Genomic DNA, 69645 nt, shown 5'->3' with positions numbered 1-69645 from the left:
TAATTCACTATGGTCCCTACCCCATGATCCTGCCGTGCAGAGAACGATAGCTTTAGTCTCTTTTTATACAAAGAAGGGATAAGGGTGCACCGTATAAGCATCCCAACCTTCTGAGCTTGGAAGTTGAAATGATGAGTTGTCAAGACTTCAATGAACTTAGAAACGAGAAGAATCAACACGAGGTAGTATCCTTCATATGCATAGCTTCTCTTCCCTGACGTGAAATCTACGAAACTTTGTATGAGAACCGACCCCACAAACATGATGCAGAGCCTAATGATTGCAAGAAACGCAGTGAAGGCTAACTCCTTCCAAAAGCACTGAAGCAAAGTGATGTTAACAGGATGCTTCGACCTCTCATTTGATTTAGGCCATTTTGATTAAAAAATAGACGACATTCTCTCAGCTCTATGCTCTGGAGAAAGCGTTGGAATCTAATCAATCTTCAGCGCGAACTTGTACCCTTTACGCAATAAGGGGTTTATCCAAATCCAAAATGCCTTGGATAACAGAGAAGCTGAAGCGAAGTCAGTAACCTCAGATTCTGTCATTTTGTCGTCAACAAGATGTTGTTGTGTTTCTTGACTTTCTTCCGACAAAACAATGCCATTGGATCCCTTAACCGCCACAACAACAAGAAATAATGACAGAGGGAATAAAATGAAAGAGACCACCTCGTCTACCTTGAAGCCTTTGGTTCCATCCACGTCCACGGAGACCAAACATATAACCGCAGAAACAGTGAACAACAAAATAACAGAGAAATTCGCAATCCGATAAACTCAATCTGAAGGAGGGTATTTAACCGCTTCAAATCTTTTCTCGTGGATTATTAAGACGGCAAGCCCTACATGTGTTATGGCCTGGAGTAACCATAACACCTCGTCAACTTGCTTCCACGACACTTCAGAGGAACTGCTAAACAAAAGAACGTAAGCAACAATGTAGAGTATGGTGAAAACAACCTCTGCAATTAAGGTTAGCTTAAACTGCATAGTTATTGAGAAAACGATTCTGTTGTTTGTGATGAGTGGTTTGTTGAATTCAGTGGAGGAACCGCCACTGAAGGTGGACCTTTTCTAGAGCTTGACAACATAGAAGAGAAAGAAGAGAGGTCGACATCAACGAAAGACAATATAGCTCTTTGAGGACAAGGTGAGAGGAAAATAAACTCAAACCATTGAAGCAGAGTTGAGACAAATGTGTCCCCTGTGTTGTGTTTTTTGGGCTCCTTTGTAAAGATTCAAATGAGAAGACTTATTTTCTCTCACTTATTTGAGTAGAGAGGACTCAAATTAGATAGAAAGAAGAACTCATTTGAGAAAAAAAAAACAGTTACAAACAAATAATTGATAGAGAAAATCATTGATAGAGAAAATTATTGAGAGAGAAAGAAGAGGAAGAATGACGGTAATTTTCCTATACCCACCAGAGAGCGTTTTTGAGATGGTAACTGCAGATTTGTTTATTGTTAGATTGGACTGATTTTTGGACAGCAATTTCTATACAAATGATACTTCAAATTATCTAGTTGGATTGTCAAAAAGATATCTTGAGAGAGATATAAGTGTTTCACATTCTCTACTCTATATTTTGAGGTTTCATCTTGTTATCTTTATTGCATCAATTGAAGGTCTATTTTGATTTGACTGTTTGTAACACATTTGAGTGCACCTTGTTGGAGACTCTCTTGTATTGATTTGGACGACTAGTGATTTTTATCTTTGCATTGAGAGGTTTTTCACCTTAAACAAATTGTAAGTTCTTGCAAGTTCGAAAGAATTTATTTTCGTTGCTTATTATCCTATTATTTAGTTTGTTATTATGTTGACCTATTTCCCCACCAGACATTACTCTGCTATAGAATTTATTATTATGTTAACCTATTTCTCCATCCAGTTTGTTTTTAACGGAATGCACATGTGAGGGATTTTAACCAAGTTGAAGATGATGCCAATGACATGTTTGTGATGTTTATGTGACCAAACTTCACCTTCAACTTTTCCCTCACATGGTCTCTCAGCTTCTCTGCCTGATGCACACCACTGAAAAACAGAGCTATTTATTAATAAATTACTAAGATGGCTGCTTTAACATTATGCACGAACTTGTACAGTGCAATGGAGTGAGTTTTTGATGGTTAATGAACAGAAATCAATCAAGCCACATACATAGTTTGGAGTAGTGTTTTTCCTTTTGGTAAGATCTACGAGCACTTTTGAAATATTAATTACTACTCCCACATTCCTCTGTACGAAAAACAAAAGGGTGCAAGTTTTTGTGCTAAAAATATAGATGCGATGTATTAATTACTCATTTCTTTTTATATTCTTAATTTATTGTAAAATTTATTAATGACATGTTTTACTTATTCTCCTTGCAGATGAATATATTCATTCATCAATTAATAATATAAGTCACAGAAAACATTATTCATTATTCTTGATTAATTATTTATATAAAGATTCAAAAGAGTCCTAAACACTGTAAAGAAAAAAAGGAAAAGTGTGGCAAAATTGTAATATTAATCTTGAAAATGAATAAGAAAAAATGTTTTGCATGTATTTTTTATTATTGGTGAAAATGTATTAGTCTTTTTTATCATTAAATTTTGCGAGCTTACTCCTCATTCATGCCTTAGTTGATGTAAACTCATCTATCTTCTATTCTTACATGTGAAAAAATGAGTGTGTCCTCATTTTATAGTGTTTGATCAATTTTAATCAATACTTGAGTACTTGTTAAAAAAAAGTGTTAAAAGTTGTCTTACAGCTCACATGGGAGTAAAAATTGTGTTACAGCTCACAGCGAAGAAAAATAATTGAAGTCTGAAGAAGGAAAAGGAGTGAATGTGACATAAGGACGAGGTAGCGAAAAGCTGTATCCTGTATCAGAATATCCCTTTCCTTTTTGATGCAAGAGGTTATGGCGAAATAATATTTATTAATTAATTCGTGGTTCCCGTTCCCGGCCTTCTTCGCTGTGTTGTCAGTGTCAGTTGTGCGAGCTATGTAAATGTAAGTTCAGCGACTACCTTAAAAATCATTTGTTTGTAGTTTTGCAGAGAAAATTTATCAGCCAGCATGCTTTTTTCAGTGACTACCTTAAAAAATGGAAGATTTTTTTTAAAAAAAAAATTGAATGATTCTTTTTTTTTAAAATTCTCTCCTTATTCTTTATGTTTTAAAAAATGTTAAACATTCGCGTTAAAATTGGTGCGGATAACTGTAAGAAAATGAGAAAGAAAGGGGAAAAAAGGGAAACAGAAAAAATAAATAAAATAAAATATAATAATAAATATGATAAAAAAATGAAAAATTTCAAGTAAAAATGAAATGAAAAAGAAATTAAATATATAAATATTACTTGTATTTTAGTTTGTATATATTCGTAATAAATGTTTATATGGTATTATCAAATTTATATAAAAGAATTTATTAATATATACTTACTTATTTTTTAAGTGAAGTACATTAACAAGCTACCTTATACATATATTTTAAGATAATTTCTGATTATAACTTAATATATTCCAAGATCATTCTACTATAATGAACCCGTAAGAATCAATCAAGCAAACCCACGAAACAGAACCAACTTTGATGCCAATTGCTAGCAAAGGTGGACACATACAACAATAACAATAAAAAATACCAAGTGACCAAACTATCATTTCCTGCTTGATAGAAATATAAGAGCGTAATATATAACCATAGAAAAATATCCATACAACCTAAACAAATAATATAACAGAAGCAAAAAAAAAAAAAAAAAATATAAATGATTGATAAAAGGGCACTATATTTTTAACGTGGAGAACCACTTCAATGTCTGAGGTAAAAAGTATGAGACGTAGTTCAGAAAAATTTCCACCATAAAAAATAATAAGTACAACAAAGAGTCTGCAACTAACAAGAATATCATAAACTGCTCGTACTTGTCACCAAGACAAAATAGAAATCACGAAAAACAACAAATAACAATAAACCCCGTCGACATTAAAAAAAACAATAAATCCTATATAAAAAAACAGCCATAAATACTTGCAAGGAATATGATACAAGCAACCTAAAAAATATAAATAAAAATAGGATTTATTATCTTTTTGGTCTATTATTTTTTGTGAATTTGTATTTTTAGTCCCTTGTAATTTTTTCTGTTTTTCTAAAAAAGAATTTCTTTCACTTTTGGTCCTTGATGTAGAATTTCCTAGGACTTAAGAACGGAAAGAAAAAAAAAAAGGAAAGACCAGTAAAAAAATTGAGAGACTTAAACGAAAATGTACAAAGATGAGGAATCAAAAGTTAATAAACCCATACAAATACGTCCGTTCAGACAAAAAGCTTAAGAGTTAGGGACACAAGGATTGAATTTTTACTCAAAACAATACACAATCCAACACCTCAAAAAATGTTAAAAGAATATATTCCCTAACATTCATGTTTTCCTTTTTCTATCATCTTAACCTAAGAAGAATATTAGGCTAAAAGCCCACCATAGACGAGTCAAAAGGAGCACGAGAGATTCTTATAGTTCAGTGGAGCGATTGGCATACTCTTGAACTAATGCCCCAAAGAGAGATTGCCTCTGAAGCAAGTTGGAGGGCTTATCAAATTCTTTGGCTCGCCCTAATACAAAGAGAACAAGAACATAATTTAGGCTACTATGGTCAAAGCATCAAGAACCACAATGATCATTTAATGAGCAATGCAATGCAAGGCAAAGAGAATAATAATATCATACCTGCATCTACTACTAAAACTCTGTCACAGTCCATGACTGTGGGTATTCTGTGAGCAATGCTAATGATGGTACATGCTGCAAAGTCCTCTCTAATGATCTTCTGAACCACACCATCGGTTTGAGAATCAACAGAAGCAGTTGCCTCATCCATAAACAAGAGTCGACTTCTCTTAAGCATGACCCTCCCTAGACAAAGCAACTGTCTCTGCCCAACACTCCAGTTCTCTCCATTATCCACCACTTAAAAAGTCCAAACAATCCTATTAGTAAAATGATGAAACCAAGGAAGCAACTCAAAGAAATATGGTAAAAGTCTCTACCTAAAGAGTCAAGCTTTTCAGGCTTAGTAGCAACAACCTCTTTTAGTTGACACCGTTCCAAGCTCTACAGCGATAAAAAAAATTAAAAAAACTATTAGACTAAAGGCTTGAAAATCTTCATCAAGCAGGTAAATGGGTTTTAATTGGCACATTACTTACCTTCCATATTTCTTCATCTGTATACTGTCCAATGGGATCAATGTTGCTTCTGATAGTTCCTTCAAAAAGCACCGGCTCCTGAGGAATGATACCAAACCGTGATCTAAGATCATGAAGCCCCAAAGCGGATATGTCAATACCATCAATTATTATTTTCCCTCGTGAAGGTTCCACCAGCCTAAAGAATACTTGAATTAAAGTTGACTTTCCGCTCCCAGTTCGACCAACAACACCAACCTTTTCACCTCCACTAATGCTTAAAGTAATGCCTTTAAGAACCAGAGGAGTGTTTAGACGATATCTGACCTGTTCACCAGAAGCTCAAATAATCAGAACATTGATGTTCAATGCATATTGATAATGGAAAACTCGAGATTAGGAAATATAGCTGAGGATAGTAGCTTAAACCAATAGAAATCAATGAATTATTTTGCACATATATAGGTGGATTTCAAATGTAAAATAATCAATTTGTTCATACTCAAGTTACCTGCAAGTCTTTGATATCTACATTGCCTTGACTTGGCCAATTTGAAGGAGGCATACGATCCTTGATATTCCATGCTGGTTCTGATGGAATATTTGTAAATTGCTTTATCCTCTCAACAGATACCATCTTGTTTTCGATGAAACAGCTCATGAATACGGCCCAGAACAAGCTAGCATTTAAGGACAACCCATAAGAGAGAGATAAACCAACATTTTCTACATCACACAGAGAACTCAGTCAATTTACTACGTTAATTCAACTGACAACGACATAAATATCACTCGTTTGGAAAATGAGCTACTCAATAGACATTAGATAAGAACTGCATAATGTGAAGTATTGTGATAGTTAGTAACAATGTGTAACTAATTTATAAACAGACAATACACACAAGTTTATAATTCCTTTAGTGTCAGTTTACCTGGCTTAATGATACTGCTGGGTAAGATGATCATGAACATTGCAGAAATGCAAAAGACAAAGCTTCCAAGCAACTCTAAGCGTACTCCCAACCACACATTAGAACTATAGTTGTGGAAATCCATACGCAAATTATCATTCACCCGTTTGAGATTTTCTTCACAAAAATTCTTTTGCTTTCTGAATGAGCGAATTGTCATGACCCCTGCAATGCTTTCAGAGAAGTGATGAATAACTGGTGCTTTGGTAATTGAATCTAAGCGAGTTAATTCGCGAGATGTTGCAAGATAGTAACCCTGAAAGACCATAAAAGAGAAAGAAATCATCAACATAAAGTATATAAGAATTTATTGTGAACAAATTACATTCTGATTAGTGACTAGTGATTCATATGGATATTATTTATTAAACGAGTGCAGTGATTATTGTTCTCCACATTATGAAACAACCATTCAAATTACTAGCATATTTCAATCGAAAACTCTGTAAATAGCTTCAACATACTGGAAGTTATTGTATAAATCCATTTATTCATGTTACTAGATGAAACGAATTTTCGGGTTTTAACATTGGCAATCAAAGAAAAGGCAAAGCATTTGACAATTAAGGTAATAAAATTCATACCCGGTACCAAATATTCAACCAAATAAGAGGAATTATCAAAAACGATGTTGGCCAAGAATTTTGACAGGTGATGATCAAGATGCTGAGCACTGTAATGTACATAGCAATAACAATTCCCGTGAACAAGGGGAGAAGGACATCAACATTGGTCTGATCAGTGGATGCCTGTAAAAGTTAAGAAAGAAAAATAAGTTAATATAAATGAGTGATTAACATATGAAATTCAAAAGTTTATATCAATAAGGATTAGACTCTTGCATATAATGAATGTTTAACACAACATACTTGGCCACTAAAGTTCTTACCCTACTTAGAATTCTCCCAGATGGCGTAGTGTCAAAGAAGGACATGGGCGCACGCAAGATGCTACGAAGAATTTGTGTGAAGAAAATTTGTGCTGTCTTTAGCCCCAAGAGTGTAAAGATGTAGGATCTTATCACTACCAAAATAATTGAAACAGCAGTAATAATTGCATAGATGGAAATGAACAGAGAAGGGTTAAACATTTTAGCACGTTCTTCCGAGGTTTCATATGCCAGCCAATAATCACTTGCCATCATAGACGCTTGCCATAACAAAGAAAAAATCAATACTACTGTAATGCCCCACCACCCAAAAGCCTCAGTGCAGTAGAGTTTATAGATATGTAAGCTCACTTTGCCGGTTTCTCTCTCCTCTTCTTTGATGAGTTTAGAACTTTTCTTGCTTGACACAGGCCGGTCAAGAGAATTGCTTTCACCAGAATTTCTTGCCTCAGGAGATTTCATTGGTTTATTCAAATTTTCACCAGGCATGACCACACCCTGACCCTGCTCTACTAGAGCCATGGAGGTCTCATGTGCAACTACCAGAGCTTTAAAATCCATTCCAGAATCTAATAATTCATCGTATTTCCCTGATTGAACTATCATACCGTCCCTCGTCACCTTTAGCAAGCACATACAAAAGTATTTGAATTATTCTCCGAATAAAATTAAAGATTAAAACAGATGACAAGATGAAGCATAACAACATGAGAAAAAAGAGACTTACCAATATTTGATCCACATTATGTAGGAAATCTACTTGGTGCGTTACAAGAATAATGGTCTTGCCTTTTAGAGCTCCCCTCACGCATTCCTGTATAAAAGGCATACGACAAACATTAAGAATCATAGATTTCCACCTAACTAACAAAGAATATTTATGTAGATAAACACAAGCTTTTTTGTAAATGGCAGAACATCTCGTGTTTGTTCCCAGTGTTAAATGAAGTACATCATCCCAAAAACATTCGAGTCTTGACAAGGCTGTTAGCTCAACCCACTTAATGTAACAATTCTGCAAAGATTACTTGAACTTTTCATGCAACAGACTAGCACATGCTTGATATACAAATAAGTAAAATTATAGTTAAACATAATGCGGAGTAGGAGTCTTTAAATCTGAGAATAACCACCTTAAATATTTCAGAACCGGTATGAGCATCAACAGCACTAAAGACATCATCAAGAAGATATATATCACAGTCTTGATATACAGCCCTGGCAAGTTGTATACGCTGCTTCTGGCCTCCACTAAGGTTGATACCACGCTCTCCAATTTCTGTTTGATCCCCATAATCCATCATTTCCAAATCTTTCTCCAAACAACACACCCTGATAACTTCATTGTACCTCCGTCTGTCCATTGGTAAACCAAAGAGAATGTTCTCTTCAATAGTTCCATTCTGAATCCAAGATGTTTGTGCAACATAGGCAACATTCCCACAAACCCGGACCTTTCACAGAAATATAAAATTATTGTAATCAGACTCAACCTTAAACATCCTTAAATAAAAATAGTTCAAAATTCTAAAGCAGAAAATCATACCTTTCCAGAAATCTTACGCATCTCTCCAAGAATTGATGCGAGGAGAGAGGACTTTCCTGACCCTACAGTCCCAACAATTGCAGTAAGCTCTCCCTTTTTGATCTCCAGATTAACATTTTTCAAGTCCTGCTGCATGTTATCATCATCCCAACTAAAAGTCCCATCTATGATTTCCACTGCTGTTTTTCCACCACAGCCTTCCTCTCTCTCAACTGAATCACCCAACAATTCTCTGCTCAACATGAACCTGTCTAACCTCTCCAGTGATATAAATGCTTGTGAGAGAGATATCATAGACTGTGGGAATGTCCTAATAGGCTCCTGCAATATCTTGAACACAGTTGTTGTGGTGAACACCGTGGCCGCGTCAAGTTGAACTCCCAGCAAAATAGCTGTACCAAATGTGATAGTTGACACCAACAGCGGCGTGCTCCACATCACAACAATATTGCCACAAATTGTGAACATCAACTTGGAGAGCCACCCATACTCGGTCTCACGGAATCCCATGATTCTCTGGCTGAAATGTTCCTCCCAGGCCTGGAACTTGATCACACGCATGTAATTAAGCATCTCATTCACAGCCTTCATTCTAGAATCACGGTTCCTCATGACATTGTATTGGAAGTGGTTGTTCCTACGGGTACCAATCACAGCAAACACAAAAACACCAAGAAGACCGAGAAACGCGGTGACGGATGAGGCACCTAGACAATTGTAAAGCAGAAACATGCCAATGGCAACTTGAAACGGCATGATCCACACAGCATTGAACTGAAGCATCATGTCCGAGAGTTGCTGGGTATCAACAGCCATGTAATTCACAATAGTCCCTATCCCATGATCCTGCCGAGCAGAGAATGATAGCATTAACCCCTTTTTATACAAAGAAGGGATAAGAGTTGACCGTAAAAGCGTCCCTAGCTTCTGAGCTTGGAAGTTTAAATGATGAGTAGCCAAGACTTCAATGAACTTAGAAACGAGAAGAATCAACACGAGGTAATATCCTTCGTATTCAGAGCTTCTCTTCCCTGATGTGAAATCAACAAAACTTTGTATGAGAACCGGCCCCACAAACATGACGCAGAGCCTAATAATTGCAAGGAAAGCATTGAAGGCTAACTCCTTCCAAAAGCACCGAAGCAAAGTGATTCTAACCGGATGCTTCGACCTCTCGTTTGATTTAGGCCACTTCGATTCAAAAATAGATGACATTCTCTCAGCTCTATGCTCTGGAGAAAGCGTTGGAATCTCATCAATCTTCAGCGCGGACTTGTACCCTTTACGCAACAAGGGGTTTATCCAACTCCAAAATGCCTTGGATAATATAGAAGCTGAAGCGAAGCCAGTAACCTCGGATTCTGTCTCATCACCACCATCGTATAACTTAGTTTCCTCCTCAAGAAGTGGTCGTGTTTCTTCTGTCGGAATAACAATGCCAGTGGATCCTTTAACCGCAACAAAAAGAAGAAACAAGGACAGAGGGAGTGAAATGAAAGACACCACGTCATTCACCTTAAAGTTTATGGTTCCATCCACGTCCACGGAGACCAAACGTATAACCGCAGAAACAGCGAACAGAGAAATAACAAAGAAATTCGCAATCCAATAAAGTCTCACCAACAGAGGGTGTTTAACGGCTTCAAATCTTTTCTCGTGAATGATCAAGACGACAAGCACCGCGTGTGTTATGGTCTGGACTAACCAAAACACCTCATCAACTTGGTTCCACGGCACCTCAGAGGAACTGCTGAAAGCAAGAACACTAGCAACCGTGTAAACTAGAGTCAACAGAATCGCCACAGTTAAGGTTAGCTTAAACCACGTAGTCAAGAAAATGGATATGTTATTGTTATTTCTGATGAGTGGTTCGTTGAGGTTGGTGGACCTTTTCCAGAACTTGGTGACAGCAAAGACAAAGAGAAAGAAGAGGAGGACGACATCAATGAAAGACAATATAGCTCTCTGAGGACAAGGTGAGAGGAAAATAAACTCAAACCATTGAAGCAGAGTTGAGACAAACGTGTACCCTGAGGTTTGTTTCTCAGGGAATGCACATGAGAGGGATGTTAACCAGGTTGAAGATGATGCCAATGACATCTTTGTGAAGTTTGTGCACTACACTCTGGAGACCGGAGAATGTAGCGGACTGCGGAGAAATTTCACTTCACCTTCAAGTTCAACTTAATTTGTTCTTCCTACATTAAAAAATCAGAATTATATAAATAAAATATTAAATATTAATTACTTAACACCTCGTGTGACTTGCATCCGAATCCGAACACGTGAAAAAAAAAGGTTTTTATTCCCAAACTACACCGGTTTAGGATGCTCCACGGAAGTCTTTTTTTTTTATAAATTAAAATATTATAAAAATTAAATATTATATTATATAAAATTATTTTTAATTGATTTTTAAATTACTTATTTATTAAATTAATTTTTGAAGGATTGTTTTATCATTTTTCTGAAGAGAAATATACATATAAAGAAAAATATAAAAATTAGATAAAATTATAGTATAATTTTTTATTTATATTATATGTAATTTTGTAATTAAATTTATGTTTTGGTTGATTTTTTTTGTTATGTTCTTATAATTAAAATAATAATAAAATTAGTTAGTAGTATTAAAATAAATTAAAAAAATACCATGAAAAAATAATTGATACATCTGTCTTATAAAGTAGACAAAATTTTAAATTATAGTAACTAAGATGATACTCGACAATAATGAAACATATTAAAAATTGTAATTACAACGCAAATATGACAAAACTAATGATGATGTGAAATATGTTGTGCATGATACATGTCTTCTTCTATTTGAATTACTGGTTTGTTAAAAATAGCCAAAATTTCTATTGTGCATAATCGTTTCCAATAGTTTGATTGTGTTAATACCTTTAGCACGTCTTTGTCATTTTTCAATTCTGTTATTTCATATTCAATTAAATTTTCTGAATACTTATCATGACTTGGTTGTCGAAAGAACAATCGTCTAACCAGGTGTGATTCGTGAATTTCATTAGGGGGAAGCCCATAGGTACAAGTTGCTTGATTAAATCCTTGAGTTTGTCCATGCTACATCCTGAAGGAATGCCAAATTTTACTGGATTAGTTTCAGTAAAGGAGTAACCCCAAAACCCACGTGGTATGTTCCACTTCTGGTTGTAATACATAATTGCATCATGAGTAGGAGTGATGGTTGATTGAAGCAGGTTGATGAATATATCATCTAGTATTCTAATAATGATACATAATAATTCTATAGGGCCAACACACGAGTATTGCTCATTACACATTAGCATTGTGTAAACATCATCATCATTTTTCAATTGTAGCGATTGAAAAAAAATATTGTTGACCTGCATCTATGAATGGTTGCCGGTAGTATATTTCATCCATTAATTGATCGTTGGTTAGTTGAAGGGTGTTGTGCATTCTACGCTTAGTGTATCAAAAGAACAGTCGTTAGGAACTCGCATTGGTGTTGGAGTGGGACTTTGAAAATAAACACCAGTTTGGTTGTGAGTGATAACTAATGTAGCAGACGTCCATTATAATTTCAGAGTGAAAAAAGATATTATGAGTTGTCCATCTCATGTCAATTTTGCACACGTCTCTAAAAATTAAATGTCTCACCTGCAAAACTGACATGAAATGGATAGCTCATAATGCAGAGTGTTGCCAATTTGAACTGTGATTTTTCTTATGTAATTAAAGCAGCAAACGTCTATGATGATGATTTTCAGAGTGAACAAAGAGATTATGAGTTGTCCATTTCATGTCAATTTTGCAGGTGAGACATTTAATTTTTAGAGATGTGTGCAAATTACAGAGTGTTGTCAATTTGAACTGTGACTTTTTCCTTGTAATTAAAGCAGCAGACGTCCATGATGATTTTCAGAGTGAACAAAGAGATTATGAGTTGTCTATTTCATGTCAGTTTTTTCGATGAGACATTTAATTTTTAGAAACAATGTAGTGTAAATTGTAAAGTATTGTAAATTTTGACAGTTATGTTACCATGTCAACTACTGTAGTAAAAGTGGATAAACTGAAAATTGCTAATTTAAATTTAAAGAAAAAATTATTTCAATACGTAAAGTGATAACTGAAGACGAACTTAAGACATTACATGAAAATCTCAATGAAGAAATAACTTAGACATGAATGATCCGTAGATTACCAATCTTGTTTGAATATTGTTTCGTGGGATAGAGACAGGTTACTTCCTTTGGGCCTGGAAGAGGAGTCAGTATCACTATCCTGATTTTTGACCCAATAAGTCTCGTATTCATATGATAAGTTCTCAAGATTAGAGGTTGAGCCATGGTTGCCTAGTGGGTTATTATTGTGACAAATTATGACAAATAACTTCACAAATGGTAGTGATGGGTTGCTGTAAAAAATGTTGAACATTTGTCGAACATCAGCATCATCTCGCAGAATAAAAGATGTGTACATATAACATTGTCCTGACTCAAATATAGGACACCGAAAGTGGAGATGTTGGATATCTTGTTGTGGGTCAATGTTTAGTTTTTGGTGAACAAGTTCAAGCAATTGTGTAAAGGTTATAGACCTTGTTGACCATGAAAGTTTTTGTGTTGTTACTAACGAAGGTGGTGCCCTCATTAGTATTGCAAATTTGACCGTTGTAGTAAACACAAACATATGCAGTTAGGTGACACATTGTGGTAGGGATTGAGATGAAAATTTGAAATTGTTACAAATATCTTTTGTTGTAATGGTATTTATAGAATTTGGCTATAGTTGGGTGAGTCACTAGTTAACTGTGCATTTAGATGAACGGGTAAATGAACACTTAAGCATATTTACAAGGGTCCATAATGTGCAAATTGTAGAGTGAAAAAAACAACTGAGTCAAAAAAACTGAGTTGTCCACGTCATGTCAGTTTTACTAGTGCAAAATTAATTTTTTTGGAGACATGTACAAATTGCCGAGTGTTGTCAATTTCAACTATGATTTATCCCTGGTAATTGATATAGCAGAAGTCCATTATAATTATCAGAGTGAAAAAAAATTGAGTTGTCCATGTCATGTCAATTTTACTGGTGTGACATTTATATTTTTAGAGACGTGTGCAAATTGTCGAATGTTGTCAATTTTGAGTGTGATTTATCTCTGGTAATTGATGAAGCAGAAGTCCATTATAATTATCAGAGTGAAAAAAATTGAGTTGTCCATGTCATGTTTGTTTTATTGGTGCGACATTTATTTTTTAGAGATGTGTGCAAATTGTCAAGTGTTGTCAATTTCGACTATGATTTATTTCTGGTAATTGATGGAGCAGAAGTTCATTATCATTATCAGAGTGAAAAAAAATTGAGTTGTCCATGTCATGTCAGTTTTACTGGTGTGACATTTATTTTTTTAAAGACGTGTGCAAATTGCCTAGTGTTGTCAATTTTGAGTGTGATTTATCCCCGGTAATTGATGGAGCAGAAGTCCATTATAATTATCAGAGTGAAAAAAATTAAGTTGTCCATGTCATATAAGTTTTACTGGTGCGACATTTATTTTTTTATAGATGTGTGCAAATTGCCTAGTGTTGTCAATTTTGAGTGTAATTTATCCCTGATAATTGATGGAGCAGAAGTCCATTATAATTATCAGAATGAAAAATATTGAAGTGTCCATGTCATGTCAGTTTTACTAGTGTGACATTTTATTTCTTTAGAGACGTGTGCAAATTGCCTAGTGTTGTCAATTTCGACTGTGATTTATCCTTAGTAATTGATGCAGCAGAAATCCATTAGAATTTCTAGAGTAAAAAAATGATTTGTGCAAATTTCAGAGTGTGTTACGGATATTTTTTTTTTTGATTCTTTGACGTTATTACCATGGAAAAAGTGTTCAAATCATAGTTTTTTTTATTTTGTACTTGTATTTTGAGGTGATATCCCATGGAACTGGTGCACGATATAATTTTTTTTGGATTCTTTGACATTCAAACCATAGAAAAAGTGTGTCACGAATATCACTAATGTGTTCAACATAATTTGAAAAAAATGTATAACATGAGTACTTAACCATAGTTGTAAGGGTCCAAATCATATTTGATGATGTCGTTACTAGGGTATTTAAACATATTTGATCTCATTATCACAACATTTTATGCTTCAATGACCAAGATGATGACCAGTCCCGCAAGGTGGTGGACGCTGATTACGTCGCAGATTTCTTCTTTCCAATATGATTGATTCTCCCACGTCACGATGATATTGTTGTTCTATGTTAGTATTTTCAATGTTGGTTCTTGCAGCTGAAGAACTTTGACCTTGTTCTCCAAACGAATGTGATGCATCGAACTGTTGTAAAGTAGTTAAATATGATGTTGTTGAATTTGGTGTATTGAAATCGACGCCAAAGAATCAGGACCTCACTGATCTCCTTCATATTCTTGTCGTAGATGTGCAAAATGTGTTGTAAAGTGAATAACATCGGCACATGGATCATGGGATCAATATTGACAGATTTACAGGCAGTCATGACGTGAGAACACGGTAAGTGTTTAGCCTGATATTCACCACAATCACACTTTTGGGATTATATCATTACTCTAAACCTTTCAGGTGGTCTGGGTGTTTGAAGTAAGAATTGAGTCTCTGTTATAGTAAAAGTGTAATTGTGTTTGTCGAATTCATTTATAATGTGTGTATTAGATTCTTGTTGACCGTTATTCATTGCATCGAAGGCGACTTTAGAATACTGTGAGCCGGAGTTGATTATTACCTGAGTTTGTCGACCTCTATTAGCAAAGAGTTGTGCAGTCTTGAAATACGTCTCCTCAACCAACAATGACACCAACAAATGTCTTGTGTTTTTTAACATAAAATTAACAGACTCCGACAAATTAGTAGTCATATGTCCCCAACGTTTCCCCTCATCGAAGCATTGTACCCATTTTTGTTTGGGTAATTGATCAAGTCATTCAGCTGCACTTGGCTTATTTTAAATGTTTGTAGTTTGAGTTACCGCGAAGAAAGTTTTGTGCAATGTGGTGCAAGCAAAAGAAATGGGATGTGTACTGGATCCATAAGTTACTTGGGTTGTTGTAGGCACTTATAATTGAGTGGTGTCGATCTGAAATAAGAGAAATGTTAATTTACGAAGTAACATGTTTTCTCAAATTCTTTAGAAAAAAAAACGTCAAGCTGAAGTTTTCTCCCCCTTTTACAATGGCGTAGGCAATTGGGAAGATATGGTTAGCTCCATCTTGTGCAATAGCTATCAACAGTGTGCCAGTATACTTCTCATAAAGCCATGTATCATCTACTTGTACCATAGGTTTGCAAAATGCAAAGCCATTAATACATGGACCAAATGACCAAAAGACACGTTTAAACAATCTTTTGCCCAATACTATTTCTCCTCCCTCATACACGGATTCTTTTTTAGCAGCGACCACAGTCCCGAGAACACAAGATTGCAAAGTTCCCAAAAGTTTTGGCAATTTGGCATATGATTTTTTCCAGTTTCCATGAATCATCTCCAACGCTTTTTGCTTTGCTAACCATGTCTTCTTGTAGGATGGAGTATAATTCATGAACGTTTTGATCTCTGAAATCAACGTCTTGATGGAGACGGTTGGATTTGTTTTGACAATTGGTTAGATGATATGTGCCATGACATGTTTGTCGAGTTGGCGATGATCTTGTCTGAGCATTGACACGAGACAAGTGTGATAACCTCTGATACTCTTGATAATTTATTTGTTATGCCTCTTTAAATTGCATGCGCCCAAGCTCCATGTATAACCATTTTCATGTAATTTACACACGAAGTTTAGCCTTCTCTGGTCAGAGTAAATTGTTCTGCAATCAAAATGATTTCTGATGTTGTATTCTTTGACTGCTCGAATACATTATGTTTTTTCATCGAAGGTCATGCCAACCTCGAGTGCATAGATTGGTGGTTATACATTATGTTGTTGATGAACAAAATGGTGTCGATCAATGTAGTGTGGTAAGTGGTCAAAGTTCAAGTCTACTGGACACCTAGGTTGGTGATATTGCAATGGAGGTGACGGAGGTGTCATTGGTCTGCCAACACCCTCGTCATTGCTTTGGTCATCACTTTGATTATTGATGTGATCAAAGAACTGTTGATCCTCATCCTCACTAAAATCATCCATGTTTTCATCATGAAATCATATAATGGGATCTTTGTTAGCAATAAGATGTTCATCTCAGTGTGATTTTTGCGTTTGTGGTAGTTGTGAAGGTGGCGTAAAGGGGGATGAAGGATGGTTTTGTTGGTCAAAGGAGGTTTGTTGGGCATCAAAAAAAGAATCATTTCTGGATAATAGTTGTGTGTATGAAGTATAAATGTCAAAGGGGTCTTCTGCATCAAGGTTATTGTATGAAGACACTGGATTATTGAGGTCTATGTTGTTGTACGATAACTGTTGTGGAGGCGGTAACTGTAGTTGTGTGGACATGAGGGTTCTGGAGACGATGGTTGTGGTTGAGGAATAAGGTCAGTAACAACATAGAATTTGGCAGAATTCAATTGTGGATTCTGGAGAATTGTTTTCATCGTGCATTTGAGATCATCATTATCGAATAGTTGTGTTGAAATAAAACGTGTTTGACCCAGATGAAATGAAATAGGGACACGAAATAATAATTAAGCAACTTGTTAAGTTGCTCGAGCAGGGAGACGATTGTTAATTTTTCAAATGAATTGTGTAAACGTAATAGAACGAGTGGCGTAAAAAAATATTGGGTTCACAGATGTGTACATCGATCCTTGAAATGGTTTGTCTATAATGTGACCATTATGGTAAATGATGGTCGCAATTTCTTTAGGTGGAGCCATGGTGGAGCTTATGGGATATGAGTGAAAATAGTGTGAGAGTTACAAATCGAGTTTTGTTTTGTGAGAAAGTTATTGTGTGTGATATGTTGTTGTCAAATGGTGATATTACATATAGGCTGAGAAAGTTTAGTACGAGTTAGATTGGAAGGTTAGGTGGGAGAGTTAGATGGAAGGATTAGGTGAGAGAGTTAGATAGGAGGGTTAGGTGGCAAAGTTAGTTATGAGAGTTAGGTGAGAGCGTTAGATTGGAAAGTTAGGTAAGAGACTTAGATCGGAAGATTAAGTGGGAGAGTTAAGTAGCAAAGTTAGTTACGAGGGTTAGGTGGGAAGGTTAGGTAGGACATTCAGTGAATGTGAGTAAATATTGTGCAACTGCGGAACAGTGTACACATGTGAGTGAATAGTGTGCAATCCCACACATTAATATACATGATAGACTGTTCGTTTCATGATGATTGTTAACCGCAGTGTTCTGCATCGCATGCCAAGGTCACGCAGATTGTTCAGAAACATGTTAATGAGATAAATGTACGCATGTGAGTGAATAGTGTGCAACACCACACTTTAATGGGGTTGTTGGTGCATGTGAGGGTTAGCTCTGACATTGCTCCGCATCTCTAAAATCATGCATGTGTAGACTATTATTACTGAAATAAATTGAAAATAACAACTTCAAAGCATGCAACAACTACAACTATATAATAAAGACTGAGAAAAACTTCAACGCAATACAACAACAAAATATGTTAAATTATTTATTTTAATTTTAGGGAATTGTCCAACTTCTGCTCCATGTCGGCCAAACTTAGGTCATTAACTTGAGTAGGTGATAATGAATTATGAATATCAACTTTAAGTTTCATACATATTACACTTGTCATATTGACAAATGTATGAAACATGCAAAAAACACCTTCTTCGTCAATAATTTGAATTGCCCTATATTGAACTTCACCATTGAGTTCATATACAGGACAACAATACCAAAGGGCATTAATTATAGGCGTAACACCATTATCTGTAATAAATGACTGTATTGCGGTGATTATATTTGGCAGCGTCATTGTTGGATTCAAGAGTAACGATTTTGTCTTGTCACCTTTGAAAATTGCATTTGTACTTGAACTTTGAATGATTTCACCATTGATATAAATGTATGCACGAATAGGCTCTGACCTCATTGCTTGTCCTCCCTGTTTTCTCTCACAATTTGATTTGACACAACTGTGCAAAGTGTTGGGTGATATGTTACGTTTATATATGCAATCAATCACAAGTCCATGGTTCACGTGCATTAGAATCTCGATGCGTCACACTACCACAGTCGTGTTAACGTGCTTTGGAATCTTGACGCATTACAATTACATTAAGTGTAATGTTGAGGCCATGCGAATTATTAAGAACCAAGTTAATGCGGTAAATGTACGCATGCGAGTGAACAGTGTGCAAAAAAATGTCATTGATTCACGTGAATTAGAATCTCGATGCGTTACACTACCACAATCATGTTAACGTGCTTTGGAATCTCGAGGCCTTACAAATAGACAAATTATAAATGTGCTTTAGAATCTCGAGGCATTACAATTACATTAAGTGTAATGTTGAGGCCATGCAAATTATTAAGAACCAAGTTAATGCGGTAAACGTACGCATGCGGGTGAACAGTATGCAAAAAAATGTCATTGATTCACATGAATTAGAATCTCGATGCGTCACAGTACCACAATCATGTTAACGTGCTTTGGAATCTCGAGGCCTTACGACGAGACAAATTATAAATGTGCTTTGGAATCTCGAGACATTACAGTTACATTAAGTGTATTTGTGTTTTCAAAACTGAACGCAATTTAAATGATAAATAGATGGGAGGTTCATGTCAATACCACATTTGCATCACCCAACTTCAAATTTTATATCATTTGTATTCGGTTTACCATTTGACATCATTGTCATGGATCATAAACCTCTATTGCGTCATCAACACGTTCATCGTTCACGGACTACGATTAATGACTTAATCACTTCCTATTACCATACAATACCTGAACTGGAATCATAAATTATACCATTATTATTGTGTATCGGGTTCCAACATATTGCCCTAATCAAACAGTGTAAAATTGATTCTGCATTGATCACTGCCTTGGTTGAACGATGGAGACTTGAAACACATACCTTTCACTTGCCATGGGGAGAGTGCACCATCACACTCAAAGATGTTGCACTTCATCTAGGCATTAGAGTCGATGATCGTGTTGTGGCTAGACCTAACTTTTGACATTGGGATGAGTTATGCCACGAGTTACTAGGGGAAATCCCTTCCGAAAATGCACGTAAAGGAGCTACACTAAAGCTGACATGGTTACTAAGCATGTTGTGCGCATCATTGCCTGAAAAACCAACAATGCACTAACTACAATGCAGGTGTAGAGCTTACATAATGTAAATGATTGATGGTGCTTTAATTCCTGATAAATCTGGAAATAGAGTTCATTTAATGTATTTGAACCTATTATGTGATTTGAACAATACAAAAAAATATAATTGGGTTTCAGCTTGTTTAGCAAACCTATATAGAGAACTATGTCGAGCATCATCGGAGGTTGGTAAAGCTATGGGTGGTTGTGTCATACTATTGCAATCATGGGCTTGGTACTACATGCCTTTTATTGCATCAAGAGTCCCACGACCCGAAACAACTTTTCCACTGGCTAAAAAGTTATTTACATATAGCGAAATGTAAATTTTTTATTTCAATGACGTGTATTATAATATTATAATGAATACTGATTTTGTATGTTTTACATTTCAGATGGAATGGTGGTAGAATAGAATATAGGGCCACATCTCATGGTGACTTGGTCGAATATAGGTCTCGTATAGATCATATGGAGAGTCATGAAGTATAATACTATCATGATCTTCACCTTAAATATGTGCATACATACTAACATGTTGCCTTATAGGCATACATTTCAGTTTTCTTGGGTCCCATATAGAGGATTTGAAGAGCACCTGCCCATATGTGCATATAGAGACATAGAGATTTGGTCTGCATGTACAACAATTATTTGTTTCTCGATTGTCAAATGACATCAAACAAATCGGGTGAAGCTACAATTTGGACTACAATAAGATATCCTTGTTGATCCCATGAATCTTGATCTATTTCACCAAATTGACATGCGAGACAATCATTACATTGATTGGATGGAATACCATGCAAAGTAGATTAATATCTGGAAAAATAAACGCAGTGATGTTTTAGGTGGGCAATGGATTGAAGGAATAATGACACATATACCGACGTACATGGAATGGTATAGGAAAAACACTACTTTGTTCTTGTCTGTTGCACAACAACTACATGATCCACGCACAACAATTATCCATAATGTTGCAGGGTCAGGTGTTGAACAAACACATTTTGAAATTTCACATCCTCAGTCAATGTATTTTACTCCTTTACCTGTTCATCAAACTTTTGGTCACACTGGCGAGTCAGTCACCACATTGTCCCGTTTCAACTCGCATTCCTACTGAGACAGACAAAGACGAAAATGAACGGACAAGTAGAAAAAATTGTGGACTTTGTCGGCAACATAGTCATAACAGAAACAATTGTCTTAACATATCCTCATATTAAGTTTTTCCTTAGCCAAATGTAATTGTTTAAATATTTTATTGATAATGTAGTATAATGTTCTTCTATAAATAAATTGTTAAAGCCTTTAGTTTTGTCATTTTTAATTAAATCTAATAACATAAACAAATTAATTATATTTAGTAAAATAATTATCTTAAAAATTTTAAATTTTTTACTAAAATAAATATATTATTATACAAAATTTAGATTTTAAAACAAATATTCAACCAAAAAATATATTAAATAAATTAAATAATGTAACAAAAATAATTAAATTTAATAATATCATTTTCTTAATAACAAAATTAATTTAATCAACCTTTCAAAAATTAATTTAATAAATAAGTAATTTTAAAATCAATTAAAAATAATTTTATATAATATAATATTTAATTTTTATAATATTTTAATTTATAAAAATACAAAAAAAAATTAAAAAAAAAATCAGCAAGGAAAGTCAAGATGACCAAACCCAACTTCCATGAAGCATCCTAAACAATGTAGATTGGGAATAAAATTTAAAAGAGATGTACACTTTGAGCATTTGGAGTAGAGACCGTGCAACTTGGTAAAAAAAAACCGAGAAAAAGAAAGAAGTTCGCTAAAAAGTTTAAAGGTGTCAGCATTGGAGTGGAAGAAAAAGTTTGAAGTCTGAAAACTCTGATCAACCCTAAAAAGAGGTTACGGTTTGCCAAATAATTGACATATATTTATTGAGTTGTTAATTTATGGATTGATATACAGAGATGATTGTTAACCATTTATGGCAAGTTGTCAACCTGTCAACAACATGTCACAATAGTGTCATATTGTAATTACTCAAATGTTCATATTGAGGGACGAATCCAGAGTTTATTGAAGAAGGGATCGAAAAATATTTAAATTCTAATAAATAATAGATTTTAAAAAGATTTATTATTAATTTTATGGATAAAACTAGAGATATGATGTATTATAAAAAAATTTAATTAAATATTAATTTAAAAACATATTTTTCGTATATATATTTTTTATTAATATTTTTAATATTAATTTTTCTTTTTTAAAAGAACAATAAGAAAGGGAGGTCCTACTTGTCCCCTGGATCATTCAAAGTAATAAATTTTAAATAATCTCAATATATGTAACTATATTTTTTGTAAGGTGATTATATTGAACAATTAAAAATTTCAAACACTCAAATAATAATTCTTTTTCTTTTCTCTATCTCTTTTCCTATCATATAACATCATCAATCAAATCAATTATTTATTTCTTTTGTTTTCTATCAATTATTTATTTCTTTTCTTTTTTTTCTAGACAACTTAAGATTCTTCAGTAACTATTTTTCTTTTGTTTATAAAGTTATCCGAAATTTATGGGGAAAAAATATCTCAAAAACTAATTTGATTTTATTTTTCATACAATATTTATGCAATATTGTTATCTTTTCATATTTTATTTTTTATTGCATTTCATTATCTATTGCTTTCCTTTTATTTTTGTTTCCACTTTTTCTATCTCTTATATATATGCACACTCATGATACAGATTAACTATTATTTTCTTAGTTACATTACAATATTATATTGAATATATTTAATAAGGTAACGTGTAAATTTTAAGTAGGTCCGTTTATATATAGTTGAAATGCACGGATCGAAAATCAAGTATCAACTTTTTTTTATTAGTATTATCAACTTTTATATTTATCAATGGGGTTTTATAGTATTTCCATGTGTAGATTATATTTGGTTGGTTGGTTATTTTATAATTTTTGTTTGATTTTAAATATGTTTTTTATTCTTTAAATTTAATTCGAACACCAACCCCCCTTTTATCGAACACGTGAAGGTCAGACTTTAATTAATTCGCGGTGCTCTAACGAGCTGCGTAAGTTCACGGATTACCGTAAAAGATTACCTGTTTGTCTTCTTGCAGAGGAAACATTATGAACCAGCTGCTTGTTTTTTTTTCCACCACACACTTGCCAGCTATCTTAATGGATATATAATAATAAAATAAGTATAAAAAATTAACAACAATTCCATTCAACAATCTCTAGAGCAACAAAATAAGTGATATAGAAATAAGAATAAATATTATAACTACTACTATTTGATATTGTAAAAAACAAATCTGCTACCAAATCAATCACAAATCTTATCTTATAGTAAGTTTATTTATTTTTATAATAATTATTTTTAAAATCATATTAAAGATAAAATTTAATTAGTTGACACTGTAAAAAAATATACTTAACTATGTATAGCTATTGAATTCTTAAAATAAAAAATTATTATAAAAAACTGTGTCAAATTATAAATTAAAATAGAATTTGATTTTGATAAAATTGTCCAAGTCCAACTAACTGCAACTGTGTTAGCGGGTTTGGTTACTCGATGAGAGATCCATGTGAAATGTATTATATAAGAAGAAAAGGGTCGGGGAAACATATTTTACATTTGAGATTGGACTAAATAATCGTTTGACTCTATTCTAAATGACAAGTTGTATTGTTAAACTAACTTGTTTTTTTTTGTCAGCAAAAACTGTATTTACATATAACACACAAAGTACTTTGACACACCAACAATGATTATTTCATATTTAATATCATCATCAACCAAAAAAAAAAAACATACAACTATTTAAACTTCCAACAAATGAATAAATAAAAGTTAATCCATGCAGCAATAGATCCTATAGCAGTTGTTAAGCTAATTTGTTGAATTATAAATATCTAATAAAATTATTTGTTGATATAGTTGATAAATATTAAATAATAAAAATAGACATATTTTTATATGAATTTTAATTTTATTTCATTGAATGTGTACAAAAAAATCGGAGTATTTATAATTTGAATTTTTAAATTAATATAATTGTACTTTTAGCTTTAATCATGATATTCTTTTCATATTGTGTATTCTAATATTTATATTATACTATATCTTAAAACACTTTTAATCAAATTTAAAATAAAGTAAAAATAACATATAGCACAAAAGTAGATGTTACATTTTTCATTATGTTAATGGGAATAATGGTTAAATATCTTGAAGTATATTTTCAAAATAATAAAATAACTAATGTAAATAGTATGATGGTTAAAATAAATAGTATCATAGTATGATACAAAAAATATATTAAGAATAAGCCTATCATGAGTATCATCATCATCTATCAATACTGTATCTTAAATTGTAATGTTGAAATAATAAAATAAATAGTGTGATAGTTAAAGAAAACGGTGTAATATAAAATATATAAAAAAACATATTTATTATATTTTATCATCAATCACTAAAAAAATTGAATTTTAGCGTTGGTTAAATTAGTCATTTATCGGCATCCGATATATATGAAATATGAAAACAGGTGATGTATGCTTCATCCTCTCATAAACCCAAACGCTCTTCTATCCACCAGAATGCACTCAGTGGCTAAGATTTGTTGATACTAATTACCTTTGATGGAGCTGTTTATGATGTTTCTTTTATAATTAAACTATATATCGAATTTAGGGCAATATTTGGTAGCTGAAGTAAGGTGCCCAAACGTCACAACCACCAGTCGTTTAAGTCGCCTGGTATTTCTCATCATCACTTCAATAAATGGTTAGGTTGTGGACTTTTAGCTGAATCTAATTGTTTGTTTTTTTAGGCAATCTAATTACTTCTTGTTACTATAACAATGACGGTTAATAAACACAAACTAAAGGTATTTAAATCTCTTAAATTGTACTTTTTTAATTAATAAAAAATCCATTTTTCTTATTTGATCTTTAATTTTTATCTAATTTAATAATCAACGCTTTCTATAAAACTGAGATTAAATTATCATTAGAAAATAAAGTCTAGCCATTTATTTAAGTTTAAGTAATGCATTAATTTTATTTTTATAATTAAAAATTTTAAATATTGAAACATAAAAAATTGTTATAATTTTAAAATTAGAACTTTGTTATGTTTTAATGTTTAAAAAATTACAAAGTAATTTTTAAAAACATGCATGAAAGGTAAGATGTGTTTTTAATAATTTAACTTTCAACTTGATAGAAATGTTAGTTGTAAAATATAGGCAGAATTAATTGAAATAAAATTGAAAATTAAAATTTTTATTTATAAAATGAATAAAATAAATGGAAAGTTGACTCTTTTCATAGAAATAATGTTTCAATAGTATTGGAGAATAAAATTCAGATAATTTTCATATAATCTCTATAGTTGAAAAATTAAGGACCAACATATTGTGTGGCAAGAAAATATAACTTAATTGATTAAATGTTATAAATTCTCTTATACCTTAAATGTTATAAATTCTCTTATACCTAATGTTATAAATTCTTTTATAGCTTATTTTATTTTTTACCTATAAAAAAAGGACAGAAAAGATCAACACATTCTGTCCAATCTTTTTCAGTAAGGAAAGTTCATAATACAGTTGTCCAACATATATGACTGTGAACGTTTTAAGTAAATGTGGTTGTACGTTGGACATCCTCTTTCTTAGTTTTTTCTTTCCGAGGTCTCGAAATATTTGTGGTGGGAATCTTGCTATTTTAAAAAAATGTTTTATTGTTAGGGGGAGTTTATAAATATTATACGATATTGTTATCGCATACAAAAAAAAAAATGATAATGTTATTGATTTTTCAACATTTTTATTTTTCATTTTTCTCCTTTTTATTTATGCGGAAAATTTTTATCTTCATTTTTTATTTATGGATTCAGTTATAAAAATGTTATATATATTTTTATATTATGTTGTATTTTTTAAAAAATATTCACTAAGGGGGTGTGTTTGTTTTTAAAGAGATAAATAATATTGAAGAAAATTTTTATAATTTTTTTAGACTACACCTTTTATACTTTACATTAATTAAAAAAAAATATTCTATTTCCATTCTATCTATTTCGATTCTCTAAACTAAACAGATCCTAAATACTTTTCTGTCTTCGCTGTCACTTGCACAAGATGAAAAGGCGATTTAGGCCCGGGGCACTATGGTGTTTCAATATGGGCTATGCCTTGTGTCAAGGCTTTGTTATTTCCACTCATTTTTATGCTATTTTTATCCCAGTATGTTTTTTTATTTTTATTCTGACATCCTTGACAGAAACACATGTGTTCCCTGTAATTGACACAATGGAATCAATTTTCATTGTGGTAGGGGTGTTGTGGCTATTGCATAATGGAAACACAATTCTATTATATCTATTGAACAATGAAATTTTTTTGTCGTACAATGAAAATACATTTCTATTGTACAATTCTCACAACGAAAACATGTTTTTATTGTGGTAAGAGGATAAGGATAAGGGGTGTAGGAATGGGGAGGGTAAGAGTGACTTTTCACTCTCTTTTTAGAAAAAAGGTTAGGGTAAAAAGAGCAAAAGAGTGGATGGGAAATCCAAAGCCCTTGTGCAGATTGTAAAAAGGGCTGAAGGGGAAAATTGGGTTGGGCCAATATAGTTTGTTAAGTAAAACCCCCTTTCTTTTCTTATTACCAATTATACCCTTTTAACATTTTTTTACACCCCCACAATTTGAAATTGCACCAAATTGACAAAAAGCAAAAAACACTTTGTCATGTTCATTGATGCTCTCTAAAGTCTAAATACACTTGTCAAGTTGTGATTCCTAGAAAAAACTATTATTATTAATAATTAGCAATATACTATTTGAAAATCATTTGAAATTTGGAGACCATCTTCCTCTTCTTTGGATCTGATCTTCGCATGGTACCATGGATCGATTGCTTGATGAAAGCAGCAAGAGAGGATTACATGAGGGTGCCCAAGACCGATATCCAGTGCAATAATCTAATCGACATTGTTAAGAAGTACAAATCGAAGAAGGCACTACCAACAAGTGGTCATTAGGGATTCCAACCAACGTTTGTGGTGGCACGAATCAATTTCACCATCCTCAAAAACTGTCACACTACATAAACCACGACTGGCTCTGTTGAAGAACCAGAAGATTCAGTTTCAGCATTGCAGTCCTCTGATGAAGTCTGATTATAAGGAGTGCGACGCGTCGTTGTCAGTGCTGAGTCGCAGTTTTTCCATCGAAGAGTTGGTTTATGACTTGCATACTTGACGTGAAAGGGTAAGTTAGGGAATCCCTAAAATGGGAAAAAAAAATCATCAAATCAGCCATGGTGACCTCACACAAAAACCCTGACAAACCCTTCTCTAGCCTCTTCAACTCCTCCCAAACCCTTCTCCGACGATAAAGCTAGCATGCATCCACTTCCCCTGAACCTCTTAGTGGCCCCTAGCGAGGTCGAGGACCTCTACCCAATTGGTTGAGTGGGAACTGGTGTCGGCATTACAGTCATTGAGGATGTAGATCTTGCCAACGATGGCAAATTCGCGAGCAACGCACATGGGGTGGCCATGAAGCTTTTGTGCGAAGGAAGTAGAAATAGCGTGCAAAGGAAGATGGGGGGTCACAGAAGAACAAAAATGGGGGTTCAATGAAAGGAAGAGATTCAAAGGAATAACACAATCATGTGGGTGTAGAAATAGGGTTAAAAGGGTATAATTGGTAATAAGGGAAGGAAGGGTGGCTTCCTTAGAAAATAGGAGGTGCTTTTAGAAGGAGCCTTCTAGAAAACGATTCAGCGCAGGGAAGGTACTAGAAGTCCAGAAGTGACTTTCAAGCAACGTATTTTATGCCCTATAAATACTTTGTTCAAAAGCGAAAGTTGAAAGAGGGCTACTTTGGGGTTTCTCTCTTCAAACTAGGGTTTTACAGAATATAAGCTCTCTCTATCTTTGGTTTTCGTCATTCAAATCCAATCCAATATCAAATATGAGGTGCAAATTATAAACCCTGCTTCTTCCTTTGATGGTTATCCGTTCGGAATCTCTTTGCTTATCATCGTTTTTTCTTCTTCTTTATCGACATATTATGAAATGCTTTTTTCATTATCTTCTTCGACTTAGCATTCTTCTTTCATAATTTGGGTTTGTAATTGATCGAATTGTTTGTTTCTCTTGTTTTGTTGAGTTGAGTTGTTGCCGACCTGTGATCCCCGAAGAATGATGAGTTCTTCTTCTTACTGTTTAGCTGCATCGCGAACTTCTTTTATTTTGACAAATGTGGCAGTAAACCTAAAATATTTAGTGGGCATTGTCGAACTCTAGTACCAATTGAAACGAAACACACCCGCTAAAGATGATTAAGATATGTGTGTAGAAGGCAGATTTTGTTGACAAAAATGTATTTCGAGATTTGGGTACCCGATGTTCTATTATTAGGGTTCGTTTTCTTCGTCTTTCCTTCTCTTTTGTTCTCGTGGAAAGATAGGTTGGGATTTGTGATTGTTCAACATTTTGAGATGTCAGTGATAATAATAAGAATTTTCAGCAGTTTGACTGCTTTCCCGTTTAATATTCCTTGAGTTGTAACGCATTTGAACCCTCTCTCATTGTTTCACATTTTATAAATGCACTTTGCGATGCAGTCGTCATCCCGAGGTTAAGTGGGCTCAGAGACTTGACAAGGTCTATATCACGGTGCAATTGGCTGATTCAAAAAATGCCAAGGTGGATCTTACACCAGATGGTATTTTTACCTTCTCTGGTAGTGCTGGTGCTGAAGACCATCAGTATGAGCTAAAACTGGAGCTCTTTGACAAGGTTAATGTAGAGGTGAGAAGATGTTCTCAATTTGTGCTGTAACATTGATATCTTTAAGAATGCTTATTTTCACTTTTTCCTGTGAATTAAACAGTGATATGTACTGATTGCTTTGATGCTTTATATGCACTTTTGGTAGTTGTGTATATGTGTTTATGTCATGCTTCACTTGCAAATTATGGTTATGTTTCATTTAATTTTTAATGCATTTCATTCACCATTCTCTTCTTTCAGGAGAGCAAAATTAATGTAGGAGTGCGAAGCATATTCTGTGTAGTGCAGAAGGCAGAGGATGGATGGTGGAAAAGGTTACTGCGTGGAGAAGGCAAGCCTCCACATTATGTGAAAGTAGATTGGGATAAATGGGTGGATGAGGATGAAGATGATGGTAATAATGGTATGCATGACTTCTACTATAACAAATTAATGTGTTACAGAATGCAGTGTAATTTTATGCATAGTCTAATTAAACTGGCTCATTGTTGGTTGATTAGGTGAAGTGGACTTGGGAGGGATGGATTTCTCGGTAGGCAATGTGTTCATTTGATTATCTGTTTCAAACTCTTATCCTAATTATATTATTTTATCCTTACTATTTCTTTTTGTGCAGAAATTTGGGGGGATGGGTGCTGATGCAATGGGAGCAATGGGAGGGATGGGTGCTGGTGCAATGGGAGGGATGGATTTCTCTGTATGTAATGTGTTAAGTTGATTTACTGTTCTTTTATTGATTTTATTATGTGTTTGATTACTTATGGATTTTGCAGAAATTTGGTGGAATGGGTGATGCAATGGATGACATTGATGAGAGTGATGATGAAGGTATGTGTGTGCAAATTTGTGATTCACATTTTTTTTCTCTGCATGGTACTTGACTATAATAATGTATGTTCAATTTTCTGACTTAGTGATGATAGTTTAAGCAAGTTGTGCTGATTTTACTGGTTTTTCCATGTTTAATTATGGTATTGTGCCTTTATGTGCATATTCTGTGGTTAACTGTTGTAGGAAATAGTAGCACTTGGAAAACTAAGTAACAGTTTTTGCAGCTTATGGCTTTAATGGTAGGCGGTAGCTCTAGGGAATGTTAAAATGTTGAGTGATTCTTTTTAGTGTTAAGGATTTTTGTTTCCATGAGTTATATGGGTTTTGATGGATATGATGATGGGTATGGTGGTAGAGTTTGGACATTGGAGGAGAGTGCTGATTTAGTAGGGGGGAGCAGGTTAGACATAAGATGAAGAATTGAATTTGACTGTGAGGTGTCGGTGCTTTGTGATTGAAATGTGCAGTTTTGTAGTAAGTTTACTTTTTTAAGGGTATCTTTGCATTGGTTCTTAGGTAGCTTATAAAGAAAGCTGATTAATTAGCTCTCTTTGTATGTCTGGAAATCGGCATGTGTGGAATCAATAGCTTATTACCTGGTTGAAGGCACTTCTGACAGTGAAGTTTGATCAGAATTTGAAATTTCCAATCTGTAAACAAAATTATTTTCAATTGAACAAAATGTAAAGATGAGGATAATTTTATATCCTCCTACATCTTATCAATCCTCCTAATTTCATTAAGTATATAATACTTTTTTTCTTTTCAAGATATTAAATCCATCTTTTTTCATATAATATTATTTTTGTACAAGTATTAGAAGGTTTAGGAAGATGTTGTTCGAGGATATATCATTACTCAATCTAAATAGATCTTGTAATCTTTGATTATTATCATGTACCCCTAAAAGTCTTCCAAAATTGCCTTTTTTCCCTCAATTTAGAGAGCTCTAAATATCATAGCAGTTTGGCTTTGTATTTTATCTTCTTGTTGTCTGCATTATCATCCATAAAGGGCATTGCAATTTGGAAAGGGGAACAAGATTATTTATCTTGAAAAGAGGAATTGAATTCTCCTTGGTGTTAACATCATTATGCAATTTGTTCCAATGAATAAAATGCCTATTAAGTTTTGATATATGTGGAATTAGAAAGATGTGTGTATAGATTTCTGGACTATTATTGTATATGTTTTATTCGAGGGTTCATTTACTCTGCTAACTATAATTTTTTGGTTTGCCAACTCTACAGAGCAAGAAGTGTCAAAGCCTCTTGAACAGGATGCTGGCGAGGCATCAACAGAGAAAAAAGAGGCTGCTCCAAGCACATGATGCCGTTGCAGTTCAAGGCGCTACCCTAGAAGATGTGTATGAAAATTCTCGAGTGAAATTTTCTCTATCTGTAGCTTGGATTGGTAGTTGTTTTAAGTAGAGACGTTCATGTGTCTCTCCCGTGTTGGCTGAACATTTAGCGCGTATTATTTACCAGAAAAAATCTCCTTCTAGTTGTTGACTTAGGATATTGTATAATTGAGATATTTTCATGCTTGAATGGTGGTATCCGGATTTCTATATTTTTATGTTGCGTATGTTTTGAACTTTTTTGGATGATTGATTCGGTATTCTCTAACATGGAAGTGAAAACTTCCAAATTGCCATGTATTGTAGACTTCAGACATGAGTGTGTTTGCATTGGTTAGGAAAAGTTCCAAACTAGTCTGTTCATAGTAAATTACAGTGACCCTCCTGAGGTTTGCACACATTACTTTTAGAATATTACCTTTTACTTCTTGTCCCAAATGGTGTCTAATTTTTGTTAGATTTGAAAAAATAAAAGTAATAAGCCATCTCACTGCTCCACTGTCATTCTCCTCATACCTTTAATCCATCATTCATCTCAAAATGCTGTCGGCCTCCTCTCTTTCCTCAAAGTATGGTGTGGCTGTTAACCTCTAATTCCTCTCTCCTACTTAAGAACATAGTTGGAAATCATACGAATTTACTTCCAAATCTGAAGTAGTCACCTCGCTGAAGTGCCTTTCTTACACGCGTCATGACCCCTCGCCACTTTTCCCTCCATCGCCTCCTTGCTAGTCTTCGTTGTCCAGATTGTCCTCACTTCCACTACCTCATGCTGTACAACGTTACTACTGATACGGGCCTCTACATGTACTGCAATGTCGTTCACGACGAACTTGTGTTGGAGATTGCCGAGGAGTTTTCAAGGTCCTAAGTGTTACGAAATTTGTGTGCATGCTCTATTTTGAGATGGATGTTAAAATTGTTGGATATTTATTTTTTAGAATGATTGCATAGGGGTTTCAGTTTTATTGGAAAATGATGAGAATTAGCAAATGGATGGTTCTGTTGAGTTAACAAATTTTGCTTTCCACTAAAGTCTGGGCTGGTGTATTAAAATTAGGGAAGTCATGATTGAAACTTTGTTCGATGGAAAATGATCCGAGGGGAGGTTGAATGTGGGGGTTTTGGGTTTTGTACATCAAACAAACGCTCCTATCCAGATTCAATCAGAGAGTAAATTGAGCTTGAGAGGTGGAGATTCGAGAGCTGAAGAAGGAAGATGTGAAAATACTCATACACTGCAATTTTTTTTAAAGGTGTCTTGTTTGAACGGAGTATATAAGAACTTTTGGGGGAATAAAATTCATTAAACATCCTGGGTCACTTATAATAAGAGCAAACTTTGAAGGGGTTCGTGTAATTTATTCAGGACATATTCAGTTTTTTTTATCAGTAAAATATAATATATTATAACAAAAAGTAGGTGCAGGGATACCAATATGTAAGGATTATGTACAAGAAGTTACCAAAGAGAATGACAGCTCATATTCGATGTCATTCTCAATATAACTCTTCCCCCACAGTAACAAGCAAACATCCCTGCACATGTATTATCATTTTGTATGTGCTGTATGGTATACAAGTATTGCTTTGTCTAACCCCCATTCACTATAATCAATGTAAGGGATCTATATAATTTAACAAAACCTTAGGAATAATCGATGTAATTTACTCTAACATTAAAGATTAAGGGGTCAATGTAGGGGTAGATCAAGAACTTTAACGAAACTTCAAATGTGTGATTAGTGTAATTTATTCTGATGATGACATTAAAGAATTTATAATTTATAATATATCATAAAGAAAAAATGATCAAGAAATACATGCGTATATGAAAAATATATATAAAAAAATTATATCATGTATTAAATAATTAATATAATATTGATATTGTTTTTGAATTATTCTTACAAATTCTTTTAAAAAATATTTATTTAATTTTTAAAATTTTAGTTAATAATATTAATATATTGAGGGGACCACATTCGCAGGTGATTGAAGCCCTAAAACCCTGGAAGTTATGAAGGACCTTTTTCCTCTGCAACTCTAACTTATAGAAACCCAATTTCATATGGAAACCAGTGCGGCCATGGATGTCGAGGAGCAACCTTCACCCAACGCAAGCGACGTTAAACGCTTCGGCCTTAAAAACTCTATTCAAACCAACTTCGGCGACGACTATGTTTTCCAAATCGTCCCAAAGTACGCACGTTATTTTAATTCCCCGTTTAAGCTGTGAATTTATGCTCAAACTCGATGCGAAATAGTAAAGTTTCATTTTTTAGTTCCTAAATGTATCTTGGGTTCGAACTGTTTTTGTGAATTAAAGCGATGATTGGAGTGCAATGGCGGTGTCACTGTCAACGAACGCAGTGAAACTGTATTCACCTGTGGCGGGTCAGTATTATGGAGAATGCAAGGGTCACTCTGAAACCATCAATCAGATTTTGTTTTCGGGTCCTTCAAATCCCCATGTTTTGTGTTCCTGTTCTTCTGATGGCACCATTAGAGCTTGGGACATAAGGACTTTTCAGCAGGTAGATTTGACTTTTTGTTTAATTTAAAGTTTTTTTCATGTGTATGAGTAATTTGATGCTTGAGTGTGTTGGATTGAATGTCAAATTGTAGGTTTCTTCCATCAATGCCGGTCCTTCTCAAGAGGTTTTCAGCTTCTGTATTGGAGGGACTGGTGGAAATTTAGTAGCCGCCGGGTGTAAATCGCAGGTTTGCTTTTAGTTGTAGATATTTCTGTGATTCATGATTTAAACTAGTGGTATGTAAGCTTTGTCCTCAAGTATGATTTTGTTCAGATACTGTTCTGGGATTGGAGAAATATGAAGCAAGTTGCATGCCTGGAGGACTCTCATGTGGATGATGTCACTCAGGTTTGTGCTGTTCAAATTGCTTGAACTACATGTGAGAACAGTTTATATTTTGATTGAAAACTTGATCTAATGGAATTAGCTAAAAACTATAATCCGGCAGGAAAAGCATGTTTTCCCTGGCGATTCCCTCCCAGAATATTTTTGTTGTTGTGAGAAACGTGGCAACTAATTCAGTTATTTCAATCTTATAAAAAATTATAGAATAGTTAACACTGGCAACCAATGAACTTTAAATATTTCTCCTAGAAAAAACTGTGGAAATCTTACTAGATTTGAAGAATTAAAAGGATGTTCATTGCAGATTAATGGAACAGTATACTTGATTCCTCGTTTTCTGGGTCAGACATTGATAGTCAGACTGGTTGGAATTTTTGTTTTCGGGCAGTAGCCATTTTCATTAGTTCAGCATGGCTTTAGGCATTACTTGATCGATTCAATACAAACTTGCTATTGATGTAAGATTATTGAAGAAGAATTTTGTAATTGGATTTTGTTTCTTAACTTTGACCTTCTGAAGGCCTTGTAGCAGTTCTCTGAGTAGAAGTCTTCTTGTGAGATGGACATCATAATTGCATTTGAAGGCCTCACATTTTTTTGGCTTGATGGCCTCTGTTAGTTTCAACTTGTTTTTTCACCACTTACCCCTTCCTCCTAGACCCTACTTCCCCATAATTAATACATTTATATTTCTGGTTTAAGGTAACCTGTCATAGAATGACTGAATGAGGCAAGGAAAATATTTGTTACATAGTACGTTGTGTTCATAAGATGAAGGCAACAATATCAATCGTTTTCATTATTAAAATAAAGCTAAATTCTTTTAGTAAATAAAATGAAATTATTTAGTGACCCAATGTGAGAGGCATGAATTTATGTCTGATTTGTTGAAAATGTTCAATTGATGCTAGGTTCATTTTGTCCCTAATGAACAAGGCAAGCTGATTTCTGCTTCAGTAGATGGGTTGATCTGCACATTTGATGCTACTGGAGATATCAATGATGATGATCATCTAGAATCAGTAAGTCCAGGACTTCAATTCAGTTCCCATCAGTTGATAATTATTGCAAGTTTCAACCATCTTGATTCTTAATTAAGATATTAAAGACAGCTCCGAACTATGGGATTGGATTGTATTTTTGGTCTCCTTGGTTCTCTGCTATTGGGTGTTGTATTTCAAGAGAATACCTTTTCCAACTTGTATTGATTTAGCAGCCCTGATGCATTTTTTTTTCTTTTCTTTTCATGCAACTTATTTTCCTCTGTTCTGCAGGATTTCTTATCCTCCCTCCTTTTATCTGTGCTTTTTCTTATCTATGTATCCAGATTGATTGATATCTTTTGTCTCTCTTGTCTGTCTGATGGGTCCATCCATCTGATTGATATATATTGCATGAAGAAAGTTTTATTTGAGTCCTTTGTATGTTTGAGCTACAGTATGTTTCTCATGCACAGTTATAATTTTTGTGAATTATAATTTATTTTTTTTTACAAAAATGTAGGTGATTAACATGGGGACTTCAATTGCAAAGGTGGGGATTTTTGGAGAGAATTATCAGAAGCTTTGGTGCTTAACACATATTGAAACCCTGGGGTACAGTTAATCTCCATTAGTTTTATTTATTTTTTAAAAAAATCATAAGAGTTATACATAGCCTACTCATACTCTATTTCTGCCTGATATGGTTGTATGCTGCGCATTCTATGTTGATACTGTTGCTGAAGAAAGGTAAATTCATATACAGATTACAGAATAAACAACTGTCATAATTACATAAATGTCATAATCACAGAGTAGTGTAAGTTCAGATAGTACTTCTGCTATACCTTTTATGCTAATAATTACATTCTTATGCTCCTAAATCCTAATGTGGGTTATATGAATTTGCATGTCTATACTAAGTACTAACTCTTTCCTCGTTTTCAAAGTTTGATTCAAATTTTTCTTTCTGCTGCCTAGTATCTGGAACTGGAAAGATGGTAGAAATGAAGGAAACTTCTCAGATGCTCGTACTATAGCTTCTGAAAGTTGGAACTTGGATCATGTGAGTTCCTCCCAATTTGTACTGAATATGCTTGCTTTGTTAACTGGAAAAGCATTGTGATTTTATTGGAACATGCATGAAAACTGTAATTTTTATTGCAAAATAAAAAAAGTGATAGTCATAGTGACATTTAAGCATCGTATGCAGATGAAAAATCATTAGTTCTCATTAGATAGGAAGGAGGAAAAGAAGGGGGCGTTAACTTGGTATATATTGAAAGAATTATAGATCTTTTAGACTTAAAAGGTTAATACCTTGGAGTTTTCCTTGTAAGAGGCTTTGCTTCTAGTACTTTTGAGCCATGTAAAGTCTTTTTAATTGGATTGACAGCCCAGCTTATAGATCTTTTAGACTTAAAAGGTTAATACCTTGGAGTTTTCCTTGTAAGAGGCTTTGCTTCTAGTACTTTTGAGCCATGTAAAGTCTTTTTAATTGGATTGACAGCCCAGCTTTTAGGAAAATTCATGCTGTGGATAAGCAAAAGCTTATATTTATATATTACATATCTTTAAATTACATGCTGAGGATAGAGATACATGACATTGCCTGAGCAGGCTGAATAGATGATCTTCCAAGTTTGGTGGTAACTCCTCCCAAAGCAAAACTTTTATACTGCATAATCCCTAGACCACAAATTGATACTTTCCTTTGGCAGGTTGACTATTTCATTGATTGCCACTATTCCAGAGAAGCTGAAAAACTATGGGTGATTGGTGGCACTAATACTGGTACTATGGGCTACTTTCCTGTAAATTACGAAGGAGTGGCTACAATTGGAGCTGCAGAAGCAATTCTTGAAGGAGGCCACGCAAGTGTTATTAGGAGTGTTTTACCCATGTCAACAATTCCTAGTGGACCTACTAATAGTCCTAGCCAAGGCATTTTCGGATGGTCGGGTGGAGAAGATGGTCGGCTGTGTTGTTGGCTCTCTGATGATTCCTCTGAATCAAATCAATCTTGGATTTCAAGCACTTTGACTATGAAGCCAGAAAGAACATGTAAGAAACACCGTCATCACCCCTACTAGCAAATAGCATGCCGAGCCATTAACTTAGATGGTTCAAAGCCCGAGGAGCATTTTTTGTTTTATTTGCCAATAGTTTGTTTTATTTTTCATCACAACATGGGTTGAGATGTGTTGGATTTTTATTATAAAAAAAAATTGTATTTGTACGTGAGCATTTTTCATAGCCCTTTTTGTTTTTCCAAAATATAGGACACTTGAGTCATTTTGTAATCTTGTATTTGTATGGAGTGTCAATATTATGTGATGATTTTCTAGGTAATCAGTAACTTTCTAGACCGCTTTGACAATTATGTAATCAGTTTAGGAAAATTAAGTCTAGTACTACTTTTACCAATTATCTCAAATTTGAGCTTTAGGTATCTAATAATGTTAAATATTCAAAAGGACAATTATGTTATTGATTTCGTGTGTCTTCAATATATAATTACATTACATATTTCGAAGACATTTATCTATAATGATCCTATTTGTCTTACAAAATTATCTCCAATAATAAAAAATATATTGACTTTAAAGAAGAAAAAAAAGTTAATGACATTGGCATGCGATCCCTTTAGTGGTGGATTTAAGTATAATTTCTTTCAAAACCCAATTCCAATCGACCCAAACAGGGAAAAGAAAAAACAATCGGAAAAACAAAATCGACAAGTCAACTTTGTCAAATACTGTATGCTTGGTGCCAAATATGTAATTGTCAAATTAACATCTCTAAATATATCAAGGTTGTGTATTTCACGCATTGCGCCGTCATTACCTTTCATTGGAAGGAAAGAAAGGGAAAGGCACGTTTTCTGTTAGGAAGGGATTAAAAAGGAGATGGGGGCAGTCTGGCAGAGAAACTTTCCTCGAGTAATATAATAGCACTAACATTTTTGTGATCATAAACACAAGAAAAACACTTCAAGTTAAAAGCCAAGGATGCACAGGAAACACGGGCAGTGAAGTTGCTACCGATACACATTGAGTAGTTCCTGCCACTTTTTAGAATCAGCCTCTACCTCGCCCTGTACATACCAAAACAAGTAAATAAATACATTGGACAATATTCATACACAGAATTTAACTTTAAGCAACCTTATTTTTTTTTAAAAAAAAAGAAGCTATATATAATTTTTTATGGAAGACATTTCCAACCATAAATTTTGCATTAAAACCAACCCAATTAAAGAACCCAGTAATTTGTTCATCAAATAATAATACACATGTTCATTGAAGATATTTCTTGCTCGTTAGGAGCTCATCCAATCTAGGTGAAAATGAAGCAAAAGTAGAAATAAACTCTTCAAATTGTGAATGGTGAATTAGAACTTAGAAGGATAGAAATGATTATGAACGGGTAATACATGCAATGAGTGATTTATGATTTACCTCTGTTTCCACCAGGCTTTCCACTGGGACCACCCCTGCCTCGGCCTCCTCCAGCTCCCTTGGCACCACCATCATCAAGACCACGCCCAATTCCTTTTGCTGGGCGCCCACCAGGACCATCCTCTCTGCCTCTTCCCCTTCCACGTCCCACTCCAGGTGGTTTGCGATCTGAAAAAGGTGAAATTAATCAGAGAATGTCTAGTTTTGCCAGCAACTGGAAGGCAGCATGAATATCAGTTTATAATACATGGCTAAATTAGCATTTACAAATATTAAGTTTCACTGATTTATATAAAAAAAAATTATACAAATCTTTATTATGATACACGTTGCAATCTTCCTTTGTCCCTCCTTATAAGATCACCTAGTTAATTTACATGAAACTGAACAAACAAACAACTATCAGATTCACCAGGGAAGTTTGTTGGGTTCATTAGCCAGAGTTCTAAGCAGCAAGGAGATCTGTTCCAATGGATCTTCTAATGATTGAGGAACCTAAACCTCATGGCCTGACACCACATATCAACTGATAGTCTTATTTAGATTCATAGGTTTTATAGGGTCCTTATCATGTCCATTCTAATACAGTGTAGGACTTTCAAACTCGCATCCACATACTTACACTCAAACTCATACCAACCAACTAGATGCCAAAACAATGCTTACCTGCACGGCTCTTGGTTTCTTCTTGAACTTTGTCAATAACCTAAAATAATAGCAAAAGAGCAAGATTAGCAGAATAAATGTATGTGCAGCTAAGACATCACTCAACGAATTCTAATCAAATTTTCACACATTCACGCATTCAATAGTTTGGAACCCGATCAAGACCAGATGGTTCAGCGTGTACAAATTAGACTGCATTGAATCTGGTTCCCTTAAACACCCAAGGATGAGACTTTTTTCTGTGGCCACCAGATCACAATGAAACAACTCTACTACCGTGGCAAGGTTCCCTTCTTCTCAACCCATTTACAAGTTTTTAAATTAACAAATAAAAAAATAAAATGTCATTAGCACTGCACACACAATACACACCTCATCAGGAACTCGAAGGTACTTGATTGTATTGCCTCGTATATAGCATTCAGGCATCCTCCAAAATCTATCTCCGTCCTACATTGCCAATTGAAATCAAACCTTTCCATCACAATCAAATTACAAGACAACAAAAAACAAGCAAGGGATCGTAAAAGCAACATTACTTTAGATGTACAAATGACTTCTCGGAGATGGATGTTCATCCATGTATCGCAATTAACCAAATGCCCGTTATATGTCTCCCCATTTTTCAGTTCCACCAACTGTTACATCATCACCATCACCATCATCATATCATAGTAATAATAATAATAAGTTAGAAATCAAAGAAAATAGAGAATGAAAAAATGAGTTACCATAGGGTGGCCTTGGGCAGTCTTGAGAAGGGAAAGAGGAAGCTGCAAGAAGGAGTAAACGGAGAATGGGGTTAAAAAGGTCAAATTAATATATACTGAAAGGTCAATTTAACAGTTACGGGACCCTAGAGCTTCAGATACTATGATCAGTCGGGGAAAGTCGAATCCCACTGCGCTTAAAAATTGAACGTTAGCGTTTGAAGAGAATGAGGTTTGGAGAAGAAGAGGTAATTACCATGTCGCTGATGGGTGGTGTGGTCGAGGATTGAAGCTGTGAGTTTCAAAGAAAGCGAAGGCGAAAGAGAAGAAAGAGGGACTGTGATAGCTCTCTATATAACATTGATTAGCCTCAACTCAACTCTTCATACAAAACAAATGTTCAATGTTGTTCCAGGCTTTTCGGGACTGTTCAGTCAGACAGTCACTATTTGAAATTGCTACCGAGGTGACAAAATTATGGAAAATTTATGAGTGTTTTTTTTTACTGTATAAAAATATTTATAATTTATAATTTTTTAAATTTATTATTATAAGTTTTATAATGAAATTTATAGACAAATTATTGTTTGATAACAAAATTATTATTATTATATTTAACAAGAATTTATTGAATAGTTAATTAATTAATTTATTATTTAAACATATTTTTAAAGTGAAATAAGATGAAAAATAATTATGTGTGTATCAATATTGAGCATAAGATATAATTTTTTTTTCCTTGAGATTACTTTTTAACACTTTTAAATAGGTATTTTTAGGTATAAAAATATAATCTTTTATTTAAAAAAGCACAATTAAGAGTTTAATTTTAATATGTCGCCACTTTAAATAATTTTTATATAATCAATCAATTTAAAATTACTTTAAACATAAATTTTTAAATAACTATTATAAAAATTAATAATTTTTTATTTTATGATAACCCCTAATTGAACAACAATATAGAAAACCTTTATTCAAATTCTTTTATTTGTAACTTTTGAGTATAAAAGAACTATTTTTTCTGTATTATAATCTGTTTATTTGGAATAAAAATCAATAAAATAACTTACACTTAAACTGACCGAGAAACATCCATGTTAATCGATCTATGTCAGCACATGTGTATAGCTACTCCAGCATTAGAATATCACATCAATAATCAACATTGTCATGTCAACAATCAAATTATGAAAGTTACAATCAACTAATGAAGAGATAAAATACCCATGTTTTTTTTTCTTACAATGACGACAATGAGAATTAAAGATAAGTAAATGCATACAACTCAAACTCTACTACTAAGCCAGTTCCAATGAGTATTTATAAATTAGTTTGACTAACCTATACTTTCTTAGGATAAAAAAAATCGACAATGAAGGTAGTATTAATTAATTTAGAGTAACTATTACTAACTCCCAATCACCTGTAATCAGATACACTGCATTCAAACTCATGCATAATAAAATTTTATTAACTCGTTCTTGTAAATTACAAAGCCCGTCTCACACATAATAATTTCTCATTCTTCTAAATTGAAAATCCCATATCACATAGAAATTAACCAGAATAATTGACCTGTTGTGGTAATGGTCCCGAACCACAGAGTAGAGCGGCAACTAACAGTCCATTGCTCTGTATGCATAAGCAAAATAGTACATGACATGATTTTCTCCTTCTTTAAATTTCTGTTTTTGTTTTTTGCCATCTTATTCTGCTATTTCATTTACGGATAACAATAACATACAATGCAACTGATCCAAGGAATGTAAGTAACCTCTTTGAAAACTGAACTTCCTATATTAAAGAATAACTCCCTAATTCCCTTCCACCCTCCCACAATTCACAGAGTAAATTGAAAGAATGAAACATAAAGAAAGGTCAGCAGAAGCTCTGGCCTTTAAATGGAACAAGACCCATATAAATTGGTATCAAAGATCTGAAAAATCACGGCACTGTGCAACATGTAAATCCTAGAGCTTCTTAATAGAAATAGTCCAAAGAAGATCTGAATCAGACTGTACTGTAACTATTTCCCCTTTTACAATATTTGATGTGCTTATTAAACCTCCAAAACTCATCGCTGCATCATCTGAAATAGTCAAAATAAAATGTTAATAATCAGACAACATTTGAAAAACAAGTTCAGAACTTGGTGATTGAAAAAGGCAATGGAAGTTAATGATTTTATCCGAAACATTTATCCTCCATCACACCACAACATCATGTTTATTTTGTCATGTGTTGATGTTCTGATAGATTGCTAATTAAAATGTTTAACTATTTATTTATTAGTCCAGGATGAGTGAATCCATCCCATATACTAGTTAATAGCGGCCACACAAGAGTCAAAATTTTCTGATATCAGAGGCAATGATTACCATGATACTCATGCAGAGACTTAGGAAGCACAATTTCATTTACAGATTTACATATTTAAATTAATCAATAATATTATTATTAAAGAACGAAATACAATACTTACTGAGGTCCCATTTGAGTCCTGTGGTTGTAGAGCTTCCAGACGGCATCCCAATGGGAATGACACCACAATGCGGACCCTCAACAGAAGATTGAACAAAGATTTTATGACAATGATTCTTTGGAAGAAGGTGAATGAGGCAATCATCAGATAGAAGGATAATTCGTGTGTTGGAAAATCGGCACAGCACGTTAATATTTCCAATCTCATGGTCAAATCTCCCACCAAGTGCTCCAGCAACAAGAATGCATAGCTGCCATTGCATTAAGGATAAAGGGGGGGAGGGGGTGTTGCCAATCTGAGATTAATTCCAACAGTACAACTAAATACACGTAGCATGAAAACATTCTTTACTGTCAAAAAGGGATTAAAGTAGATACGGCACTAGAGTTAATTCATTTCAATTATTCCAAAATTAGTTGAGTCCACAGTTAAAATTGACGTCAATTCACTCTGCTGTCCCCTCGCTCAAAAAGAAAATCAGAAAATAAATACTATAACAAAGTATTCAACTCACTTCTGCTCCATCAATATTTGGGGTGAGGTCACGTATGTATGCCACACATTTGTGTAAATCTGTGGTGTCCTGATCATGAGACTCATCAATTATCTTAGTTCCCTGCAGGAAGAAAACTAGCATAAGAACCTTGACATGATTTTTACAAGATTCAAGATTGTATATATAGCAGCAACACAGGAATAAAAAATGGCACTTTGGTGAGAACCAGTAAGTTGAGTTTTGAATTCATTTTCTGCATTACATGAATACTTGCAATCTGAGTCACAAAAAACCAGAAACATATATAGATAGAGAGAAATACCAGCTTTGCATAGAAGTCAAGTACTTCTGTCCTGATTGAATCCATGTCCCCTTTAATTACATCAGGCTTGTACCTGATAGAAATCTATCAAGTTAGATAAAAGGAAATCTGCAACCCTAAACTGACGATGGCAAACCAGGCTCCCAGCAACTAACAACAGCAAAACACTGAGAGTAGTACAGTAAACAATAAATGTGACAAGTTTTCAGTCTAACCAAGTCCTCCAACAATTAGACTGCATAGACTAGAAATGGAAATAAAGATCATTCGGGGAGCTTGTGCCATTGACATCATCAATTCCAAAAGCGAAAATGTATAGAAGCATGTTATAACTTATAAGAAAAGTTAGACCAGTTAACTGAAAGATATTGTTGACTACCACTCATAAATGAAGGATGCGACTTTCCACATATATCCCATAAAAAACTAATAATTCCACCCGCATACATACAAGTGAAAACATAAATAAGGAAATATAACATGGTTGAATATCTTTATAATATGATAATATCAGATCAAATGCGGCACATAGGAATTCCACGACAAGCAGAAACAAACAAGGCACTACTAAGCACTACCTGTCAGCAAGGACCAGAGGTAAGAGTGACATATCATTGTATCTATCGAGCAGATTTATCATGATCAATCATAATTATAATAAAACATGGACTGATTTCTTTAGTACAAGAATGGCAAAAAGGATTCACAGAATCTAATTGATGTAACCTACACGAACCCACAAATCCTATTTAGCCATTTCCTTTTCTGGTTCACTCGAAGCCACTAAGAATTTTAAGAAGCACAACCCCACCACAAATAAGTTGCAGAAAATCGCAGCAGCTTTGGAACTTTCAAGAAAGACATCGAACTCAGCAATCAATAACTTTCATCAGGAAAAGAAAAAGAAAAACATTATTTTATCACAAAAACGGGCCTTTTGTGAACTTATCAGTTATCATGGACCACCGAATGACATAGCTCAAAAGTGATGATAGGAAAGTCAGAGCTCAAAACTTTTCATTTCATTCAGTACCCCAATTGCGTGAAACAACCCAACCACAAACACAAAGTCACGGAAACGGAAATAAGCTAAAGAGAGAATCAAAGTCTTAGAAGAAGATTAAAAAATTTCTTAAAAAAAAGGAAAAGCCTTAAAGAGAGAAGTAGGAACCTGGTGCGAACATGGGAAGGTTGTTGATGAGGGAAGAAAAGAGGCATTTCATCATACACCCTATTGGCACCTCCATCAGCACAAACTCGCACTTGAGCTGTAGCAACCACATAGACATACATCAATGCATGAATCAATATTCTAAAGAGGAAGAAGAGGGTGTGGTGCAGGAAGAAATACCGTGGTCCCAAAGCAGGGGAGCAAATCTCGGGAGGCTTTGGTTGAGAACAACGAGAGCGTACTTTAGAGAAAGCGAACACGTCGTGTTAGGATTCTCCGGCGGAAGAAGAAAGCTCGAACAATGACACATCAATTCCATTTTTTTTAGGAGACGATACACGAGATGCTTCTTTTGACACGAGATGTTTCTTGTGATCACAAACTTTTTTGTGACGTTGGTTCACATTTATACCGTTTACTATTCTACTGTTAGTATTTTAATTTTTTTTTCCTTGTTTTAGAATTTATATACTATTAATTAAGAAATTTAGAAAATTATTTATTATATAATTAATAGAAGAATGTAAAAAACCATAAACATGACAATTTTTTATCTCATAATAAAAAAAATTATTATAAATTATTTAACCAACATGCTTGAAACACTTACATTTGTGTTAGTTCTATATAGTATTATTTCACGTGGTTCTCGCTTTATTCATTCGCCGCTTTCCTTTTTCATTCAATGTCCACACTTTGATCTGATGAAAAATCAACTGCAGGCAGAGTCTAGAAAAGCTCGCTGGTCAGAATGTGAAATTACAATCAGACCCCCTTCCTTCCTGCAGTGCATAGCATAGACGTGGCAGTTTCTGCTGCCACATGCCAACTATTCGAGCCCCAGTGTTTTGTTCCGCGTTTCCTCAGTCAAACGTGCGTATTTGACGTGCTGGTTTTGGTCTTTGTCTTTTAGAGTGAATAACAATTCGACCTCAAACTAAATTAGGTATCAGTTTTTCTGTCGAATTTTGGTGAATTACCCTGCCAAATTATTTATATTTTATATAAATAAGGTTTTACAACTATTAATTTAATATTTTGTTTAATTGGCTTACATTAAAATGTTAAAATATTCTATTTGATTACCGGTCCCACAAATTTTACATGTTAGACCATATGCTTAAAAATTGTATACTTTAGTGCTTGTACAAATAATTTTAGATTCATGTAGATCTTTGCTGTTAAAAATAGCTAGATGTCAATATTTAGTGCTGGAGTTACATTACATGTGTTGTGCTTCATGTTTTAGCTTTTATACTTGCATTTTTTTATATTTTGGTCTTTATAATTGTACAAATTTACATTTTAGTCTCTAGTAGGTCTGAAAATCGATTTTAGTCTTTATACAAATACTTCGAATTTTATTTTGTTCTCTAATAAGAAAAACTTAGCATTGTCAAGAATAAATGATATAGCACTAACATGACATGATGTATATTGCATTTTAAAATAACTTTATCGATCAAATCAATATTTATTTCTTTTCTTCTTCATTTCTCCCTTATCTATTTGTTTTCTTTTTTCTTTTTTCTCATCAACGCCTCCTTCCTCCTATTTTGCAAGTTATGTTTCTGTTTTTTAGAGAAACATACTTATATTATTCCCTTCAGAATCAGATCAGCAATACAAGATGGAAAATCACCAAAGTAATGGGAACCAGCATAGGAACTTGCTCCTTTAGCTAAGCCATGAGCAGCAAAATTCGTTTGTCTCCGTACAAAACAAATGCTAATTATACAAATTCTTTTGGATCCCCTTACATTAATTATTTCCTACCTTAACTCTAAATCGAAGAGCCTTGAGGTTAGGAGGATAGACACACACTTTATTGGACAAGATAATGTAGTCTATGAATATCAATTTGTATTAGCACTCCTTGCAGTGGGCACAACTTCTTGCATTGTTTTAATCTTTTTGCATAAAAGCTTTGAAAATTATTGCATGATTTTAAATGCTTAGGTATTTGTGCCATGTAACTCCATTAATTATAGGTTATCTAATACTACCATAAAATCATTTCTTATGTTGTAAAACCACAAAAAAAAAAAACATAACTATTTGCCAAAAAATTGAATTTGAAAATTACCTCTAGAGGTATTTTTGGCGACAGTGCATGGTCAAATCATTGTGACATAGAAAATGAATTGAATGACAACTTCTATGTTTCTGAGTGTTTTATGCAGCAATATTAGGTCTCTAACATTACATAAAGTATCAACACAAATCATAGGTCACTTTGTCTTGTTCAATAATAAGCGTGTCTAAACTTTTTAATCCCAAGACTTCCCAATGTAGAGTCAATTAGAACCCGTTGATGTAAGAGGATATAGAAGAAACAAAACCCAAATAATAGAAAAAACGAGGGAGGTGTTGATGAGTAAAAATAAAAGAAAATAGATAGGGAAACAGAGAATACAAGTGTTAGATGAGAAATGAGAGAGGTGTTAATAAAGAGTAAAACATAAGCAGATGCATATATAAGAACTAAAAACAAGTAATTTTACAATGCAACACAACACGCGTAAACGTCACGTTTGTGTCATTTCATCAGTTGTTAATGACGTTAAGTTTTTTTAATAATAGGGGCCAAAACAAATTTTAGGTGCTTGTTTATGAATTAAAACAAATGATTTTTTTAGTGTGAGGATGAAAGGTAAAGTTTGTTCAACTATAAACACCAAAATAAAGAAAATAATATAAGCACGAGAACTAAAATGTAAACACACACAACAGGTCACTTTAGTGCCACATCAATTTTCGTTAGCTGAGGATGTTAATTATTTTTAATGACAAGGATCAAAGTGTAGGAAGTAGGGACTAAAAGCTAAAATTCGTACAACTATAGAAATCGAAAGATAATTAAGCCTACTTTTATTCATTTTTTTATGATGATATTTTTCCATATAATTCATATAATAATCTTTTATTGCACACACATGCTTTTCTTTATCTTCTTCATATAATTCATATAATCTTTTTTTTACAGAATATATAATCTTAATAAAAAAATAATAAATAATAAATATCAAAAATATCAAAGTTGAATTTAGACTTAAATATAATTTTGATTTTCTTATTTTATTTATTCTGAAGTTTTGATCCTCCCATTTTAAAATAAAGACACCTAAGTCTTTGTTTTTAAAAATTTTTAATTTCACTTCTCTATTTAAAAAAAAGAGAGACATTTGATTCTTTCATTATATAAAATTGATCAATTTAATCAAATTCTTAATTTTTTTTTATGTTTTCTTTCTTTTATTTTAATTCACCTAAACTTAAAATATTTATTTAAAGTATCATAAAAAATGATTTAATTAATTATAATGTAACAAATAAAATATAAATAAAATTAAATATCGGATCAAAATTACATATTTTTAAAAATATGAAGATCAAAATGATAAATTTTTTAAAATAAAAGAATCAAATATGCGTCTATTTAAAAATAAAAATAACAAAATTAAGAATTGATCAAAGTAAAGAAAAAGATTATATTTAAGCCTTGAATTTTAATCTTATCATTAATATTCTTCTCAATTTGAAGCACCCCGAAGAAAGTTAGCCTGATTCAAATTGTTAACCCATCCTGATCCTTCTTGATTTTTCTTGCATGGCTGTTGAATTGGTCGGTCGGGTTGCCCAAACGCATAATCACACATTCACTGCTGAAATTTTGCATGTACAATAAAAAGTATTTATAATTAATTAAATTAAGAATTCACCCACATTTTTAAATCCAACCAGAATCACGTGGACATGCACAGAATTGATCCTATCTTATTAAGATATCAATAATACACATTACTTATTCAATTAAAATTAATGATCCGAATTCGGGCAAGCTAATCATATCACAACTATTTCCCAAAAAGAAAATCCGTAGTCTTTAATTTCCTTTTTTTTTTCTTCTTCTTCTTGTGATCATCGAAGGAAACGTGTTTCTGCATCAACAGAACAATTACGTTAATCCGGTCCCAAAATTGCTGCGTTTTCAAATCGTCTTCTAGTATTCTCCTTCGAATTCGGAGATCGAGATTGGTGGTGGTAAAAAAAAAAATGTTAGAAAAGTGTTTGGGAGCTCAAAGGGCGCGAAGATTCCACCGAGCTCTCAGGCATTGCAAGGTCACGATCCTCTGCCTCGTCCTCACCATCGTTGTCCTGCGCGGCACCATCGGCGCCGGAAAATTCGGCACGCCGGAGCAGGACTTGGTTGACATTCGCAACCGCTTCTACACCCGCAAGCTCCCCGAACCCCATCGCCTCCTCGCCGAGCTCCATTCCACAACGACGCCGTTTGAAAGTTCCACTTCCACCACCAATTACAACGCCTTCGACATCAACACCATCTTGGTCGACGAAACAGAAGACGAGAACCGCGAGAAAGTTAACCCACACGAGGCGTATCGTCTCGGCCCCAAAATATCGATCTGGGACGAACAGAGATCTCGCTGGCTTCGCGAGAATCCCAATTTCTCGAATTTCCTTCGACCCAACAAGCCCCGCGTGCTTCTCGTAACTGGGTCGTCGCCGAAACCGTGCGAAAATCCCGTTGGGGATCATTACTTGTTAAAGGCTATTAAGAACAAAATTGATTATTGTCGTTTGCATGGGATTGAGGTGTTCTACAACATGGCTCTCCTCGACGCTGAAATGGCAGGGTTTTGGGCGAAGCTTCCTCTGATAAGGAAGCTTCTTTTGTCGCACCCTGAGGTGGAGTTTCTATGGTGGATGGATAGTGATGCCATGTTCACTGACATGAAGTTTGCGGTGCCGTGGGAGAGGTACAAAGACTCCAACTTGGTGATGCATGGGTGGAATGAGATGGTTTACGATGACAAGAATTGGATTGGGTTGAACACTGGGAGTTTTTTGTTGAGGAATTGTCAGTGGTCGTTGGATATTCTTGATGCTTGGGCTCCAATGGGGCCCAAAGGGAAGGTTAGAGATGAAGCTGGGAAAGTACTCACGCGTGAGCTTAAGGATAGGCCTGTTTTTGAAGCTGATGATCAATCTGCGATGGTTTATTTGCTGGCTAAGGAGAGGGAGAAGTGGGGTGGGAAGGTTTATCTTGAGAATGGTTATTACTTGCATGGCTATTGGGGGATTTTGGTTGATAGGTATGAGGAGATGATTGAGAATTATCACCCTGGTTTTGGTGACCATAGGTGGCCATTGGTGACTCATTTTGTGGGGTGCAAGCCTTGTGGGAAGTTTGGGGATTACCCCGTTGAGAGATGCTTGAAGCAGATGGATAGGGCTTTCAATTTTGGGGATAATCAAATACTGCATATTTATGGGTTCACGCACAAGTCGTTGGGTAGTAGGGGAGTTAAGAGAATACGGAATGAGACTAGCAATCCTCTGGAGGTCAAAGATGAACTTGGATTGCTTCATCCAGCGTTTAAAGCAGTTGAGGTATCATAATCTAAATGAGCTCCTCTCTTCTTCTTCTCATGCGGTTAATTAGTCAGAAAACTCGTCATGTAAGTGCGTGTTGGTGGAATTTGTGGCATATTTAGTTACAGTCTTTACAGACATAGAAATTTTGCTCCTCACGTTTATTTGTGAGTGATGGTATGTTATGAGAATATATATACGTTTTTTTTTTTTGGTTAAATATTGCTAATTATTTTGTAGCCTCTCTCTTTCTTTCTTGGTCTTAAACTTCTCAATTTATGTTTGTAGATTATTCCTATCCGTGAATTGTAACACATTTTTTATGAAGTAATGGAAAAAGTTGCATGGTGGTTCATGGTCACTTGTACCTTTCATCTGGTTTCTGCTTATAGTTATGAAGTTAAAATATGCATGGACCCGGCTATGGGTCTGATAGTACAAGGAGTGGTCTCAATCTAAATCGAATTTTATATTATCTGTATATTTGTATTCGTAGCATTTTGGAGTTTTGGATTTTAATCTCTTATATTTGAAAATTTTGTCTTAAACTTTTTCTCATGACAACTGTGCTGCAATTTAATATGGTCCATGTGAAGACGAGATGATTGGACATATCTATCAGAAACTAGGACAATGCAAAAACTGAGATAGTGACTGGACTCCTTGTTCATACACGTTTACAAAAGTTACCTGTGATCGGAAAAACCATACTTTGTCTGCATTGTTACTGAATAAATATTGTGTTTTGTCCGTATCTGAATATTTTTGCTTGCCACTGAAACTGAACTGCATTGTTATTCTTTAAGAACTGTGATTGAGAATACACAGTTCTATGTGCTTTTTACAAACCGTTTCACAAGATATTCCAAATTCCTCCCGACGATCTTTATCCGCTTAGAATAAAGCCAAAACATACGCATTGTATAATGTCAACTGAGTTAGTCTAGTTATTAAGTGAAGGCAAATGTGTCAGTTATTCGCCTCGTAATCTACCATTTATAATACTTTAATCTGTGCTCTATCTATGCATCGCGTAGAGCGAATCGTGCAATCTTACTTATCAGTGAAGTAGGTAATCGTAGTCGTAGACATTTGGGCAAGAATTGCACGCTAGCTGTTTGATCTAGTGACGAATATCTTCATTTCATTTGTTTGAAACTAATTTCTGTAAACAATACACTGTGTTTTTGCCACTGCACCAAGGTGACTGTCAAACTCCAGCTTGTTCCGTAGCATTCGTCTGGATGGAGCACTATTATAACCAAGAGAGTAATGAAAAAAAAAATGCATTGAAATTGTCAACGTGGGCGTTTAAGTTTCCAAAGTTAAAATGATAAAAGAAGTTGTAGCATCTCTTCGCTCGCTTGAATGTTGAAATGCTACTAAGCAGCATATAGAAATAAAGTGGAGTAATTTAGTACTAAAGAAAATTATTTCAAGTAAAATTCAGCCAGTGAAATAAACAAAGGTACTGCAACGTTTCTAAATACACTGTTCATGTATCCCTCACGAGTTGAAAAAAAGCAACATTGCTTCTCAAATTTAAGACATCTCAATCTTTATGGAACAAAGTAAAAGAGCACAAATCATCGTGGTTCCAAGCTAGAAAAAAGAAGACTAGTATTTACAACACGCGTGTCTAATCCGTGATTTAGAGGACAACCAATTCTTCGCAAGGCAACACACTGTTTGGATTATAGCTTTAATTCCAGTCCACATGCAGCAGATTGGTTCATTCAGACAAAAAGGAGCTTAAGATTTAGAATAGAGAGAAAAGCAACCCATGCCAAACAAGGCTTAATGAAATCAGCAGCGATGGGATTGACAGGGCGAAAGAAGCGCATGCAGCCAAACAGGGTCAGAAACAAGCCAAGCCGTGTTGCCCCAGAGCACCGTGAAGTAAAGCAACAGAGCCGTGGGGTTTCTGTGGAAACCTCCATCTGCCCACACCATCCAAGCAGAGAGACCCATCAAGAAGCTTGAAGCTGGACACGTCAAGTGTAGGGCCCACGAGGGTGGGAACCAGAAGGGCCTTCTAAGCGACAGCAGCATCATATTCATGGGCATTGGAGGAGCCTATGTAAGCTGATAAGGCGGTGAGAGAGAGAGGGAGGGTAACAGCTATGGCCAGTGACTTAAGGCCGCGTTTGGCCATCACCATTCTTCGCTTGTCCCGTTTGCCTCCTCCTCTTGAAGTCGTTGGTGGTGTCTGGATCGGGTGTGATTCACTGGAAGCCATGGAAGTGTTTGAAAGTGGGAATTAAGCAGCAAGAAAGAAAGAAGAGAAGCGAGTGTGGAATTCTCTAGTGGATAGATGTGATGAGACAGAGGAGCACGCAGTGGGAATGTGGAAGCCTACTATAGTTATTTCTTTGACTGATGAAGTATATTTTTGAAGTATTTTCTAAGCTAACTTATTCAAATAAAAAATGTATCTTGTGATATTATTTGATGAGTTGTGACTCTATTATATTGCAATACTGTAATTTACGTGAGCAAGTGTGATTAACAAAAGAGAAGAGAGGGTGGTATTTTTTTTTCTTTTGGACTAAAAGGGAAGAGTCTCGTCATTTTGTGAGAGAGAAAAAAAAAGCAATTCAAATGGCCCACGGGATCGAGCCCAGAAACAAAAAATAAAGTAAAAGTGAGAGAGGAGTTTGATGTTTTAAGCAAGGAATCCAAGTGAGAGTATGTTGAATTGATCGTGGATGACAAAAAATGGAAATCGGAGGCAGAAAACTGAAAAGCGGAGAAACGATGGCCGCTGAATCGGTGACGCAGTCGGCACCTCCGACGAGATCAAGAGGAAGAATCACTTTACTCGAAAACCCGAAAATACCCTTCGCACTTGCTCTTCTCTTTGCCGACGCCGTCCTCGTCTCTCTCATAATCGCATTCGTCCCCTGTAAGTTTCAATTCCACATTCTCCCCCAACGCAGAAGCTGATATGTAACGCGCGTTTATTGATTAATTTCAGATACAAAGATAGATTGGGACGCTTACATGTCACAGATTACCGGGTTTCTCGGTGGAGAACGAGATTACCGCAACCTCAAAGGCGACACTGGTCCTCTCGTCTACCCTGCTGGCTTTCTTTACATTTACTCTGCATTCAAGTATCTTACCGGTGGACAAGTTTACCCTGCTCAGGTCACACATTCTTATTCTTCTTTTTCTCTTACTACTCACTTTTTTAACAAAGCAAGTGATTGATGCCTTATGTTATTATGTCTTTCTCTTTTCTTATTACAGATTCTCTTCGGAGTGTTGTATATCGTTAACTTAGCTATCGTTCTCGCCATCTATGTCAAAACCGATGTGGTAAGGAACTAAGGATACCATTTTCTTTTGATTTTTATTATTGATGTTAATTCTCGTTGTTTTTGGAAACTGGCATGTCTCGCAGGTTCCGTGGTGGGCACTTTGCTTGCTTTCTCTGTCGAAAAGGGTGCATTCTATCTTCGTGCTTCGTTTATTTAATGATTGTGTGGCCATGACACTTCTTCATGCTGCGTTGCTCTTGTTCGTGCACCGAAGGTGGAATCTGGGGTTGATTTTGTTTAGGTAAATTCTCTCTTCCTAGACTCTTCTTTTTACCATAAGGATAACATGTTTACGTGGCTTCTTGTGATTATTTGTTAGTGGAGCTGTTTCGGTGAAGATGAATGTTCTTCTTTATGCTCCTCCTTTGTTACTCCTCATGCTGAAGGTACATACATAAATGCAATATTTACATTTAGGTTATGTTGCCTTCTTTGTCTTGTTACATGATGGTGCTCATGTAGCCTGCTTTTTTTCTTCACACATGTGCAGGCTATGGATATCAGCGGCGTGTTATTGGCATTATCTGGCGCAGCACTGGTTCAGGTCACTTACTTTTCATTTTCTTTTGTATATTTGTGATGCTATAATCGCGTGGTGCTGTTGGTATTTTCATCATACAAAATGCTTTTACAGAGTGTGCAAATCTTTAGAAACCTGATTGGTTGGGTATTTTTTGTCTTAAATGATCTTTCCATATTGTCAGGTGAGTTTCTCTTCTTGGGCATCAAGATTGATTGGTTCTCTAGAGTGAGCAATGTCCAATTTTGGTAACATTAGTGAACTCTTGCTACAGATATTATTGGGGCTTCCTTTCCTGGTTTCATATCCAGTTGCATACATATCAAGAGCCTTCAATCTTGGCCGTGTCTTCATCCATTTCTGGTACTTATTTTTTAAGTGTGCACTTTGGTGTGATAACTATGAAGTATGAACCCTGCAAACAAATTTAGCTTTTAGTATAATCTGAAGCCCTTTTTCTCTGTGGTCAAACAATGGTGAATGGAGATGGTAAAGGTTACAATTAAAATTTTATTTTATGCAAGGATCATCAGCAACCATCTGGCACTAAGGAACATAATTAGATAGGTGCTTCTAGATGCAATAGTACATAGCTAATAAGCTGCTGAAGATATGGATTATTCAAACCTTTTTGGTTGAAGAGAAAAATAATGTGAAAAGGTGTTGTAGAGGCACAACCCACCAATTCCTTCTTTTCTTAATCATGAATTGGGCGGGCAGGCTGGGAGGAGGGGTGGATTTGGAAATTAAGTACTGAATTTTGATGAATGGGTAGTTGAGAGGGTTTGTGATTTTTCGGTGAATGCTCATGTAATACACCCATTACATGTACCATTTAACGTAATTGAGATGCAGACTGTTTCATTTCAATCAAACATCAAAGGATTTAGTGTGGGATCTTGAAGTTGGTGTATTGAGTTTGTGTCACCCTTATGTTTGAGGTGTAAGTGTATTTTGCCTTTCTTTTTAGTGGGTTCAGTTAGGTGTTCCTGATGTATTATTTCAATTGTATGTTATCAGGTCCGTTAACTTCAAATTCATCCCTGAACCAGTATTTGTGTCCAGGGGATTTGCAATCCTTTTGTTGGCTGCTCACCTCATATTACTTGCTTCATTCGCACATTATAGTTGGTGCAAGTAGGTATAAAAGTTTTTGTTTCATTTTTTTTTATTTTTTCTATACAGAAAATGCTAGCAACCCCCTTCAACCATAGGTCAATTGGTGAAAACCCCTCCTTGGTTTAAAACTTGGTTAAGAGTTAAGACTTCTTGAACATACCAAACTGTACATATTGACTCCCTACAGGGGCTTTCTGCACATGCATAAGGTGTTATTTGCAGTTTTTGCTTTAAGAGCCTGCTCAATTTATTAAATTTAAGGAGGTGAATTACTGAGTTTTAAGGGTTTTTAGCTATTGACCTATAGTAGGAGGGGTTTATATGTATTTTAGAAAAGAAAACTTAATTTATCTTGCCAAGTTATAGATTTAACAAGTTCTTTATCTTCTGTTTTGATGCAATAAATAATGAGAACCAGCAATGCTTTTATTGTACCAAATGTTCAGCAGTGAAGTGTCATCAAGAGCATAAAACTAAGTGCTGTTGAGAACTTGAGATGAGAATGTTGTGATGACTGATGATGAGTATACATGCTAGAATAGAGAAGATGAATGAATGTATTAGAGAGAAAGTAGGAGTAGCACTTATTCAAGAAAAGATGGTAGAAATGCATCTAAGATGGTTTGACCATGTTCCAAGAAGACCAATAGAAGCGCAGATGAGTAAAGTTGATTAGATAGAGGGTAGCTAATAGTTAGAGGTAGAAGAAGACTAAGGACAACTCTAAGTGAAACCATTACGACCATGTTTTGATAAACTTCTCTCATAAGTTAAAAACAACTACTGCACCTCAGCTTTTGAATAAGTTTGATGAGAGCTTCTATAAAAGTTGAAGTGCATAAGTTGACCTCAACTTATGGAAAAATTATGTTTTTCCATTTTATTTTCTTCTCCTATAAGTATGATGTAGAATTTAGGTGGGAATCAAAGTATATATGGAGAACTTTATCCAAACAAGGCTTAAAAGGACTTGGATCTATATGGCTTCTTGAGAGACCTGGTTTTTGACATTACACAACGGCATCTATGTAGTTAGTCCTACCTAGAGTGAAGTGGTTTTGGTGTTGGTGTTGATATGTGACTAATGTTTCAATATTGGCCATGTCATGAGCCTGCCTCCCAAAAGTTTCTATCATAATTGGGAGATATAGAGGAATTCTGATGTATATTTGGATTGAAATATTAATGCAGCTGGATTATATATGTTCACTTATTTAGTTGCTTACAGACATGAAGGAGGGCTTTGCAACTTCCTACATTCCAGATATGTCTTTATGAGAATGAAGTTTGCACTTTTCTTATCTTCCTCTTTTTCTAAGAAGGTTGGCAAGAGCAGTTCATCATCCCTCAGGATCCTTAATAAAGAACGTAAGTAATCAGTCTCATGTAGGATTTAAGAAGATAACATTACTTCCCTTTTTGTGATGTGTGATGTTAAGTCTTGACTTTTGCTCAGATATTGTGACAACTATGTTTGTTGGGAACTTCATTGGCATTGTATGTGCTCGGTCGTTGCATTATCAGTTCTATTCATGGTGAGTCTGCTGGGAATATCTTTCTGTTAATGATACAACTACTAGCTTCCTGCTTGGTTTATTTTTACTCATCAAAATAATTTTAAAAGGGAAAAAACACTTTTTGTAACAGAATCTGGTTATAATCATTCTATTTTCTCGTTAATGGCCAATTACTAAATCTCTTGTAAACCGGATCATACGTTCTCATAAATTATTTACATTCTTTTATGTTGAATCTTTTTTAACTAATTCTGGTATACAGATATTGTGCACACAACAAAACAGTTGTTCCCATTTTTGGTTGAGTGATGTTATAAATTTTCCTACTACTTTTAAAAAAGTATTAAATAAAAAAGTAAATACATTCAATACTTACCATACAAAAGAAGTAGAAGGATTAGGAGAATTTAGAATTATTCTTTATGATTTTATATTCTAAAAATTACAGTGGTGCTAACTCTCGTAATTTGGCTTATGGTACAGGTACTTCTATAGCTTACCCTACTTGTTGTGGAGAACGAATTACCCAACATTGCTGCGGTAGGTTAACCCACATCCCATGCTTTCGTTTATTTTTTAAAACGATTTTATTTTGTTTTGAATTTGTAAATAACGTATTTCTCTACATGCTCAAGCAGTTTGATTTTGTTCGTGGGAGTGGAGCTGTGCTGGAATATCTATCCTTCGAACAGCCTTTCTTCAGTGCTACTTCTTTGCCTTCACTTAATTATTCTCTTGGGTTTGTGGTCTTCTCCACCTGAGTATCCTTATGAAGAAAATAAACCATCCTCTTGCAAAAACAAATAGAAGTTCGAAGGTTCCTCTCCCTCTATTTTGTGGAGGAAAAAGGATGTGACTTGAACAAATGATTTTTCCCTTATCACTCCTTCCCCTTTGATGTAGATGTTTGTGATGTATCTTGGAGCAAGCCCAAGGATTACCAACTTGGATGTAAAACAGAATATAGAAGCGACAATTCTTTAGATATTTGATTTTTTTTTTTTTTGAATTTTCAATTCCATCGCTAACTTTGAAAATTTTGCACTTAGTAAAGTGATGAGTGCATCTTAAAGGGAATTATTGACATTTGATTTAATAGAATAAAGAATTGATATCGAGGGAAAAAATTATAACAAAGATCAAAATTAACGAATAAGACATAAAGTTATAACAATAATAGACTTTCTTTACGTCTGTTAAACAAATATATATATATATATATATATATATATATATATATATAAAAGTTAAAGATATATATAAAATAAAAGTCTCGTATTAAACAAAAAATATTATAAGTCGAAGATATAAAGTAAAAGTTAGATTATTGATTTCTTTTTCAAAATGAGAAAATATAATATAATAGAAGGAAAAGGAAAAATAAAAGAATAAGTTTAAAAATCGGACACTCTAGAATCTAAATAGAAATTAATTCAAATATAATTTTAGAAATAATTATTATTATAAAATTCAATAAATGAAAGTGATGTGTTAGTTCTGGTGTAATATAATTTTTTTATACTACCAGAAGAAAATTAAATTTTTAATCTTTTATATTTCTGGATTCTTGAAAGAAGTGTTGAGCTAGATATATCATATCTTAAACTACTATTCTTCGCACGTGAGGTTCAGTAAGCACCTATTAAAGCAAGTAAAGTCCCAGTTAATCAATTCAGTGTGGAAAGTTCTTATGGATTGACAAAGTTGACAAGAACAATTTATTTGGTTTGACTACTGTTTACTTACTGTTCCCGATAGTTGCCTAGCTGTTTATGTACATATAAAAAAATATAAGATTTTGAGATTTGCAAATCTGTTTTTAAAACTCAACATCATCTGAATTGGTGACTTTTTTATTGATTAAACTCCTCATAAATTATTTTTAATTATGAATGCAAAATATTGTAGGTAAACATCATGTTTGTAGCACCCTTTTTGCTCACCTTCCCCTTCCCTTTTCCGATGGAAACTCATGTTTAAGGTGGAATAAGCAAACGAAAGAACACAAAAATCTTTACAATAGGCACACCAGTTAAGATTAATTTACATAATGTTACAAAAAGAAAGAGAAAAACAGCATTCAAAATAAAGCATAACAAGCCTGATCATGATAACTGGAAGGCAGAGCAGTAAGGAAAATGAAAGAGTAGAAAGAAAGCACATGTTTGGGTTGCCGTCATTTCAACGCACTTCTAACGCATAAGTATCCAGTGAGATTCTTTTGTAAACGTGATTTTGAGCCATGAAAACGGTAACTCAAACATGCACAAAGTTGTTGTTCTAAGAGTTACGGCAACGAGTGATGGTGGGGCAGCCACGAGTGTAAGGATTAGCATCTGCACCTGGCTTGCAGTTGTAGTAGGAAGCACCCCTCCTAGAGCATGGCACGGTGTTACGTTGCAGCGCCTTGTAGCTTATATACTGCGAGGTTGCTAGAATGCGCCGGTGAGACTCTGAGTCCATTCCAAACTCACCATCTGCCATGCACTCTTCTATGGAGCCTTGGCATGGTGTTGTTGTCTTAAGCACCCACCTTAGCCGGTGCTCCCCTATTGCACCTACTATGGAAGGAAACATAGACAAAGCTACTACCATGATCAAGGCCAGGAGAAAAGTAACACTTGACATTGTTTTCTAGTGAAGATGGTGCTCTTATTCTTCTCTATTCTTTCTATTCTATCCTTTTATAGAAGCTTACTAGGAGACTAGGAGTGGGTAAACTTGTTTTAGAAGGGTTTCAGTTTTATAACAAGAGACTATTTTACTGTATGTCACTTTTTCTTTCTTTCAGGATATTAAAATAATCTATACCAATTGTTTGGTTCTCTCAATCTTGGAATAATAATAACAATCTATGACTCACAAATGAAGAAAATTGAAACTCAACATGTTGATAGTTTATAACCTTCTAGTAATTATCAAGTTCAAATTTGTTTCAATTGCTAAGAAGAAAGTTGGGTACACACGATAAATAAATCATTCAAAACCTACCGAGAAAATGATATTAAGAATGAGGGGGCATCAATGATAAAATGATGCTAGGTTTAGATTCAAAGCATTAACTAATTAAGTCTGAAAAGTCTAGTATTGGGCCTAAGATGTATGGATTACGCAGACAGCTAATTCAATGTTTTGTTGAGTCTGAGCCCTTAAAAATTGATGTTGGGTTTGAAATAATATTGCCCACCATGAGTCATTTTACCTGCCAAATTCCGTTGGCTAATTGACATTGAGGACCAGCTTCTTCTGAAAGCAAGTAAGCGTGCTTATCCTAAAAGACCTACATCAATACCATAACCTCGAATGTTCCACGCAGTTTCCATTAAATATTAAAGGCGTAATCACTCGATTCTAAATCAAACGATCGGTTTAGTGATGATAGGTATGCTCCATAGTCAGAGTGCATCATCCTCAAATTGTGAATGCCTGAATGGCCTTAGAGCATGTATGGAAACTAAATTTTTTTAAGTTTTTTTTTTTTTGAGTTAGAGAGAGACATGTTTGTTGTGTTTTTTAACATATTTTTTTGTAATTTACAACTCAGATTTTCTATAAATGATAGGATGACTCCTGCTAGGTGGATTTGCGATGGAGTTGAGTTTATAAAGAACGAAGTGTTTTTAGAATAATGTTTTTCTTTTTTTTTTGTTATTATGTAACATGCCAATTTTATTAATGTATGATTCAATCGTAATATAATTATTAGAATACACTTTTTTTAAATACATTTACTTAAATTTTAATTATTTAATAACACACAATAACTTTGATAAAAATTAATTGATATATAACCAGCCTCTTATTATTAATTGATATTTTACTAACTTTTATATCATAATAAAAAAACATGACCTCGTTTTATAACCTCAAAAATATCTCTCTTTTTATATTTTTGTTCGAAGTAGCCCTCAACAGGAATCGTATTACTATTATGTAGGATGGTTGATAAAAAAAAACCTATTATGCAGGATTAACGTTTTAATTGAATGGTATTACTATTACTAATTTAAGGATTAGCCTTAGGCAGAATCAATTAGGATGGCAACAGATGTCAACTCTTGTCGCAATGTCATTACTCACCAGCACCCACATCCACATCTCACAAAAACTCACCCCCAGTTTATAGCATCTAATCTTTACTCTTACTCTGTCGGAAACTAAATTAACCTGAGCATCAAAATACCATTTGAGCATGATTATAACCAAGTTTAACTGGCTGTATCAAAATTGAATTTAAGTAGGCTAGGGTACTAGAGTTACTAAATTCAGATGCATTCACCTGTCTAAAAATATTCATCTTCGCTTAAGTACATCATTTTTATTTTTGACGAATTAAGTACAACATAGAATTGTCATCAAAATATTTTATCAATATTAATATTCTTTCGTAACATTTACTTTGCAATTGTCTGTAGTGATAGAACCATTAGGGTCGCCCTAGTGGTGGGAATTGAAATATACATGAAGTTATAGGTTTAAATCTCAGTGTAAAACATTATACCCAAAAAAAAAGTCTGTAGTGATCGTGGAGGAATGGATGCCCAGTGTTTAGTTTAATGGCCAAGAAAAATATTGCTGTGGGACATTACCAACGACGGAGATACCAGGAGACACTTGGGACAGGAAAAAAAATAATAATTAAAATTTGAACCGTCTGAATTCTCAACAATACTTCTCATCTTTCTATCTTGCTTAAAAATGCTTCCTTTGGTGGTAGCTCCTTCACAATTTGCTGCCAATCAGGCATACCCTGTAAATGCATTAGCACTCATTAGTATGTTACTGTCTTACTGATAGTGCCAGAGTATGAGAAACAGTATTGCAATCAAAGTTTGCCTTAAATCAAACTGTTTGTTAACAGTTCATTGTTGAAAAGTAATATTGATAATAATATCTCTTAATGCAAATTCAGCTAGTCGAGTGAAAAATGTCCCAATTGCTGACGACTTACATGTAAAATGAATTCAAAGTACAGCAGTTTCAGCATGATCTTCAAGCTTTGCAAACAAGTCATCACATAAAGAAAGACATTCATAATGATGAATTGGTATTAATAGTATTCTTAAATCCAATTCCTTCTGCCTTATGCTTTGTCTTTTAGACAGTTCTAAGGGCAGATTGGGCTTGTAAATCAAGTATAATGATGCTCATAGTTTTTTATGACATCCAGAAAACTAATATGTGACAATTCCACAACAATGAGAAGAAAAGAAAAACAACGTTGCTCTGAAATGGAACTTACCTTCCCTGATCTTCGAACCCGTCCATCTAAGCGAAGTATTATGTACACGTCTTCACCAAGTGAAACTCCTTCAGACTTCTGCTGATCTCTTATCCACCTAGTTAAGTTAGCATGAGTTAGCATACAACTATTAGTAACTGTTCTCGTTCTCTCTCTCCACCTTTCTCTACCATGCTCTTGTTAGTTTACATCAATCCACCCTTTGACTATACGCTGATACTAATTTCCCCTCATTTAATGAAGAGATAGATTACAAAAGTAGCCAAGATTAGACAAGAAATCAGAGCATATTACCGTTCCCATTCCACTGGTGATACAACCTCAGCCTTGAACCTAATTTCAGATTTCAACTTTGATTTTGCAGTTATGGACTGTGCTCTCTTCTCAAAATCTTCCTAGCAAAGTTTTATGGGTTAGTGTCATCTCATCAAAGAAACAAAAGCTTTGGATGAAGAGCAGGATTGATGAAGGTAGATGGTTATATCAATTGTTACCCCAATAGATGGAAGAGCTTCAGCAGCCTTTGGCTTTAGGCCAAAACCTTTTTTCTCTAGTTTTGTTTCCTGACCTTCTCCCCAAATAACAGGAACTAACAGAACACCACGTCTAAGGAGCTCAGTTTGAAATCTCTCTGCTCTTTGCATAGCCAAAGAAACTGTTTCCTTTTTTCCTGCTAATATAACCTAAAACCAAAGCTTCAGTAATAGCATGAAACATTCATGTTGAAAAGGAAAAGAACAAAAGGGAGTAAGTTTACTATTTCAAAAGTTATGTGGTGTGGTAATGAATTATTTAATATAGGTTTTTCTTTTCTATTACTATATTGTACATTTTTTCCTATAAAAGACATAGAACCTCTATGCAGAGAGAGATTTATCAAATCATTTAGTAAAATTGAAAGAATTTTGATAAAGCTCCTCCTTCCTCCCTAATGCATGTCCCATGAGTGTATATGACTTTTATTTTGTTTGAAATGTCTTCATATCATAAGGTAATAATCACTTTATATGCAGTATACTTGTGATAAACTGATAATTATCAACAAGTAAATAAGTTCAAAATTAATTACCTTGTGAGTGTGTATGTATGTGTTTGTATATAAAATCATTTATTTGTGATGCACATGTTATGAAGCCCTCCCCCACGAGTATATAAATAGTAAAGCAAAAAGAAAAAGTCCAACATAATGTGGTAGAGAGATAGAGAGAAGAGGAAAAAAGAACACAGATACTGACTGGTCGAACTGTATCCCGTAGCTGCACAAGTTCAACTACACGATTAGTTGAAAGGCACAAAGGCAACCTTGATAGTGTCTCGTCTCGAGATATTTGTGCGAGTTGTTCCTCCTCTTTTTTATTGTCCCAAAAGAATAATGCCACAAGAACAACGATACCTGCACATTGCTGATTCCGGTGCTTAGTCATTTAATGAAGCAATGTAAAAGGTATTTTCTCAGATATTACACCCTGCAATTATCTTGAAAAAAAACAAATACACACACAAGCAACAAAGCGACAAAGACACAGAGAGTAACACTAAATTTAGTAAGTATAAATTGATCCTGAATTATTTTACAGGAAGTTAAATAGATCGTCATTCACCTCCAATATTAATGGCAGCATTCCCAGCAGTTGCCAAGAGATCAGGAGCACCATCACCACCATTAATTGCACGCAATAGCCTGGGCACAGTAAAAAACAATGATATTCCTGCAGCTGCAGTAAATGCTACATAAAAGAATCTCCTAACCCCACGAAATGGTGCTTGGACTTCACTAATAAGTTTTAGATCTCGCCGAAAACTGTAGCCGATATCTTCCCCACCCAGCCTAGCCTGGTTACATGGCAGAACAGAAATAAGAATCAATGTTTAAAACTTCAAATATTTAACATTCAATTAGACAGAATTATAATGAGGGAGATAAGTTCCTTTCAAATGATTTCGCCCCCACTATCAATGATATCCTTTCATATTTCAGGCTGTTTCAACAGTAGCAAATTAGCAATGGGGGCAAGGGGAGGAAACACAAGAGGCCAAGACTTTTTTTATCAACGGTTTTAAAGAATATATTAATCTTCATTACACTACTATAGATATATACTAAATCATTCATGAACCTTCATTTAACAGCTTAAACTTTTAGGAAAATTGATCATTGACAGCTATAATAAAGCACACAAAGATCAGACAACTTAGCATTACAAAATGCTCAAGAACTAATTAGGAAACCTCTTCTTGTAGTTCTTTGAATTCAGGCAAAACTCTGAAGGAGGCCAAGTCAGGATCATTGAGAATTGTACCAAATTTTAGATCGTATTCCCTCAAAGCAGTGCGGAGACAATCAGCTGCTTTCTTTCCTTCTCCCCTTCATGAAAATAATGACCAAACAACATTTAGATTAGAATTTAAAGATAAAAATATACGTATTAGCTAACCAGTACCCTGTATAAATCAATTGATTTAATTTTTTTCATATGATTTATTACATCTAGAACATACAAGGAACCGAGGAAATTCAATAATTTTAGAGATGCCCACTTGCTTACTCATTCCTTGCTTTACCATTTCACAATATACAAGTCCCATGGCAGGCATGACTCAAGTAGTGAGTTCAATCTGATTGAATAAGAACTACTACCATAACACTAACAAATTCTATTAAACCGATGAAATTACAAATTACCTACTGAAAATTGTGTAATCCACACTCATCCATTGTAAAAAATACTATACCTGTATGCATGGCAGCAAGCTTTGTTGTAGTACGCAGCTTGGGCCTCCACTGGATTAGGGTTCAAGGAAAGTGCTGTTTCAAACAGGGTTAAAGCATCTTTAACCTGAAAAATCCAATGAGGAAAAAAAAAGGAACTTTTAAGGCCCCACTAAAACAACATGGTTGTACCATAGAGGAAAACAGAAGAATGAAGAGAGTGGAAGGAAAGGTTGAAGATAATGATAATACCCGTCCTTTGGAGAAGAGCTCAAGACCCAAATTGACGCAAGATTCAGCAGTTTGTGTATCAGCTTCTGGGGTCTGTGATGAAGAGCATGAAATCAGAGAAATTTGAATCTTGTTGCGTGAACGTAGAAGAAGTGAACTGTGAGGGGGAATGCATGGCCTTGTTATATTTCTCCAATTTGATTCTGTGAAGCACTGGAATTGCTGCACTGCAACCACAGCCATTGCCAAGTTTCATATCTTCTTTTCTTTTTAACTGTTACTGCTATTAACGTGTTATTATCCAAACAAGCCACAATCTGAACCTTCAGTTTTGCCAATTGTAGAAACGGACGGTGAGGATCTTATGGTACAGAGCTACCTCATTTTTATTGCTACGACGTCGTTTCGTTTCACGGTACTTGGTTCTCATTTTTTTAGAACCGTGAAATTTGAACATAAAACTCCTATAAAGTGCTCAAATTTTCTACTACTAAATCAACTTGGTGATAATTTATCAATAAGTTAATTTTAACTTTAAAAAAATATTTCATTTTTTATTATTTTCTTTTTCATTTAAGAGAAACTTGTAACCTATGTCTTAGTATTTGTGTTTGAATAATCTCTAAAATTATGGTAGACCATGATGAGATGAGTTAACCTTAATTTTGATTAAATTTTACATGTTTAAATTATTTTTAAAATCATGATAGAATCAAATATAATTAAATTTTACATGTTTAAATTATTTTTAAAATCATGATAGAATGAAGTATAATGAAAAAAAATTACAGTAAATTTAAAGCAAGGAGAAGTAACTTTTACTTCTACCAAAATCAATTCTCTAAAATTATTTTTTTCACAGCCAATTCAAACTCACTTATTTGATAACGAGATCAGGATCTACATTTACATATTCATAAAGCATCTAAAACAAATTAACAGAGGCGCTGATATGACATGCAAATAGCGTTGTGGTACAATTGCTATTGCTTGATGACATCTTGACACTAGTTCTTCTTCTTGGGGGATAATTAAGGATATATTTCATATAATCCATGATTGTTAATGAATCTAATTCTGGTAACACGTCACTTTCTTAAAGACGCTTCAGTCTTCAAGCGGCAACGCTCATCTGAGAAATTAGATTTAGTAAATCTACACGCTTCTGTGAGTGTCCCACATTTTGTGAAGTCATACGCTTGTTTCAGTGTAATAATAATCGTAGTCTGGCATGCGCACAGCAATTTATTATTATTTTTTTAAAAGAAAAGACAGATTGTGAAAACACTTGTCTATAGCGTGTTTGGAAACGGATTAAGACGAGGTTTTTCTTTTTCATATCAAAATGAACCTTAATATTTTTAGCTTTTATGTTTTCGGCTTTCCATGTCGAGAATGTTATTTGTTGGCTGTAAAACGTGTTCTTAAACACATTCTACAGAGTTCAGTTCGTTGCAATGCAAAAGAGAATTTGAATGACGATCCACCAATGACAAGTGACATTGTTATATGTTTTTTCGGCTCTTCTATTTCCGCAAGTTGCAATAATTTCCCTGTTCCTTTTTATTTAATTCATTTTCAAACCCGCCCCCCCCCCCCCCCCCCCCCCAACAATCATCCAACATCGATTATCCGGAAAGGGGGAGGGAGGAGAAGAATTTTGGAATCTAACTCAAGATTACATGCTTAAGGTATCTAAGCAACAAGATCATTAGTTGCATTAGTTTTGGTTCTTAATTCACATTTGGTGGGTCCAGTTATACCACATCAGATTTAAGAATTTCAATAACTTTTTACTCTAATAGTAAAACCACTTAAGAATTAAAAATGTGTTCTACATATTACTCCACATTTTTATACTTTGTTGTAGAACTGATTCTTACATAAGAACAGAACTTACACTGTGGCTACAGATCAGTCCACTCCAAAAGTACTCCCAAAAAACATGCGTTTCTTATCTCCAAGGACTACCTATGGTCTAAATCCAATCTAAAATATGCTCAGTACCCACATCGAGAATGCTTCTTCAGAGATAGTGAAAGGGCAAATACATAGTTTCGATTGGACCAGTTCTGCTTACCCATTGAAACCGATCCTTGTGATTTTATAGGATGCATTCATCTACCTTAGCAGAAACAAAACTGTGGATAAACCCGATTCTCAAAGAATTTCAAACTAATAGTACATACCTTTCATTTATTCAAATTAAAGGAAGATCAATTATTTTGCTCAATGTAGCGCTTGGCTCCCTCCACAGTATTCTTCAGCAACATTGTCACTGTCATTGGACCTACACCACCAGGAACAGGAGTAATCCAACCAGCAACTTTAGATGCTTCCTCAAAATCTACATCTCCAACAAGCCTGTAACCCGACTTCTTTGTTGGGTCATCAACAGCATTTGTGCCAACATCTATGACTGCAGCTCCTGGTTTGATCCAATTTCCCTTGATCTAAAAAGATAAAGAATTTCACTAAGCACAAGTAAACTCTCCATTAGGAAAAAGATTGCCAGTAACTACTTTGACAGGATACAGAGCACTGAAGCACAAAAATTTCAAAAACAGTGGTTCTTTTTGTGCAGACATTGCTTATACCAATGTCATGATAGGAAGATCAATTTAAGTTTAAAAACTTCCATTCGACGGTACTAGTTGCATTTGAAAGCTATGGCACAGCTAGCAAATTTGCATGAGTACCAAGGATGAGGGATTACATGAGAGAAACTTACAGTATGCTAATTCTTAATGCATCTAATATGTAATTTATGTTATCCATGACATTTTAAAGTAAGAAACATCCAAGTACCAAGGGCTAAAATTTGAAACTCCACAGCACGAGGACTTAGAATAGAGATGCAGATAAAGCATAATATAATTTGCTAGTTAGTTACCATCATCGGCTGTCCTGCTGCTGCAATAACAATATCTGCTTCATGTATGATACTTTCCGGTTGACTTGTGTGTGAATGAACAATAGTAACTGTAGCATCTGCTTTCAAAAGCAGCAATGAAGCTGGTAGTCCAACTATGTTGCTTCTGCCAACCACAACTGCTTTCTTTCCCTTTATACTTACACCACTTCGCTGTAATAGTTCAATACATGCCTGCATACAAATAGCAAATGTAAATGAGATTTTGAGAAACTATTTCAAAAGCTAACTTGTATTAAACAATCTTGATCCGTAAAAGCTATTTAAATCAAAACAAGAAAAAGAAAAAATTAGAACAAAGAGTTTAGTAACAATAAAAAGGCTCTCACTTTTAGGAATAATGAAGAATATATCCAACAAAATTGTTCTAAATGATTAATAGGGTTAAATATTTTCATATATACATTGAACAACATAGGATAAAACCGTTATATCAAACAACAATGTCTCAGCTAAAGCTACCTCGCATGTAAAAATTATGCTTCAAAGACAAAAAGTTTGAAAAAAAAATAATCCCAACTCCAATAATTTCAGTCAATAGGAGGGGACACCTCAGGGAAAAAAAGGAACACATTAATGACAGGTTATTTTGATACATTAGTTGAGTCCCCCCCCCACCCCCCTCATCCCTTCTAATCTAAGTATCCAAACTCCAAAATGGTCGTTCTTCATTCATGATTTGTAAGAAAAATAAATCATTTATAATTTGGTATGCAAGCTTATTTTAGTAGCTTCTAAGTTATTTTCATAAGCTAGTTGAAGTAGCTTATGAAATAAGCTACCTTATAAGCTATTAGTTTTTTTTTTTTTCCTTTTTATCTCCATTAATTTATTTGAAATCCCTTTTTGCCACAAATAACTAAATATGTTCTGTTATGTCGTTTTATATCTATCAGTTAGCTTATTAGCTAATCTAAGCAAACAATTTCAAGTCAATTAGTTAGTTTATAACTTTTGGCTTTCAATTCCTAGCTTATAGCTTATAAGCTAGTTTTACCAAACACACAGAAAAGAGGCATGCAAGATTAATTCAATTGTTGGCATAATAATTAAGTGTATTCCAAAAAAAATCAGATTGAGGAGCATTTGCCTTGGGAGTGCAGGGAAGGAATAGGGGGTCTCTGCCTTTCATTGCAAGCTTGCCAATGTTCAAAGGATGAAAGCCATCTACATCCTTCTCAAGGCTGATTTCAGTCAGAACTTTCTCTTCATTTATGTGCTTAGGCAACGGAAGCTGAACCAATATACCTGCGGATATTAACAAACCAAGCCTCACAATAAAAAAAAAGGCCCAAAACAAAAAAGTGTAATCGATATTAAAAATAACACATGCATGAATTGAAAAAGCATGTGTTCAGGCATGTAAAGTAATTGAGGCACAAAAATGTGAAGTTAATTGATAAGTATGATGAAAATCGAAAAGAGTGTAATAAGTGACGAACCATGTACATCAGGGTTAACATTCAACTCGTGAACTTGTTTTATTAGTTCAGCTTGGGAGACTTGTTCGGGAAGGTCCACATCGAAGGATTTGATTCCCAATTCGGCGCATGCCTTTCTCTTCATTCCCACGTAGCTTTGTGAATCCTTTCTGTTCCCTACTATCACAACTGCTAGTCCCGGAACCTGCAACACATTTGTAAATATTTATTATATATTGGAAAATCGCGATTCTTGTTTTGGAGAGAGAAACGAAAATAAGGTTAAGGGCTGACCTTGCCGTATTTTTGAGAGAGCAGGCGCACCTCGTCGGCGATTTCAGATCGGATGATTTGCGCAACGGCTTTGCCGTCGATTACGGTGGCCATTAGATCGGAGAGGGGGTGAGTGGTTGTTCTATTACTCTTATCACTTGCGATTGTGAAATAGTGGCCTGAACTCTGATTATGACGCACCTCGACGACTTGTCGTTTCGTGCAGTGTTATTAATTTCCTTTCCTAATTTTTTATAACATTAAATAGTCACTTTTGTCCTTTACATAATTGGCGACAAATGACAAATGTATCTTGTTGTTTATTTTCGTCCATCACCATTTAATAAAATAATCTATTTGATATGAAAAGACAAATTTATCACTAAAATGATTGTCAACTTGAATGACAAATATAGCCGCATATTTGTCATAATATTTATTTAACTTTTCGTCTTCTCACTCCGCGACAAATATGTTCTTCAAAGATGAAAATATAAAATTTAGTCCTCAAAAATATAAAAAGTGTAACAAATATATCTGAACAATAATAATAAATTGTATAATAGAGAAGTTAGGGAAATACTTTGATTGTCTATCTATTTATTCATCTATCAAATTGTTAATTAGTTTTTTAATTAATGAATATAATTTCTTATTTTCCAAAATAAAATAAATTTCTTTAGTTTTATGATTAAAAAAATTGAGTTAACATTTAAAAAAATCAAAGCCTTTTATTTTATAACATACTGTGTCACAGTATGTCAATTGGAAGTGCAGTTCCTAAATTAACAAGAGATACAACTCTATATCTACAAAGAAAGAATAGACCTAAAGAATAGACCTTTGTATTAGTTTTTTTTGTTT

The 69645-nt window shown here is 34.3% G+C and overlaps 10 protein-coding genes and 2 pseudogenes across 14 annotated transcripts; 4 read left to right on the top strand and 8 right to left on the bottom strand.

Annotated features, from left to right (window-relative positions):
- Positions 1-1291, bottom strand: part of LOC100809296 (ABC transporter C family member 14-like) — a 6299-nt pseudogene extending 5008 nt beyond the window's left edge.
- Positions 1292-4252: 2961 nt separating this feature from the next.
- On the bottom strand, positions 4253-10808 carry LOC100808752 (ABC transporter C family member 4). The gene is made up of 11 exons (XM_003553602.5): positions 8608-10808; positions 8195-8515; positions 7789-7875; positions 7062-7682; positions 6757-6921; positions 6134-6428; positions 5713-5927; positions 5223-5528; positions 5064-5127; positions 4744-4983; positions 4253-4628 (listed from the first exon to the last, which is right to left on the bottom strand). Exons 1-11 carry the CDS (start codon positions 10705-10707, stop codon positions 4528-4530), a joined length of 4515 nt encoding a protein of 1504 aa, XP_003553650.1. The 5' UTR covers positions 10708-10808; the 3' UTR covers positions 4253-4527.
- Positions 10809-27757: 16949 nt separating this feature from the next.
- On the top strand, positions 27758-31266 carry LOC100796372 (uncharacterized). 2 transcript variants are annotated; one of them, NM_001254466.2, is given in 7 exon segments: positions 27810-27913; positions 28564-28750; positions 28973-29135; positions 29233-29264; positions 29349-29429; positions 29506-29560; positions 30814-31266. In NM_001254466.2, coding segments are annotated over 7 exon segments (603 nt in total). In that variant the 5' UTR covers positions 27810-27908; the 3' UTR covers positions 30894-31266.
- Positions 31267-32963: 1697 nt separating this feature from the next.
- Positions 32964-37133, top strand: LOC100794786 (WD repeat-containing protein 89 homolog). Its single transcript, NM_001255603.2, is given in 8 exon segments — positions 32964-33125; positions 33253-33460; positions 33552-33647; positions 33734-33808; positions 34717-34827; positions 35309-35400; positions 35767-35851; positions 36507-37133. Coding segments are annotated over 8 exon segments (1170 nt in total). The 5' UTR covers positions 32964-32994; the 3' UTR covers positions 36879-37133.
- Positions 37134-37532: 399 nt separating this feature from the next.
- Positions 37533-40047, bottom strand: LOC100795851 (sm-like protein LSM4). Of its 2 annotated transcripts, XM_003554472.5 has the most exons (7): positions 39879-40041; positions 39644-39685; positions 39452-39550; positions 39285-39362; positions 38913-38952; positions 38247-38414; positions 37533-37882 (listed from the first exon to the last, which is right to left on the bottom strand). In XM_003554472.5, the coding sequence occupies exons 1-7, from the start codon at positions 39879-39881 to the stop codon at positions 37866-37868; spliced, it is 447 nt and encodes a 148-aa protein (XP_003554520.1). In that variant the 5' UTR covers positions 39882-40041; the 3' UTR covers positions 37533-37865. The 2 variants fall into 2 exon arrangements, with proteins under 2 accessions (XP_003554520.1, XP_040868632.1); XM_041012698.1 differs by having other exon boundaries at positions 39285-39550; positions 39879-40047.
- Positions 40048-41230: 1183 nt separating this feature from the next.
- On the bottom strand, positions 41231-44499 carry LOC100795320 (thiamin pyrophosphokinase 1-like). Of its 2 annotated transcripts, none has more exon segments than NM_001254309.2 (6): positions 41231-41714; positions 42108-42357; positions 42622-42723; positions 42926-42998; positions 44097-44193; positions 44277-44473. In NM_001254309.2, coding segments are annotated over 6 exon segments (780 nt in total). In that variant the 5' UTR covers positions 44416-44473; the 3' UTR covers positions 41231-41595.
- A 3362-nt stretch (positions 44500-47861) lies between these two features.
- On the top strand, positions 47862-49854 carry LOC100794266 (xyloglucan 6-xylosyltransferase 2). Its single transcript, XM_003554469.4, has one exon. The coding sequence runs from the start codon at positions 48153-48155 to the stop codon at positions 49518-49520; it is 1368 nt and encodes a 455-aa protein (XP_003554517.1). The 5' UTR covers positions 47862-48152; the 3' UTR covers positions 49521-49854.
- A 1052-nt stretch (positions 49855-50906) lies between these two features.
- On the bottom strand, positions 50907-51732 carry LOC106797491 (translocator protein homolog; annotated as a pseudogene).
- Positions 51223-56955, top strand: LOC100793743 (dol-P-Man:Man(5)GlcNAc(2)-PP-Dol alpha-1,3-mannosyltransferase). The gene is made up of 12 exons (XM_003554468.5): positions 51223-52398; positions 52471-52643; positions 52746-52814; positions 52900-53057; positions 53136-53202; positions 53307-53360; positions 53611-53699; positions 54357-54473; positions 55684-55823; positions 55912-55990; positions 56456-56512; positions 56611-56955. The coding sequence occupies exons 1-12, from the start codon at positions 52212-52214 to the stop codon at positions 56777-56779; spliced, it is 1359 nt and encodes a 452-aa protein (XP_003554516.1). The 5' UTR covers positions 51223-52211; the 3' UTR covers positions 56780-56955.
- Positions 56956-57965: 1010 nt separating this feature from the next.
- LOC100500513 (uncharacterized) lies at positions 57966-58626 on the bottom strand. Its single transcript, NM_001248515.3, has one exon. The coding sequence runs from the start codon at positions 58598-58600 to the stop codon at positions 58253-58255; it is 348 nt and encodes a 115-aa protein (NP_001235444.1). The 5' UTR covers positions 58601-58626; the 3' UTR covers positions 57966-58252.
- A 1695-nt stretch (positions 58627-60321) lies between these two features.
- LOC100793204 (protein LOW PSII ACCUMULATION 1, chloroplastic) lies at positions 60322-64429 on the bottom strand. 2 transcript variants are annotated; one of them, XM_003554467.5, is made up of 9 exons: positions 64177-64428; positions 63948-64051; positions 63444-63579; positions 62816-63047; positions 62450-62607; positions 61709-61897; positions 61509-61609; positions 61215-61311; positions 60322-60722 (listed from the first exon to the last, which is right to left on the bottom strand). In XM_003554467.5, the coding sequence occupies exons 1-9, from the start codon at positions 64396-64398 to the stop codon at positions 60648-60650; spliced, it is 1314 nt and encodes a 437-aa protein (XP_003554515.1). In that variant the 5' UTR covers positions 64399-64428; the 3' UTR covers positions 60322-60647. The 2 variants fall into 2 exon arrangements, 1 of the variants encoding a protein (XP_003554515.1); XR_420036.4 differs by lacking the exon at positions 60322-60722 and having other exon boundaries at positions 61235-61311; positions 61509-61605; positions 64177-64429.
- A 1577-nt stretch (positions 64430-66006) lies between these two features.
- Positions 66007-69000, bottom strand: LOC100792682 (bifunctional protein FolD 2). Its single transcript, XM_003554466.4, has 5 exons — positions 68803-69000; positions 68530-68713; positions 68178-68335; positions 67049-67261; positions 66007-66608 (listed from the first exon to the last, which is right to left on the bottom strand). Exons 1-5 carry the CDS (start codon positions 68893-68895, stop codon positions 66372-66374), a joined length of 885 nt encoding a protein of 294 aa, XP_003554514.1. The 5' UTR covers positions 68896-69000; the 3' UTR covers positions 66007-66371.
- Between the last annotated feature and the right edge of the window lie 645 nt (positions 69001-69645).

This window comes from Glycine max, chromosome 19 (assembly GCF_000004515.6).
Source record: "Glycine max cultivar Williams 82 chromosome 19, Glycine_max_v4.0, whole genome shotgun sequence".
Classification (NCBI taxonomy): domain Eukaryota; kingdom Viridiplantae; phylum Streptophyta; class Magnoliopsida; order Fabales; family Fabaceae; genus Glycine; species Glycine max.
Note: the sequence above shows the minus strand (reverse complement) of the source record. Positions and strands in the feature narration are given on the sequence as shown.

Excerpts from the sequence above, each read along its gene's own strand:
- LOC100808752 (XM_003553602.5), bottom strand. The coding sequence starts at position 10,707 with ATGTCATTGGCATCATCTTCAACCTGGTTAACATCCCTCTCATGTGCA. Across the intron at positions 5,529-5,712 it reads TAGATATCAAAGACTTGCAG|GTCAGATATCGTCTAAACAC; the intron begins GTAACTTGAGTA and ends TCTGGTGAACAG. Across the intron at positions 4,629-4,743 it reads AGTTTTAGTAGTAGATGCAG|GGCGAGCCAAAGAATTTGAT; the intron begins GTATGATATTAT and ends TCTTTGTATTAG.
- LOC100796372 (XM_014771355.3), top strand. Across the intron at positions 29,265-29,505 it reads TGGGAGGGATGGATTTCTCG|AAATTTGGTGGAATGGGTGA; the intron begins GTAGGCAATGTG and ends TGGATTTTGCAG. Across the intron at positions 29,561-30,813 it reads TGATGAGAGTGATGATGAAG|AGCAAGAAGTGTCAAAGCCT; the intron begins GTATGTGTGTGC and ends CCAACTCTACAG.
- LOC100795851 (XM_041012698.1), bottom strand. Across the intron at positions 38,415-38,912 it reads AGAAACCAAGAGCCGTGCAG|ATCGCAAACCACCTGGAGTG; the intron begins GTAAGCATTGTT and ends CACCTTTTTCAG. Across the intron at positions 37,883-38,246 it reads AAAGCCTGGTGGAAACAGAG|GGCGAGGTAGAGGCTGATTC; the intron begins GTAAATCATAAA and ends TGGTATGTACAG.
- LOC100795320 (XM_006603652.4), bottom strand. The coding sequence starts at position 44,415 with ATGGAATTGATGTGTCATTGTTCGAGCTTTCTTCTTCCGCCGGAGAAT. Across the intron at positions 42,999-44,096 it reads CCTTCCCATGTTCGCACCAG|GTACAAGCCTGATGTAATTA; the intron begins GTTCCTACTTCT and ends GATTTCTATCAG. Across the intron at positions 42,724-42,925 it reads TTGACTTCTATGCAAAGCTG|GGAACTAAGATAATTGATGA; the intron begins GTATTTCTCTCT and ends TTCTTCCTGCAG.
- LOC100794266 (XM_003554469.4), top strand. The coding sequence starts at position 48,153 with ATGTTAGAAAAGTGTTTGGGAGCTCAAAGGGCGCGAAGATTCCACCGA.
- LOC100793743 (XM_003554468.5), top strand. The coding sequence starts at position 52,212 with ATGGAAATCGGAGGCAGAAAACTGAAAAGCGGAGAAACGATGGCCGCT. Across the intron at positions 55,824-55,911 it reads CAGGATCCTTAATAAAGAAC|ATATTGTGACAACTATGTTT; the intron begins GTAAGTAATCAG and ends ACTTTTGCTCAG. Across the intron at positions 55,991-56,455 it reads CATTATCAGTTCTATTCATG|GTACTTCTATAGCTTACCCT; the intron begins GTGAGTCTGCTG and ends CTTATGGTACAG.
- LOC100500513 (NM_001248515.3), bottom strand. The coding sequence starts at position 58,600 with ATGTCAAGTGTTACTTTTCTCCTGGCCTTGATCATGGTAGTAGCTTTG.
- LOC100793204 (XM_003554467.5), bottom strand. The coding sequence starts at position 64,398 with ATGGCTGTGGTTGCAGTGCAGCAATTCCAGTGCTTCACAGAATCAAAT. Across the intron at positions 61,898-62,449 it reads TACGGGATACAGTTCGACCA|GTTATATTAGCAGGAAAAAA; the intron begins GTCAGTATCTGT and ends CTTTGGTTTTAG. Across the intron at positions 61,312-61,508 it reads TCACCAGTGGAATGGGAACG|GTGGATAAGAGATCAGCAGA; the intron begins GTAATATGCTCT and ends TAACTTAACTAG.
- LOC100792682 (XM_003554466.4), bottom strand. The coding sequence starts at position 68,895 with ATGGCCACCGTAATCGACGGCAAAGCCGTTGCGCAAATCATCCGATCT. Across the intron at positions 68,714-68,802 it reads TCTCTCAAAAATACGGCAAG|GTTCCGGGACTAGCAGTTGT; the intron begins GTCAGCCCTTAA and ends AATGTGTTGCAG. Across the intron at positions 67,262-68,177 it reads TCCTTCCCTGCACTCCCAAG|GCATGTATTGAACTATTACA; the intron begins GCAAATGCTCCT and ends ATTTGTATGCAG.